The sequence below is a fragment of the Hippichthys cyanospilos genome, chromosome 20 (genome assembly GCF_059441005.1).
Source record: "Hippichthys cyanospilos isolate Australia breed blue-spotted pipefish chromosome 20, RoL_Hcya_1.0, whole genome shotgun sequence".
Classification (NCBI taxonomy): Eukaryota; Metazoa; Chordata; class Actinopteri; order Syngnathiformes; family Syngnathidae; genus Hippichthys; species Hippichthys cyanospilos.
Window position 1 is genome coordinate 265,236 of NC_142388.1, and position 58,693 is coordinate 323,928.

Here is a 58,693-nt window from a genome sequence, read left to right on the forward strand (position 1 = left end):
CTGGCGAGACCCAGCGCGAGGCTGGGAAAAAGACGGACGGGGACAGAGAAGATCTCGAGGTAAAAGGACGCCGAGGTGAGCCCGAGGTGACGCCGCGTTTAGCGTGTGAAGCGCCGTCCCTCTCTGTCGTGCTAATCCCGCCCGGCCGCTTTGTGACGCTCGCGCGGCGTCTCGCGCTTTCCCTTTTTGCCGGACGGAGAGTAAACGGAGCTGCGGACGCAAAGGGCGGCAATCCGATGACTAAGAGACGGCCGGCGATCGGCCCGCGCGAAGCGTCCCTCGCAAAATCCCCGAGGAACGCTCGGGTCGGCTTTTTGCGACGGCGGGTCGGGCGGCCTAAAAACGAGGAGGAGCCCATGGCGTTCTCACGCGTCGGCGAAGGCGGGCCCCTCCGCATTTTCCGCAGCGCGTACCGTCCGGAAAAAAGTCAACTAGGGAAGTTCGCCGGTGCCGACGCCGGCTTGGAAGACTTCGGATCCTTTGAATCTCCCGCGATCGACCGGCTCCCGTTACGGCGCGGCGTCGCTCGCGCGCATTAGAGCGCTGCCGTCATTTCCGTTCGGGCGTCAGGCATAAAGCGAGCTTCAGCGCCGAGGACCGGATTGACGGCCCGCCGTCACAGTCGAGTCCGGGGCCCGCTGGGGGGAGGGGGGGGGGGGCTCACTTTGCGCTCTGGGCCTGCGGCGGCGGCCTGCCATTTTTAGGCAGCAATCGAGACACCGGCGGGAGCCGCTTCCGCCATCCGCTTGATTACTTTATTGCGGCAAAATCTTGGACGGGATAAGGAAACGGCGGAGCCAACGGCGGCAGAATTTCCCGGAGGCGGCGTCTGTCTCCGGTCTCGGTCGGCGTGCCGAGAGGAGTCGGGGAGGGGGGGCCCCCTCTCTAACGGGGAGTCCGTCAAGCGGGAGAAAAGGCTTGGCGGAGCCCGCCGACGACAAGAGAGGAACGGAGAGCGGCGCGCCAAGCGCCGGCCGCCGCCATCCTTTGCCGTTCGGCCAAAACTTGGGCTCGCCGGTGCCGGGCCGGACTTTGCCAGGAAGGGGGGGGGGCAAGCAGGTAGCGCCGCGAACGAGCCGGCGGCGCCGGGGCGCGACGACGGAAGGGATGGCGCGTGAAGGCCGTCTGCTTCGGAGGACCGGCGAAAACGGAGACCCGCTCGGGCAAACCCGCGGCCGCCGGCTCGACGGGTCTTCCCCGAGTCCGGCTGTCATTTGGCCCCTCCGCAAGCGAGACCTTCATCCCTCTGAGCCCTCGAACCGACTGAGAGGGTTGAGGAGTTGCGAGAATCTCGTCGGTCATAATAAGGCGCCCAAAATAAGGTTGTCCGTCGGTCTCGTGACCGCGGTCGACACGCGGGCTCACGTCAGCGCGTCACGTAGCGCCGCCTGGTACGCGTGCGGCTCCTCGGCGTTTTGGTTTGCGCCCGCCATTTCCCTTTGTTGGCAGGCGCCGAGGTTTTGCCTTGGCATCTAACTGAGGTTTCCGAAGGGAAATTGTCATTGACTCGCGTGATCGGTTTCATCAATGTCGTATTTTTGAGCGTCCTTCGCATCCGCCGTTGGAAGGCGGCCGTCGGCGGCCAGAAAACGCTCGGGGAGCGCCGGTCGCCGGACGGGTCTCGCCGGCGTCCGGCCAGCGTTGCGGCGGCCTATAATCGGGCTGATTGCGCATTATGCCGCCACCTGCGAAAGGCCGGGCGCGGGGCGGGCTCGTCTTTAATAACACGTTTGAGGGATAAGCGCTCCTTTTTTGGGGGAAATTTGTCACGGATCGCCGCGTTCGCCGAGATGTCCGACGGGAGCGCCGGCAGATGGAGCAAATCTGCGGATCGGAGGTCGGCCCCGCCGGGCGACGCGGAAGGCGGCCGACGGCGGCCGGGCCCCGAGGTCCGGGCCCCGAGGTCCGGGCCCCGAGGTGGGTCGGCCCGATTTGACTTTGTTCGTTTCGTCCGAGTCGACGCCGAACCGGGAACGTCGCGGTTACTCTTCCATAAAGCGACCGGGTCGGTGAAAATTCTGCCGCTCGGTGGCAAAGAGCCGCCGTTTGAGGAAAATAAAGCCGCGCGCCATCCGCGAGGAAGAGGAAAGCCGAAGAGCGGAAAAGACTTTTGCGGAGCGGGACTTTTCAAGCCGAGCGCTCCGGTTCTCCAGAGGCGCGGGGCCGCGGGGGCCACTTTGAAAGAACGGCAGTTTGAATGGCGGCGTATGAAAAGCGCCATTGAAAAGCGTCGGCGGATTCTTCAGAGTTGGCGGCCGCGTCACGCGTGTTGGACAACACGCATTTAGGCGGCCATTGTGCGAGGAAAGGTGCCGGCTCTTTTATTTTGGGCTGAAACCTCTCAGCGCCGCATAATCGGCGCCGATAATGCGTCTCATTCTATGCTAATGCGCGCCTTTCCCGGCAGTCGGGCCGCAGGCGAGGACGGCGCCGCAGACGTCGGCGGGCCCAAGTGTGGACGCAAGGCACCATTAGTGACTTCCCGGGTCCTCTTCAGGAGCACAATGGGCGGCAAAATTGCTTTAATGGGGGGAAAAAGGGCTAATATGGCGGCGGCCGCCTTAGCAAAATCACTCAAGCCGCGGAGAGCTCGGCGGCGCGCCGACAATATCATCACTTACACTCCAAAAAAGAAAAAGACGGAGCGCCGGGAGCCGCTCTCCTTCCACTTAGTTTTTGTTAACCGGCGGCTCGGGGCTCCCGTCTCGCGCCTCCTTTGCCGCAAAACGGGGGCGTTATTTATATCGAAGCCGGCGAGTGCAAATACTTCAATTTCCGGCAATCTCCGCCTGAGTTTTTTTCCCTCCGACCGGCGCGCCGAATTCCCGCGCGAATGTCGCTCCTCTTTTTTTCCCCGCCGCGCAGCGTGGGGCCGAACGTTGCCACTGAACGTTCTGAGGGAGCCGTTTGGGGATCTGCGCCCGATGGCGCGGTGAGCCTTTCCGAGTCAGCCCGGGTTTGGCGAGAGGGGCGAAAAAGCCCCGGGCGGCCGGCTTAGGGTTAAAAAGGCAAAAAAGCCGGGCTGACCTGCGCCCGCGATTAGCATGTGATAAATAAACAAGTCATGTAAGCGGTCTCAAAGAAGGCGCGCGGCATCTGTTTGACTGCGGGCCACGCCATAAGGCGGCGGCGCGGCGAGCGTCCTCGGCGCTCCCTCAAGAACGCCCCCCCCCGTTCCCCCGCCCGCCCCACCTGCGTCTCCGATCGGCGACGTCGCCTGTCAACTCGTATGAGGCGTCAAGCGGAGCGCTCGCCGTTTCGCCGGCGCCGGAGGGGAAGGGGGCGTCGTCTCTGGCCGCGGGAGGAACGCGCGCCGCCTCCGAGGGACAGACGGATTAGCGGCAAGCTTCCTCGCTCCGGGCCTCCTCGCTCCGGGCGCCACCTTCCCGGCCGGGAAGGGCTCCGAAAACAAACGCGGCAAAGCCGCCGACTCCCTCGCGCGGTCTTGGCTTTCGGGCGAGAAGGCAGGAGCGCGGAACGGGCCGGAAAGGCCCGCGCGCAACGACGAGAGGCTAACGAGAAGGGCTTCTCGCGAGCGGCGCAAGGTAGGCGCGGCCGAGCGTGAGCGAAGCGTTGAGACAGCGCGGGGAAGGGCGCGCCGCCGGCTCCTCGCTAACGCCGCATTAGCCGGGCGCCCTTCCGCACGGATCACGGGGGCCCGGGGCCCGACGAAAAGAGACACCTCGGGTCTCGGGGGTCCTATTACCAGTGACGCGTCTTTTGGCCACCGGTTGCGACTCCCTTACCATCCGAGCCTCTCTCGTTCGGTGAGTCACGCGCCGGCGGAGCGGCGGGCCGGAAATAGGATGCGGCGGGGAAGGTGAGCCGGGACGAGGCTCGGCTCCGGGGGCTCGGCCCGGCCCGGGTTAATGCGAGGCGAAGTCCGCTTTACGGGACGTTGAGTCGCGCTCCGCCCTCCTGTCTCCTTCCATCCACCGTTTGGGAAAGGCGGCGGCGCTTTCAAAAAACGCCCGCCGGGGTTGACGGGGAGGAGAAAAGGGCTCCGAAAGGGAGCCGGGTCAACCGCTCGCTGCGGCCGTCCTCCGGACCGTCGAGCTAGCGCGCGCAACCAGGAGGCGTCGCGTCTCGACGGAAGCCGGGGAAGATGCCCCGGGTTCCCCCGCCGCGGCCCTTCGGCTCGGCGCCGGCCGGGTCCCGCCGGGCTCTGCGAGCTAAAGTCAAAGCGTCAAAGACAAAAAGCAAAGTCGGCCACCGGCGCCGCGCGAGGGAGGCCGTTCGGCTGCCGCAAAAGCGCGTGCCGTCCGGGAAGTCGGAGGACCGGGGGGAGGGGGGGTCAAATGGGCCCACGGGCTCCAGGGAGCGACGCTCGCCACCGAAAGCGTTGCGTGATGGGAGCGTCCTCTCCGTCTCAAATCCGGGCCGGTGCCCCTTGTGCAAAAAGGCCAGCAAACGCCGAGCCCGGCGCGCGGCGGCCGCTGCTTAGTCCCCGCGCTTTCCACAGGGTGGAAACGACGCGGGGCATTTGACATTTGACCCTAACCCACACCGGAGGGAGAAAGGCGCCGAGCCCGTTCGCCAAAACCGACAAATCAAAGGTATTTTCCGCTCCAGTCAACGAATCTTTTCTTCCGTGGGGCGCGGCGCATAGAGCAGAAGCTACGGCGGCGGCGGCGGCCGGGCTCGCGTAATGCGTCCGCTAGCTGGAGCTGCGCTAAAGACGATGGCGACAAAAGGCGGGTGGGTCAGTCGAACTTTATTCACAGACAGTGGGAAATGAGGGGCCTCTTTTTGAATACAGGAGAAGCGTGGCAATATAAGGCGCAAGGAGTAGAAGCTACAGTAGGGCTTGCGCTTTGCATCCACTAGATGGAGCCGCGCTGAGGGACAGAACAGAAGGGACAACACAACAATCAGTCAAACGCCATTCAAAGGCAGCCGGAAACGAAGAATAGGATTGACGGTTTGCGGCAAGGGGGACGGGGAGTCCAAAAATACCTCAGTTACACGTAGACTCTTTAGGTCGACGGCGAGACCCATCCGGACTTTCAAAGAATAGTTATCGTCCCGTTAAAATTAAATGGTCTTTTTCGTGCACCCAAAAACCTTAAGATAGATTGCGTTTATTTTAGAAAACGGCGACTCTTTGATAAAAACTCATTTTATCCCTTGATACGTTCTTCAAAATTGGAGCATTGAAAGCATATCGACATTTCAAACTGTTAATTGTACAAATACATTCGCATTCAATTGTACAAATTGGGTTGGACCAATCAAGGGAATCAAAGAAATGTGCAACTCACATGGTTGGAAGCAAATGGCGACCCAAAAGCTTAAAATAGATCGTTTTGTGGAAGTAAAAAGACTTTGGGGATTTTGGTGCCGAAATGCTGCTTTCTTTGACAAAAAATGGGGCTTCGGCTTGGGAATGGGAACGGGAGCGTTTATGGCATACGGACATGTCGGCGTTTCATTGGAAAAAACGCAAAGGAAAAATGGAATCCTTTACATGGCCACTAAGTTAGGAGATTTTTTTTTTTTGTCACGTCAGAAGGCTTATTTGAAAGCGCGCGTCTTTTTTTGGTTCGTTTTGAAACGCTCGCACCGGGACGCGCGGTAGGCGCCGGCGTTTTGACGAGCGGGCGGCGAGCGACGTGAAGACGGCACGCTCGCGTAGCCCGGACCCGCACGTCCCGCCCGGCGAGATTGACAGGCTCGCGCTCGTCGCCGGGGTCGACCCCCGCGCCCCGGGCGCTCGCGCTAACGAGCGGCGGGAAGAAGAGGCGGCCGGCGCCGCTAACGACGTCGGCGGGGTCGCCTCGGGTCGGCTTCCGCCGGGCCGCCCGTCGCGCCCGCGTCATTAAGGAGTCCGCAATTGTTCTTTTGGCCCGAGCGCCAAAAAGCTTGGTCTTCTACGGCAAACCGTCGGCCCCGTGTTGCAAATGGCCTCTATTTGCAGCTCGCCGGCTAGCGCCTTCCCTTCGGACCGCCGATTTCCGACCGGGCTCGACGCGGCCCGGCGAACCGGCGAGGTCGGCGTCGGGCGTATCGCGAGCGGCGTGAAAAGGACGCGGAGGAGTCCCGGGATCCGCCGCGGCGCGCCCCGCTTTCCCGCCCGGGCGCTCGCTGGCGTCTACCTGCGCTTCCGGCGTCTACGCGCTCCAGTCGGCGTCGGCGAAGAAGGGGTGCGATTTGATGTCTTCGGCGCCGGCCGCTCCGGCCCCCAGCCTCTCGCCGGCGTTGAACTGCAGCAGCTGCCGCCGTGGCGTTAAAAACAAAGGAAAAACCGTTGATGAGCCATTCCTAATTGGGGCGAAATCAATGAGAAACGCGGGCGGGCGCCCCCCGCCCTTAAGAACGGTCCCTTTCGCCAAATGCGGCCTTGGGTTTTAGTCCCGCTTTCTGTCGTGGCTTCTCATGGAAAAAAAGCGGGGCGCTTCAGGGGTACCTTCCGAAACGGGAACGGGGTATGGGCCGACCCGAATTTGAGGGCGTAAGAGCAAGGGTGCGGGCCAACCGACTGGAACGTGAGGACCGAGACTTCCAAAGTTGAATGGGTCGGGCGCCCGCCCACCTTTTTTTCATCCGCAACGCTGCGTAGCGATCCCGGAGCGCCTTTTCCGCCTCGCTCTGCCCGCCGCGCCCCATCGCAAACGATCCCGACGGTTTGAAGGGGGGGGGGGCTATATGCGCGCGGGTCTCGGGAAGGCCGGGCTCAGGGCGGGAAAGGCCTGCCCCCGACGCGGCCCCCGACGCGGCCCCCGCCGTGTTTACGCGCTACCTGTTCCAGCAGCGATCTGGCTTCCTCCGACACCGACTCGGGGACGTTGAGCGCCGTGTGCCGCCCGATTCCCGCCGGATGGCACCGGAGCAGCGACTGCGGGGGGGAGATAACATCAGCGCAAACAGACGAGGGGAAAAAAAAAAAAAAAAAGCACCTGAAACAACAAGCGCCGACGCTCCACTTGGAACGGCGCGCGACCCCATGGAAAACGCGGCGGAGAAAAACGCGGCGGAGAAAAACACGGCGTTTTGATGGTTCCAATTATGAAAAAGTTGACTGGAAGGGTTGAGCGGAAGGGATTTAAAAAAAAAAGCAGATGAGTGCACTCGGGCCAAAATCCAAATGTGAAAAGTAAGTACGTGAGCGCAAGACCCCCAAGCGCCTTCCAAAAGCCTCGCGCCTCAAATAATGGACAATAAGGGCCCGCGATCATCATCCGACGCGGGCCGAAAAAAACACGCGCAAAACGACGGCGATGCCCCCCCCCCCCCCCCGCCTTGCTAGGTGCTGCGGGACTTGCGTCGGTGGCCGGCGCCCCGGGCCAGATCTTATCCCGCGAGGATCAAGAGGCGCCATTTGCGCCGCTCGCTCGCTCGCTCGCTCGCTCGCGCCAGGACGCTGGCCAGACCTAATCATCAAAGGAGACATCTGTGTGACCGACTGGTGTTTTTTCCCCAGGTGAGCGCCCTCAAACGCAATAAGAGCAAGCTAACCCCCCCCCCCCCCGATCGGTGTTTGGGACGTCGACGGCCGCCCTTGATGGCCGATAAGAAAAGATGCCCCCTGGCAAACAGTTACGCTCCATTTACATTTAACAGACAATGAAAAATTCAAGGGCCCTTTTGCACGCCGCTCTGTCCGTGCGCGCGCGCCAGCCAGCACGCGAGACGCAAGCTAGCTCGCTCGCGCACGCGAGACGCGAGCTAGCTCGCTCGCGCACGCGAGACGCAAGCTAGCTCGCTCGCGCACGCGAGACGCAAGCTGACGTCGAAAAGAAAGGCGCGATTTCTCGCCTCCTTTCAAGAATACGTCAATCCAAGAAGATTCCAAACAAACAAGACGGCCGCATTTGTCACTACGGTAGCTACGTGGCGGTGGTTTCTTGCGCTCCATCTACTCCGTCGTTTGTTGAGAATGTGAGTATGGCTAAATGTTCCCACTCGTCTTTTGATCGCCCGCTACCGCCTACTTTACCATTTGCTTTATTGTGTGGCGTGGAAGTCGGCACTTTGGTTGCGGGCCATCCGTTTGACTGGCACGCTAAAGCTTTTTTCTTGCTTTTTGGAGAAGCCCCTTCTCAACGTTGGGGGGGGGGGGGGGTGCAAATGACCCCAAGGAACAGGCTTGAAAGTTAACGTTTGATTTTTTACTTGTGCTAATGTTCAAAAAGATTTAGGTAGAGGTCATTTTTTTTAATGGATAATTATCTATTCAAAGGTTCTGTGGCAAGTAGAGGGGGAGCGGAAATTGTTTTCCCTTTGCAAAAAAATACATTGAGAAGCTCCGGCTTAGCTCATTACGTACACATCCCATAAAAAAGTCATTTGTGCACGTTACTTGGGAATTTTGGACTTGAAAGATTGAAAAAAGATTGCAGATGCTCCGACATAGCAACCGAGCTTGCCCCCCCCCCCCCCCCCCCCCGACTGGCAGCGAGTCAAATTTCAAATCGCACTTTGTCTTTGTTACTATCGAAAAAAATCAAAAGGGTTTCAGTCATCGCAAGTGTTGAAAAGACGGAGTGCGGCCCCCCCTTCGGAGAGGCGCCCCGGGCGTCACCTTCAACGGCGACGTAAGGTTGGCGCCGGCGCCGCTCCAGGAGCCGGCAAAGGGGCCCGGCGAGGCCCGACCCCCCGGCCCGGCAGATGGAGCTCAAGCTGGGCGAGGATGTGGCGCCGACACCTCTGGCGCTCCCGCGCCGCCGCCGGAGGCGCCGGCCAAGACGCGCCCGGCGCAAGCTGGCGAGGCCAGAAAGCGCCCACGCCAATCAACGAGCCACAATACCTGAGCCGCCGGGGAGGGGAGCAACAAAAAAAAAGGAAAAGAAGCGCTTTTGGACTCACCGTGCCCGTGAGCAGCTCAAAGAGGATGGCGCCCAAACTCCACCAATCGCACGCCGCCGTCTCCTCGCCGATGCCTCCCACCTCTGAAAAGGAAGGGAAAAAAATAAATAGCAATACCCCGCTTTCAAAGAAGAAAGGAAATGGGCCGAGCGCTCGGCGGCGCCACTTGAGGTTCAAAACACTCGCTCGGTGGCAGTGTCGCGGGCGGGCGGGCGGACATCTTGAAACGCTGGCCAATTTAGCCCACTGACACGCCTGCGCTCGCACGCACGCACGCACGCACGCAGAGCCCGTCCCATAAAAGCGTCATTTGCATAATAAAAAAGCAGTTAAATTGAGGAAAGCGTCTGTGGCCCAACTTCACGCCATCTGCATGACCCGACCTTCCCGCAGCAAACGCACTCTCAGACAAAACGGCCGCATTAAGAAACGCCCGAGGACAAATAGCGCGACCGACCTTTGTTCTCTTTCTCTTGGTCAAATTGCTCAAATTGTCTTCAACGAGCACGTTTGCTTCTTTTTCCTTTCCTTTTTTGTTTTTTTAAACACAAAGACTTCCAAAACCTCTGAAGGCGGACATTTAACGGACAAAAAAGGAAGCTGAGGACGCGCAGGAAGCTTCCATTTGAGGGAAACAGATAAACGGCAAGTTACGAAAAGAAAACGGGAAAAAGGGAAGACGAAAAAATGATACGATGAAAAAAAGGAGCTTCTCGCGCTTTCCTTCAATTAGAATCCCTTTCAATTTTCATTGTCGCATTTGTTTCTTTTGATTCATCCATTCACTAAACAAAAACAATAGCGGGGCCCATTAAGAGGGCTTTTTTTTTTTTTAGAACAGCACTGACACCGGCACAGCCGTTAACTCGTTAACTGCCGGCATTCTCCAATTTGAACGTCGCCTTCCGCGACGTGAAAAGCGGCGAGTTGAGCACAGGATAGAGCGGCCGCCTTTTTCATCATCAGTATTGCCCCATTTTCCTCCGGTTTGCGCTCTCGTTTTTCTCTCTCTCGCTGCCTCCTTTCTATCTTCTTCGCTGACCGCAAATGACAAGCGACGCGCCCGAGCGGAGGACCCCGACCGCATTTCCCGCCGCGAGTTCGTATTGTTCGAGCCCGAAGGCCATTTTTCCTTTTTGCGAAGGCTTTTAAAGATTCTCTCGGATTCGTTTGGGTCGCTCCAGCGCCGAGATTCCCCTCCCAAATACCGGTAAACGGGTTAGAAACCGAGGTCTTTGGGAAGGGGGAAAGCCCGGCCGGGAGACGGGTGACGAGCCTGCAACGGCCGGTGCCCGGAGTCCTACTTGATATGCTGGAGATCTAATGACTTCTCGGCGCAAGGACCCGCAAAGCGGCAAGGAACGGAACGGAAAGTATTTGGGACGCCCGCGTGCGTGAAAGCCAGCGGAGGGCTCCCGTGACGGCCCCCGTGGATGACCGCCTCGACGGGCGTCTTGGTCCGCCGTGAAAATCTCAAGCGTCGACCGGTCCGGCGGCGACCGAGGGCTGAGCGGAAGGTGTCAAAGTCCGGTCCTCCCGCCCGCCCTCAAAGCACCGGCAACACGAGCTTCCCGACGAGCGAGTCGTTCGAACGAGGACATCCGGCCGAAAGGCGCACTCGTACCCCGGCGGGCCGACGGGCAAAGTCCCTCCCGCTTGAGACGCGCGCGGAAAAAGGCTTTGTGTTCGCGAGCGAAGGGGACCAAATGTGTCTTTTTATGACTTCCCAAAGGCCAGCCTTTGACTTTGCTGGGAAGAGAGGGAAAGCGCTAGCGGGAGGAGAGGAGAGGAGAGGAGAGGAGAGGAGAGGAGAGGAGAGGAGAGGAGAGGAGAGGAGAAGCGCGGCGGCGGAGGCGGAGGCCGGGTTCGGCGGCAGATGGCTTCCCGCGGCCCGGGGGGGGGGTGACCCCGCGCCCGCCGCCCGGAGATCGGGCTCCTCGGCCCGCGAGAGGCAAAGACCCCCGGCCTCCGGGCGGGCGCGGCTCTCTTGCAGCCAAGGTTAGCGCGGCCCCTCGCGAGTCTTGGGGGCTCCCCGGGACCGCCGTTTTGACAGCCGAGGAGAGGGGATCGTCATTGAAGCGACTAGTGATACCTGCGCCGCTCCCGGCCGGAGGCGCGCGCACGCGCAGGCGCGCGCGCGCACACACAGGCGCTCGGCCGCGTCTCAGAGCAAGGTCGATGTCATCACAATGGATTAATGCGGAAGGAGCTGCGGGGAGAGTACAGTGAAGCTGGCTGGGCTCGGCGCTCTGTCAGTAGCACGCGCGGACAAGGGGAGGGCGAGGACGGGAATTAAGCGCGCGCCCCGGGCCGCGCGCCCCGGGCCGCGTTCCGCGCGCGCTCCAGACGGGCCCCGCGTTTTTGGCTCCGGCCGACTTATGCCGACATTTCAATCGGGGCGTTTGTAAGATTGCGCCGCACGTCGAAAGATGAAATCTCAGCGTTTGGTTTCTCGCAAAATCTCGCCGATCCGAGGTTTTTTGGGCGGCCGGCGCCCTTTCTGAGCGGGAGGCCAAAGGTCCGGTGCGCTGAAGCCGCGCCTTTTGCCGGACGCGGATTCCCAGATCCCACCGGGTTAAATCGCCGCGGCGAGCTCGGTAGAACATCGGCCGCGGCGACGGCGTCAACGTTCGGCGAGGGAGAAATTGACACCGCGACGTATTTTGGGCAAAAACTCCAATTGAAGTCGGAGACGCCGACGAGAGGATTGCGTTGCAAAATCAAAATACCTGCGCGCGACCAAACCCAGAGGACAAACGCGTGTGACCCACGACAACTGTCCTTGCTTCCGCCTCCATAGAAAAATGAAAAAAAAAAAAAAAAAAACAACTTTGGGGATTAAACTTGCATCTGCTTGTCAAACACGCCGCTCGTTTTTGTTTAATTTGGCTTTGTTTTCCTAATTATTCCAAATCAAAACATTTGCCATCTGCTCTTGATTAGCGATGACAAAATGGTGAGAACGTAAATAAGCGCAAGTGAAGAAGAAACACGCCAATAGACTGCCGCGGGATTTTTCCCAGTCCACTCCCTGTTTTGGAGCGTGTCTTTTAAAAACATGTTTCTCTCCTTTCTCTCTCTCTCGCACACACACACACACACACACACACACGCACACAAAGAGAGCGAGAGAGAGAGCAGACCCCCTGCTAGCTCTCTGGCAAACACTCATAAATCTGTCATCAGGAATGAAGCCATAGAGCTGACCCTGTCTGGATAAACAGCAATACATAACAAGGGCGAGATAGCGCACGCGCACACGCGCACTTTGCTTCGCTGTTTGGAACGACAAGCACATACATTAAATGCGCGACTGCGTTACGCGCAGCTTTACGTTAGACAGAAGAAAAAAAAAAAAAAGATGGGCGGATGCCCAAAAAGCAAAAAAACTATGGGCAGATGCGGACGCTAAAAAGGTGTCGGGCGCCCCCCAACGACAGAACCCGATTGAGTCATTTTGGATGAATACTGCACGTCTTCAAGCGATATTGGGGGGATGATCCACTACATGTTTTTAAATGAAATATCTTTGGCTGGCAGAAGAGCTCCTAAGCCACAAATCCAAGCCGTTTTTATTGTATTAAAAGGAGGGATTTATTCAGATGATTATTTGGGGGTTGTTTCATCAATTCTCCTCCCCGAAGACGTCGCGTGCGCCGCGCTCGTCCCCGTTGTTTTGAACTACTCGATGAACTGGTCCGCAGCCATTTGTATTTTTTTAACAAACAAAAAATGACAAGCAGAAGCTGCGTGGTCTAAAAAAAAACGAGCTTTTTGTGAATTGAGGGGATTATTGTCTAAAAAAATGTATATGTGTGTCTGTATGTATGGGTTTTCCATTGACAGTATTTGCCCCGATTCGGATCAATCGAAACACGTTTGACGTTGTTTCAAATACCTGCTGTTACTTTAACCGAAGGGTTTTGAAATAAAAACAATTCCGCTTATATACGAAGTGGTTTCTGTCGATGAAAAGCGGTCGCTCATTTCAAAGGGGCTTGTGAGGAAAAACGCATTTGAACGCGCTCCCAAAAGCCGGCGCGCGTGAGAAATGACACGTCCGCGACCGATCAAGACGATGAAAAAGTGTGGGAGAAAAGGTGCCGGATTTGCGCTCGCTCGGGCGGCGGACGGGATACGATTTGGCTTTCGTGAAGAGGGTTCGGGTTGGGGTCGCGGAGGAAGGAAGAACGGGCGCTCCGCTTTGCGCGGCTTTGAAGCGGCGCGCCAGAGGGGCCGGAACGTGCCGGCCGGGGGCGACCACAGGGGAGGCCCGCGCGGGCTGGCCACGCGATCGCCGGGCGCTCTGGCAGCGCCACTTAGCGGAGCGCCGCACGCTTACAAGCGAACAGGGGAACCGTTTCCCGGACGACTCGCCGTTTGCGCTGGCCCAAACGCCAGCCTTGCAGAAAGCGGAAGGCTTTGAGGCCTGCCTGCCTGCCAGCAATCGGCTTCAACAGACATTTCCCCGTGACAGGGTAGTCTCAAACTGAAGAAAAAAGAAAAGCGTAATAAGGGCGATAGGGCAATCCTCATTTAAACGGAAAAGCTTTTTGACCAGCCCGAGCGTCTGAATATCACGTCGACAAATAATGATAGATAGCGAATCCGCACGGCGCATGACAGGAGCGCCACTACTACCTGATAACAAACGTTGCCAGAACTCTAATTGCGCTTTACATGACCGCCGGCCCGGGAAAGACGGACCCTTGACGTCTACGGCCGAGCCGGCCCAAGCGTGTTTAATGGTGTCAAATCAGAAGAGGAGGGGCCGAGGCGGCCTGACCTGGTGCGCAGTACATGCCGGCGCCGGCCTCCTTGTCGCAGGACTCCTCCACGTCGCTCCGGCTGCAGAAGTAGGTGAGCAGAACGTGGCCTGAAAGCACAAGTAGCTTTGAGCCGCCGCCGCCGCCGCCGCCGCCGCCGCCGCCTCCTCCTTTACGCTTCCCCGACGGGCCGGGCGTTTGGAGCGAGCCGCCTCGGCGATTACTCCTGTTTAGCGGCTACCCGTTAACGCCATCATTAGAACTAATGGTGTCATTAGGTAGCCGCGGCCATTAGCCGGCGCTAGCCAGAATGATGCGCCGCACTACTTTGCGGATGGGCCCTTTCCAACAATAATTACCGCGGGGGAGACTAAAACAGCCACTCAGCTAATTAGACGCTTGTTGATAACGAGGCGGAGAGAGATGATTGCGGAAGAAAATGGGGAGGAATTTGGGACCTAGTAAAAGGCGCTCTCTTGTCTTTATTTGGCTCGCGAGACGGCCGGCCGCGCTAGCGAGACGTTAGCAAGAGGACTGCTTGCCGAGTGACGGCGGATACGCTCGCCCTCTCTTAGCTTAAGCCTGCCATCTCTAACTCTCTCCCTCCCTTGAGCGAATAGCCATCTTGGCACCCGCTGACAGAACACTTGTCGTGGTGCGTTTTGGCAATCGCGACGAGGACAAAGATCTCACCTCGCCGATCCAGTAGGACGTTGTTGGGGTTGAGGTCCCGACAGATGACGCCCTCTCGGTGCAGACAATCCAGCGCCGTCACCAGCTGGGCGGCCCAGCGCCGGACGGAGGCCTCGGGAATCCCGGCCCGGGACGCGGCCGGCGACGGCCGGTCGGGCTCGGGGAACGGGCCCGATAGGTCCGGCCGCGGGCCCGGGGCCCCCCGCCGCGGATTCTCGCCCGCCCGAGCCGGAAGCGGGGCCGCGGCTCCTTCATCCGGGGACGACCGGCTCTGTTGGCGCGAGGGCTCCGGCGGCGTTTTTTCTCCGCCCCGCGGCCCGAAGGTCAAGCTGTAGTCATCCCAGAGGGAGGTCAGGACGGACCAAGGCGTGGGGGGCCGCCGCTCCGGCTCTCCGTCCGGCCGGCCGGCGAGCCGTAAAACGTCCGGCTTGACGGACCTCCGAGGGGAGGCGGCCACCTCGCGGGCCCTTTCCGATTCCTCTTGCCGCGGGTCGGCGACCCCGCCGGTTACGGGCAGATTGACCAAGAGGTCCGGCGGACGGCCCTCGTCTTCCGCCGCCGCCTCCTGAAAGGAAATGACCCGCGCGGACTCGTCCGAGTCTTTTTGCCGTCCGTCGCGGCGAGCCGGGAGGTCGTCCGCGGCGGGGGCGGGCGGCGGCCGCCGATCCGGGCGGGTCGCCTCGCCGCCGCCGTCTTCGCTGTCGATGCGGAAAAACCGGCCATCGAGGGGCGGCGAGGGGCGCGCCGCGTGGCCGGGGTCCCGCCCCCGGCCGTCGGGCGCGGCGCGGCCGAGAAAGCCGGCCGGCGACGGCGGGGCGGCCCCGGGGGGCGCCTCAAAGCAAGCGTCCCGCCGGCTCCCGCCGTCGTCCCGGTCCCCCAGCGCGCCCGGCTCCACTTTCTCCCGCTCGTACTCGTTGCAGAGGCTCAGATAACTGTTGGTGCACTCCTCCTCGGAGGTGGCGCCCGAGTCCGTCTGGGCCGCCGCTCCCGCGCAAAGCCTGGCCACGGCTCCGCTTTTGCCGGGAGAGGCGGGCGGCTCGGAGAGCTCCTCGCTCTGGCGCGCGGCATCCGATGCGGCGGCCCGACCGGCCCCGTCCGCGCATGGCGGCGAGCGCGCGCCCGCCGTATGGCTCTTCTGGATGAAGGGAATGTCCAAGCTCTCGTCCGGATTGGACGTCCTCAGGTACTTCCCGATGTGGGACCACAGCTTTCCGCCTGCGCGCCAAGGAGGAGGTGCAAGGTGTCAGCCAATAAATCGTACTCGTCGATGCTCTGACCGCTCTGCATAGCATTGGGGGGGGCAACCAAAAAATACTTGCACTGTCTCAAACAATTTTGGAAACGCCCCTTATTCAGACGGAAGGCTTCTGTCATGTAAAAAAATGAACCCAAGATAGACGATTTCCAAACATAAATGGTTTTAGACCGCTTCCTGCCACTCCCCCTCGCACTCCACCGTTAAACATTAAACAAAAGATTGAAACGGGCGCATAGCTTTGCCATTCGGTCGGCTAGCCTAAAGCTAAAGCCAAATGGCAACAGCGACGCTGGATGCGAAAACACTACAGACAAAATAACGACACTCGGTCCTGGCGTCCATAAGCAGCAGCCCCACCCGGGAAAAGCGCGAGAAGGTGGATGGATGGATGAACCTTCAATGAATGGCCAGAAAGAAAGATGCTTGGTCAAAAACAAATGCCGCTCGACTACATGAAAAGACTCGATGCCGAGACCGAGGAAGCGATTTTTTTTTTTTCATCAAATTGCACCCAAAGCCTTCAAATATATTGTTTTGCTGATTTAAAATCTGTGGCGGCATTTATTTTACAATGGCAATTTCTTTTCTTTTTTTGCGCATTGGCCCTTTCCTTCAAAAACTTTTCAAACGGGGCGTTTTCAAAAATGTTAATTGTAGAAAACCCGTCCGTAACGGACACAAACGCGGAGGTAAAAACGGACCGATTTCCATCAAGACGAAGCCCCCAAAAACGAAAACCGGCGGTAAAAGGCGCACCGGATTAGAAGACGCAGCGGCCAGCGTAGAGAAAGGCCAAGGCTTTTGAAACACGCTCAACTTTGTCCCCCGGGAAGATGAGCGAATCATCTCATCGTTGCTCTGATGAGCGTCGCCATCAGTCTTTTAGCCCCCCCTGCTGGCCGAGGCTCGCCCTTTCGTTTGCCGTCTTTTTCCGTCGCCCCACCCACCGCTCGCAGCGTTTGGTCCGAGCGACCTCCTCAAATCAATCGATCACGAGATAGACGAGTAGAAGAAAAGGCGAGGCCGGACTTCATCGGGACGGGGCGGGGCGGGACGGGAGCGTTCGGCATGTAAGGGGGCCCGGGTGTCGGCACGGCTAATGAAGCGCGGCGCCACCTGCTATCAGAATAACGGCCCGTGACGCGCCGCCATCTCCGTCCAACATCTGCGCGGGACAAGGGCACGGGCGCAAAGTCGCCGGCTTACCCTCGGCGTGCTGCAGCAAGAGGAAGACGCTGTCCTCCGTCTCGATCAGCTTCTTCAGCCGCACCATGTGCGGCACCGCGCGCGGCGCCGAGCGAGCCGCCGCGCTCTTGTTGGCTCGCCCGCATTCGCCGCTCTTCCTCAAAGCCTGGCGGACGGGGAAAGACGCCGTAAGAGAGCCATCCGTTCCCCCCGGCTTCCCATTTTTCAAGGGACCCGTTTCCCACTTTTCAAGGGACCCCCGTTTCCCATTTTTCAAGGGACCCCGTTTCCCATTTTTCAAGGGACCCCGTTTCCCATTTTTCAAGGGACCCCGTTTCCCATTTTTCAAGGGTCCAGACACTTAAGTGTCCGTTTATTACTCAAGTGTCTGGGAATTCATGTCCCCAATGTACTTAAGAATCTGGGTTTAACGTCCGGACTCTTCCAAAAGGGTGACGACATCCCTGAAAGCAGTCCATTCACTTTGAAATGGGTCAAAACGTCTTTCGCGCTTACGAGCGCTTGTTAACGAGGCCACTAAAGCGCCATTTGATTTTTCCGCGCCCTTTGCGAGCAAATGGCGGGGCCAACAAACATTGGCGCACCCAATCGCACCTGAGGACAATTTGGTACGACCCGTCGGCGCGGCGTGCCCGGAGAGCGGGCTCGGGGACAACGCGCAAACTCCAGGCGGGAAATGCTAGTCCAGCCGGGGCGCAAGCGGCCCCGTTCTTGGCCTTCCGTTTCCACGACGGCGCGGCGGAGGCGGACGGGAGCGCGGCAAAGGAGAAACGGGCCATTATCGGCTAACGGCAGCCGCGCCCGCCCCGAGTCAAAGTCACCCAAGCCGCGGAGCCGCGGAGCCGCCACCTGCGCGACTTTCACCCAGCCGCGCCAAGTTGACATTGGCGGCGAGATTTGTCTCTGTACGAGCGGGCGCGTGCGTCTATGTCAAGTCGCGTGTGGCGGCGTTGACATCTGGCACGCGTCTCACACCTGAGAGCGGAGGAGGTGACGGGGACGGGCCCATTAGAATCAATTACGGCGGTCGCGCCCCCCCCTCCCTCCCCGGCGTCTGCCACGCTTCACACTCGCAGTCAGGACGAGCGCCCGCACACAAGCGCGGGATACTTACTTTCACCACCAACATCTCCCGCGTTCTCTCCTCCGTGACCAAAAGAACCTGCCATGCAAGAGCGGGATTAATGGCTCGGCGCAGAATCATCGCGAACCCACGCTAGAAGGCGGATCGAAGCCGTCCGGGTCGGGCCGGGCCGGGCCGGGCCGGGGCGGGGCGGGGCGGGGCCCGCTGCCAATGTCACAGCCAGCAAACACTGATCGAGGCACGTTAGGGCAAAAATTATTAGCTGATTAGCTCACCAGATGGGCACAAACTAATGTGCTCCCACTCAATTATTGCGCGCGCACACACGGAACATTTATCATTTCAATCTTGTCACAAGTCGCTCCCTTTGATTGGAGATGGACTTTTTCATCCATGAAAGAAAACGGACACTTTTAAAGCTATTACACCAAAGCCATTAGCGGGAGTCGATTTTTCCCAAGGCGCGCACTTACAGGTCGCAACCCTAGGTGGGATTTTTGCATTTTTGAATGATTCCTTTTGTCTGTCGTCGGCGCACCTTTCGACCCTCGACCCAAGTCGAGCTTTCCGAAGTTTTTCATGTGGGAAATCGCAGCAAAAGCGAATAAAAAAAACACTGGCAGGCTGAAATGTATATACACACTCACACATTTATATATAACGTCTTATCCCTTCAAAATGCTGATATCAAATTTAGCCCATGTCAGGTTCATTTACTGCCATTCAAAATTGGGAATACGGTCAACCTTGGACAAACTGAAACCTAAACATTTTATCGCGCATCTCCCCCATTTTTGCGCAACTCGGCGGGGCGGGGGGTACGCCCAGTGCCCGATTGGCAATCCGTCACTCATAGGTTGTTCATACTGCATATCTCAAAAGCAGACATAAAAACCTCCGCAGCTTTCCAAGTAGAGATTTGGCATCCTCAAAATGTTTATCCTTATTAGATGGGGAGAAGGCGCGCACGGGCCATATTGTGTTTGCAGCGGCAGGTGTCGGCGCCCCGAGCCAGCCTTGCGTCGGCGGCTTCCCTGCGCGCGCACGCGGCGCCAGTACATTTCGCCTTTCCCTGATATCTTCATTTTGGGCGCTTTTTCTGTCCCGACACCATCACGGCCTCTGCGGGGAGACGGCCAGCATATGTGCGCCGGTCTCTCTCCCCGCCGGTCCGCGTGACCCTGGCCGGGACCAAACAGGTGCAGGCTAAATGGATATGAATGGAGATGTGCGTAAACAGAGCAGTGGCGCTAGCCAGGGCCCTAATATAATTAAGACACAAACATCAGGGAGAGGGGGGGGGCGCTCTCTCCATCTGTCTCTTCTGTCCCCATTAAAAAGTGAAAGGCGCAAGGATGAGACGAGGGGGGCGGGGGGGGGGGTTTGCCTTGCGTCGCGAAGCCGCTATGAAGCGTCACGCACATCTCCGAGCGCCTGGCGCCGTGTCAACATTGTCTTGCGGCTTTTGCGGGACGGGCGACGCGGATGGGGCCAAGTCATTTCGCGGCTGAGCGGCGAGCTTGCTTCTCCGGCGGGCGGAACCGGCAAACCAAACGGACCTCCGCGCCGGTCAAAAGCGACGCGGAACGCGGAAGCGCACGGCACGCCATCTCCCTCCCCTATATGATCAAGGCAATCTTCCGTGTTTTATTGGGGGCATTACGATGGCGAAGCGCAATTACAGATGTGGTTGCAAAGTGTCATAAATCACACAAGGACCGTACGGCGCGTTGCCTCTTTTTTTTTCTTCATTTAAAAATGCTTTGCCTCGGTTCAGAGGCTAGAGAAAAAAAAGAAAGAATTCACGGCGATTCTTGCGAGCGTTCGGTCCCCGGGCCTGCAAAGATGAGTGTTTTCACCGACCTTGTCGATGACGCCCACCACCCGGTAAGCCCGGAGATCGTCCGAGAGGCCGCTCCGGCTCCCCCCGCCGGCGGACGCGCAGCACTGCGACCCCGAGGCCTGCAACCGCAACGCTCAGTCAGCCGGGGAAGCGGCCGCATCCAAAGAAATAAAAGAAAGGAAATTTCCGTTACCGTTGGCGCGGGACCTCCGCAAAGGGCGGATATGCGCTCCGCTCGCAGCAGGTACTCGGCAGTCTTCTTCTTGACCGCCTCTCGCCGCGTGGGGCTGGCCTCGCCTGCGGGGACGCGCAAATTCGCTCGCGGGGAGGAAGCCGGGGTCCGGGACAAGCTCGCGCCCGTCCCGAGTCCCACCTTGAACACCTCGCAGCAGCAGGTCCACCCCGCCGCGGTAGAAGCGGAAGGCCGCCCGGTAGTCGCCGTCGTCCTCCTTCCGCCGGGCCGCGCCCATCAGCTCGCCGGCTTCGTCCAGGTAGTCGGCCTCGGCCCGCTCCGGCGGGGAAGGCGTCGGGGGGGCGCCGCCCGAGGCCATGCCATGGCGGTCCGTGTCCGCGGCCGGGGAGCTCAAGCGGCCTCCGCCGTCGGACGGGCCTGCGGGGGGCGCGGCCCGGGCTGAAGAGCCGCAACGGGCGCCGAATCCCACCCGCGACCGGGCCGGTTCCTACCTACCTCCATACTGGGACGGGACCGTCAAATCTTCCGCGCCGGCCGGGTCCCCTTCACCTAAAGGAGGAATCCGGATGCCGAGGTTAGCGCGGTCAGAATCCACGTGCCTTCTGAGCTTTGCCGTTTTACTTGGTGAGCCGGAGGCTAACGAGGATGGACCGGACGATTCATTATTAGCGCCCAACTGATTCTCTATCTTTTTTCGGGTAAACACGCCGCCCGCTGTGGGAGATAAAATCCATCTTGGACTTTGAGATGTTCACTTGCAAAACTACAAACCGATTCCTTTGCACAACATTGTATGCCTTCATTCCGTTCACTTTCATGCGCATATCACTCCAAATTTAGTAGCAAAGCTTAATAAATCAGACATGGCTGGCACAGGGCTGTTTCAAGAACTTTTTTTTTTGGAGCGGGGTAAGGAGTACTCGGCTGAAAAAATATTTCCACTGCTATATGTAAGCGACTTCCTTCTCAAAGTATGTAAAAAAAAAAAAGTGTTTTTGCGCAACAGGCAAAATATCAAAGTGCCCGACAGGAAATTCTCACTCGCTCGAGCAGTAAGTGCCCTATTCGGACTGGCCTCGAAAACATAAAAGCACTGCTCTGGCGCCACCTTGTGGCAACTCGGTGCCAGGGAAGCGTGTGCAAGTGAGGGGCTTCATTTGGACGCAGCAAGTGCCTTATTCCGACTGGCCTCGAAAACATAAAAACGCTGCTTTGGCACCACCTTGTGGCAACTCGGCGCCAAGGGAGAGCGTGCAGGCGAGGGGCTTCATTCAAGTCCCTCTCTTGCCAAGCCACGACATCGTTCAAGCCTTTTTGATGAGGTGGAAGATTTGGCGGAACACGAACGGCTCAACATTTCAACAATAACGGCACCTACCGTCGGAGGAGAGGTCCCAGAAAGCGTCGGGCGGAAACGGGGCCGAGGGCTCGGACGGTCCGATGAGCTCCGAGCCGTCGCGGACTTGGCCTCCCTGGACCGAGCGCGTCACGTTTGAGTTTGGGCCGGCGCCCTTCCCGGCGCAGGCGTCTCACCCGGAAGAAGTCGCGGACGTGCGGACTGCCGTACAGAGCCGGAATGTTGGCCGAGAACTGCAGCAGGTCCTCCAGCCGCTGCCTCCTCTCTTCGATCACCGAGTCGTCGAAGCGACCTGAACGGCGGGGGGGGCGTCAAAATTCGAGCCCCTTTGATGCACCCCCCCCCCCCCCCCCCCCCCCCCCCCAGTTTCGAGCTAGCCTGTCAAAAAGCATGCTACTGAAAAGTGGATTCAAATAGCGTTTTTTCTTTTGTTTGTGTTAAACGGGATAACCGTTGCAGGTATACTTTCCCAAAGTTGATAGGAAATGATCTCATTTGTTTTGTCAAACGAGGGCGGGTACTTACCAAAGACTCTGGCCTTGGCAAAGGGAGGAAAAAGTTCCGACTGGCCGCAAACGCTCTTGTGCAGCTGCCACAGGTTGTGGTGAAGTTTCCGAAAGTCGCTGTAGCGTTTCCACACCGTGATCTGGATATGTGGCGATGGCGTAGGTCGTGTGAGGGGGGCGGACAAAGAAAAGTCCAGATCCAACCGCGGACGCCAAACGCAGCACGCTCGCCGGTGCGCTCATTGACACCACGCCGAACGCATGCATTAGCGGCGCTTCCGGGCAAGAGTGCAAGTGCGCGCCTTGGAATGAGAGAAAAAGTCCAAACCGCGCATCGGAAACGTCTTACCTCTCGGACGTCCTCCGGGATCTTCCGAGAAACGATCTGTGGAAAAGTAGAAAAGGAGAGAAAGGAGTCAGCGTCCCGATCCGGTCGTTCAAATGACGAGCACAATGGGCGCCTTACATGACGGACGACGAGGGCGACGTCGCCAGGGCTCAAGCTTAAAAATACAAATGGATCTATTTCCGTCTGGTTGACAAGTCGTCGTTTCTCATTTACTCCGAATAAAGTGACAGATGCTACGTTTCGGCGCGGCGCGGCGCGGCGCGGATTTCCTATTTCGGGATTCCACTTGGGTAAATTAGCGACGACTTTTTCCTCCCGGTTCGGCGCTACGCAAATGTCGTATTTCTGCTCTACGTCACCCGTAGTTTCGGAACGGCTCGGTATTCCCGACGCACGTAGTAGGCATTTCGAAATCGAACAAATCCCGCACGTACCACGACAGGGATACAGTACGGAGAAGCATTCGGCGTCGTGGGACACAGCCCCGAGCGATCCGATCCCCCGTCCTCGATATTCTGGAAATTCTCCAGATTATTGGCGTTTCGTGGCGAATCGCTACCCTGCGCCGTTTCCGCCGGCCGGGCTGCGGGTCAGCCGCGTTTGCGGTCGTAACGGCAAACGCTTTGCCAGTTTCCCGAACTCCCGCGGGCGAAGAGACGACATTGGATAATTTGACGAGGAAAACAATCAGACGGACAGCCGAAAAACATCGACGGAAACCTGGAGCGCGTAGACGTTCGCCCCACGTTAGCTGGACTAGCTTAGCTCCAGCTAGCTGCGTAGCATCGTTGCCCGATTGATCACTCACCCGCGCGGTCACTTTGTACACCGTGTAGCCTTTCCGGTGCTTCGTCGGCTCCGTGACGGTATAAAAACGAGCGAAATCGCCGCTGTCCAGCTGCGGGATCATTCTGACGACAACATTTCCGAAAGATAGCAGCCGCCTCGCATCCGCCGAGTGGGAGCGAGCGCTCTCGAGGTTGGCGAAATCTTTGACGCTGTGACGTAGGCGCGAGAGCCCGGAGTGGGAAGTACGTACTGAAACCCCGGCTCCTCTCGCGCGATGTTGGACGGCTTTCTCACTTCCGCCCTGCCCGAATTTTCTCTCGCGCGACGTTCGACGGCTTTCTCACTTCCGCTCTGCCCAAATTTTCTCTCGCGCGATGTTCGACGGCTTTCTCACTTCCGCCCTGCCCCAATGTTTTTTTGTTTTTTTTTTAATTAATCAACATAACAGTATATAATTGAGTATAATACAGAAACAGTAACAACAAGAACAATAACGCCGGGGGAAAACAACCAAAAACTCAAAGAGAAACTGCACTACTCTATAACACAAATATGTTAAAAAGAGTACACACGACAGATTTTAATTGCTTTTAAATTGTTCGTTGATTAGGACAGAGAGTTTGGGTTTTTGAGAGGCATATTTGCATTTGTGGGTATGCCATTTAGCAAAGAGTATAATGACATTTATAAGGTAACATTGATTATTATTCTTAATGGTCGAGCGATCGATGAAGCCAAACAACACGTTCTCAAAACAGAGGGAAAAGTCAGGGCTAACATGTGCAGAAACAAGTGCACAGATATCCGCCCTGTCCATCCGTCTTTCCTCTCCAAAAATACGACTAATCGCCATGGCACAGTGTAACTACGAAAAAACCGAAGCGCCACCTATTGGAACGGCGCTCCCAAAATGACGCTACTGCAATGGTTTTTCATTCGTTACCTCGGGAAACGCCGTCACACCCTGTATCGCCAAACTTGTGAAAGTATCTCGGCGGCGTGCGAGAGAGCTACTGAACCAGGACGACGTGACGCCCGCGTTCAATTCTTCTTTTCCCCCTCGCTCTTCCGCCTTTAAGCGGCTTTAACTCGCGCCTGACAACGAGGCGCTCGAAAAGCGGGCGAGCCAACCCGCTGTTGCCAAAATCGAGGACAACTTGGATGGTGAAAATCTATTTATTGTTGAAAACGGGCTTTCCTAAAACAAAAGATGATTGCGTTTGCGAGCACGCGGGGAGCGTGAGGCGGCGTCAGCCCATCGTTCCCATCCAGACCAGCGGCAACAGGGCCGCCGCCGCATTCCGGGTCCGGGATGCGGCGCCCGCGGCGCCCTCGTGCTCGCAGCGGATAGACGGTACGGCAGCCGTCAGGTTTGGTACGCGGCCGTACGGGTTGACGTGCAACTGGCTCTGGGGGAGAGGGATCCAAACGGGAAGCACCGAAGTCATATTCCGACACCAAGTTAAAGGGCGCCCCGGTCCAATGGGGATTTTAGAAAACGCGCCGACTAAATTTGAACAGAAAATGTATTTTTGTCATAACAAAAAAAGACTTTTGTCGGACTCTAAAGCGCGGATTGTAATATCGGACCGTGGGTAACACGCTAGCTAATGTCGGCGTGTCATACGGCGCCGCCTTGCGTGCGTTTAGCTCGTTAGCATTTTCGTCCGTGCCGGATATTTCCCTTCGCTCGATGTTAGCATACGCACAGCTTTTGCGGCGATCGGTCCTCATTTGCGCGGAACGGACGTTTTGCATTGAAATGAATAGCATCGGGAATTGACTTTGCGTACGTTTCCGGGCCTCAAAAGCAGACGCGTCCCGGAGACTCGAGCGAGCCGAGCGCTCCCGTTCTTTTGGCGGCATGTTCCGCCCCCGGTCCAAAAAACATCTCGAGCCTCGACCGGCCCAAAGGTCGGGGACCCCCGATTTCGAACGGAAACGGAAATGGGATCTCGGGCGGACTTCCCCATCGGACGGGGGCGGAAATGAGATCTCGGGCGGACTTCCCCATCGGACGGGGGCGGAAGAGTCCCGCTTTGCGCTCACCTCATTGGCCGACACGAACTGAATGTGCCGCGAGTCCTTCAGGGCTTTCTCGTACTCCTCGATCTCCTTTTGGTCGGGGACGGGGCCCTCCGGCGGGAACCTGCGAGAGGGCGCGCGTGGAAGTGCGCGTCGCGGCCCCGGGCCAAAACAAATGGAGCGGCGGCAAGTGGTCACCGGAGACGGAGCTGAGATCCGTCGGGCTGGCTGAGGCACGACACCACGGGCGTTTTGGGGTAGAAGAGCAGGAAGGCCAGGCACATCTCCTCGGTGGTCGCCAGGCCCATCTGCCAAAATGCTCTTTGGCAAGGCGGCACGCATGGCCCGTTTGTCGCCGTCCCTACCTGCGTGGGCTCCGTCCTATCGGAGGTGCCGTAGGAGCACTCCACCACGATGTCGTCTCCCTGCAGGCCGTCGGACGGCGCGCGTTCAAAAGCGGCCGAGCGACCCCCAAGCGTTTCCGCGCGCGACGGCGGCGTTCCGTTAGTCGCTCGGCCGTATATTTTGCTACGGGGGGCTTCGCCCGGAGTTAACTTCCTCCGGAGGGGACATCTTTTCGTACGGGGCCGGCTTTCGGGCCCTCGCGCCGTTTACCGCACTTCCGTTGGGAAGGCTCGATCGACATGCGGGCGGGCTCACCGGCTCGACGGTCTTGACGCTCCCCAATTTGGTAACCTCTTGCAGGTTGAAGTCATAGTTGAGATTCGCGGCCAGGAAGCCTAATCGCTCTCCGCCCCTGTGGGAAAAGGGGGCACGTTCACCGTCGGGTGATGGTGATTGCGTCGTGGGGGACGACGCGCATCTCCCGAGCTTACCTGAAATGAGCCACTCGCACCTGCTTCCCGGCCGTGTGGGTGTGCATCATCACGGCGAAAACTTGCAAGTCCGGCACCGGGTCTATGATCTGGATGGGTACAAAGTAGCAAATTAGCGTCGCTTTCGGACTACGGGCCGCCACTCGCGCTTTGAACCCTGCGGCGTATGGTTCGGTGCGGCTTAGCTGCGGGAATCAAAAGGAAAAGTGTTGATTTTAAATCGGAACTGTTCGTTTACTCGCCACCGGAGGGCCCGCTCCACTTGTAAACGTAATCGGCGTGTTGGCGCGGCATTGAACAATCCAGCGCGCCGCTGAAAATATGGCTGGTGCTCCTCCTATTTCTAAATGCGCAGGTTCGATCCGTGTCGAAGGCCCGATGCGGTTTGAAATACAAACAATTCAAAAAACCTCCACGTATCATTTTTCTGCATGACGTTACAAGCTGCGTTTTATATTCCGGTGCAGCCATTACGTGACAAGAGATTTTCGTTGGCGCCGTTTATAATGTCATGGTGCGAAAAACGCGGTAGCGACGGCTTGAGGGGAGCTCCGCCCGACGTGATGCACGAACCTGAGAAAAGAGGCTGGTGTTGCACACGCCGTAGGCGCGGAATCGAGTCGCTCCAGGAGGAATGTCGTAGTAGGCGTGACGGATGGGCGTCACGCCCGTGGTTAGGACGCCCGCGTCGTGCTGCCGAAGTCGATCCGTGTAATGCAGCCTCAGGCCGGAACTGTCCGTCCTGCCTGTCGGAGACGCGCGCGGCGTGAGACCACCGACCGACACCCAAAACGCGAGGCGGGATTTGGGCCGACTCCTGACGCAAGGGTTTCTTCGCAAGACCTCGGGTTTCGTGAAAGTGCCGTACGTCGGAAGGCCTGAAAAAATGTATTTAAAAAAATCCCGGGTATCCAACCCCCCCCCCCCCCCGGCCTGGCCACCGCACCACTTTGTCACCTATATGGTAAGTGCGCACGTTGTCCGAGCGGCGCACCTGATTCCTTGTCGGCATTGTTGTAATGGATCTCCAGCCGATAAAAGCCGCCGCTGTCCCCGCCCCAGACGGGGACGCCGGTGTTTTCCGGAAGATCGAGGACCTGCGGCGGCGAAGGGCCGGTCAGCGCGATGGAGAGAGGGGCCGCGGGAGGGCGGGGAGCCCACCTGGCCTCCGACGGCCCAGGCGCCGATGATCTCGAAGCAGCCGTCCCCCTCGTGGCCCCGGTAGCACTCGCCGTCGTAGGCCGCCGTCACGGAGGACGGGCAGTGGTAGAGCAGCATGTGGTGCACCAGGTCCGCGTTGGCCACGGCCGGCTCCACCTGAAAGGGCCGCCGACAGTCTCGTCTTTCAACCTTGGACCGTCGGGGTTCTCCGCGCTGTATGTTTTGTGATGCGCCCCAAATATTTGGCTAAAACTGAGCGACCTGAATGATATGATGCTTGGTGAGCAAGTTTGGAAACTTCATAACCCTGCAGTGGTAGTAGGTCTCCTGCGGAGGGATGGTAATCTGGAAGAAAGAAAAAAAATCATATTGCACTCATTTTGCTGCATATTTGCAGCGTCCGGCCACTTGGCCGAGAGAAGGAAAAGGCGGGACGATTCCTACGTTTTCCACGGCGGCGTTGATATAGCTTCCGTTTGCCGGGGCGGCTCGGGAGACGTAATTGAGTAGGTTGACTTCTTTGGTACCGGCGAGAGCCGCGTGGTACCCGATCTCGTCCGAGGTCCCGTACGCATAAATCAGCTTCGCGGCTCGGGCCTGGCAAATTCCAAACAGGGGAGACCAAACGGGAGAAGCCGTCTCGACGTCGCGGAAGGAGACCGGTGGCGGGAAAACCACGGCGTGACCGCGCGCGGCCCCTTTGCCGCGCCCAAACCCGTTGCCGCCGTCGGAAGGAGAAGGAGGCGGGTCGCCACGGCGCCGGCTCGGAACGGAATGTACCAACGAAGATCGTCTTATGCCAAGCGTAACAGGAGAGGACGCAGCTCGCGGGAAACCGGAGCCGGACGCGAGACAATCGGACCAAATGCACAATGGAACCAAACGACGGGTTGCCACGCGGAAGCCGGCGCGCCGCAAAACAACAAACGCGCCCGGCGCGTCACTCGCCCAATTTTCCAGCCACCTCCGCGCACCGCACCGTATGATAGAAGTAGACTGCGGCAATATGAGCATTTTCACTTTCGCGGACATGCGGCGCCACTCACGGTGATGGCGAGATCTTGGTCGTCGCAAGTTTGTAAGGGCCTGACAAAGGTCATGAGCGTTTGCCCTTGGCTCTCCTCGACGGCCAGCAGCGTGTAGCTCTGCCGCGCGTCCTCCGCCGGGTCGCCGTTTTCCGCCGAGTGATAATCCTGCGCGGGCGGGGCAAAAAAAATCAAACCAACCGCCGGGGGAAAAGAAATGGCTCCGGTTCGGAATCGGGGAACTTACTTTGAAGTAGGGGCCGTCGGGCCCCAGGCCCCCCATGACCATGTCGGCCCCCGCCATGTCCCCGTTGGGACTCAGGCCGAAGCCGACCCAGCCGGTGGTGTTGACGACCAACTTGAGCGTGATGTTGCCCCCCTCTTGGTCCAATCCCCACTCGATGCAGACCCGGCACTCGTGGTCCAGGTAGTCCACGAAGGGCAGGTCGTGATCCGAGGCCAGCGCGGCGCCGGTCCAGGCCAGACACAGGAGAGCCGGGAGAGTCGGCATGACGTCCCGCTGAAGCTCCGGGGCTTTTGACCGAGCCCGACAGCTTCGCGCCCTTTTGGCGCACCCGCGGGGCCGGATCGGCCCGTGCGCCACCCCCCCCGCCCCGCCCCGCCCCGCCCCGGCTCCTCCTCCTCCTCATCTATTGCGTCCGTACTCGGAGGGTTCTGACGACGGGGAGAGATTAGCAAAAAAGTAGCCCGCATAATGTCTTCGCTTACTGTCTTGCCCTTCTCGCCATTAGGAGACGGATCCTAATCTCCCGTGATGGTGTCCTGTTGCATGAGCTGAACAAGGTTCCTAATAGCTGAGCGGCACGTCGGAGTGCAGTGACAACGTTTTTAAATCATTAAAATCAATAATAACTCTTGATGTACATTTTCCCTATGTAAACGTAAACAAACACATTTTTTTTTGCTTTGCCACATAGACTGCACCGGGGGGGGGGGGGGGGGGGGGGACAGACTCATTTTCACCACGGGCCAACTGTAGTTGATAGTTTCTGTAAGAGGTCTGCCTACGAACTCAAATAAATGGGCGTTTGTCAAAAAAAGACGGTGGGAAAGAGAGATTGTGAGAAAAAAAAGGAATCAAACCAAGTAGAAGACAAATTGCAATTCGGTATTTTAGCCAGAACCCTTAAGTCAAATCGGCACACTAAATGCTGCGGCGGGCCTCGAGTTGGATGCCGATTGCATACGCACTTGCAATGCATCTTTTAGCCAGCCGAAGGCGACACCGACCCGAAGAAAATATCACTGAAGTTTGAACGGTTATCGTTTGTTTTGTCTTGAACCGTTTTATTTGGACAGCTCCAAAGAATAACATTCGGCCCTTGAATGTGCTTTGACGGTCTTTTTTTTTTTCCATAGCGAGCACGTAAAGCAATGTCGGCTAAGCCATTTGAGAGGAAGGAGTTTTAAAGAGTGAACGTTCAGCCTCTGCGGGGTCGCAGTGGAGCGGGCCCACCTTTCCGGTTTCCCTGGGCGGGTGCCGCGCCGGTCCCTCCCCCCCTCCCCCCCTCCCTCCCTCAACAGCTCGAGCTCCGGGCGGCGCTCGTCCGACACTTCGCCCGGACCCACTTTCGGCTTCCCCCGCGCGCCTCTTTTTCTCTTTACACGCACGCGGAAAGACGTCCATCTGTTTCGTTTGCTCGGTTGTTTACGGGGAGGAAAAGCGGCGGAAGGACATGTCCGGCTGAGTGTCGGAAAATCGTCCAGAGCGAGCGCCGGGGCCTGCTTTTCTTCCTTCCTTCCTCCCTTTCTTCCTTTTCTTTTCTTTTCCTCTGTAATGAGTGTTACATGCTGCGACTATGGCACTAAAGGTAAGCCGGGTTGGGTCCCCGCCCGCCGCCGCCGCCGCCGCTCCGACTCGCCGTCGTCGCCGTTCCCCTTCGGCGGACCGTCGCACTCTCCGGCCGGACACCGGCGTTAGCTTTATGGCAACTTTCAAAGTCAAAGTTGGGGAGCGAAACGCGGAGACGCCGGCGTATTACGCGTTCGGAAAGCGCGCTTGGCTCCGACGCCGACGCCAGCAGGCGGTCGGCGACGCTAACGTTGGGCCAATCGCGGAAAATGTTCGCAAAGAGTCTTGTGACATTTTACTACCTTTCAAGAGCGGGTCACTTGTTACTCGCGGCGCATGCTGGGAAACGGAGTCCTTGTTTGTCAAACGCTGGAAAGTACGGCGGCGTTTTCGAAAATGAGCGATCGTTAAACTAAACTGGCGAACATATGAATTAGAGTTAGTGTTAAAAAAAAAAAAAGATGCGTCAACGTAAAGTACTTCTGTGCAGCCATGCACTTCAACCACAATATACAGACCGCTTATACGGTTGCATTATTTGGCAGTATGATATCGAAACGATTGGCTCAAAAAAAGAGCCTTGAAAAAGGTCATCGGTGCCAACTTAAAACACAACATTCGCAGCGCTTATATCTTTTTTTAAAACGTCCCTGCGAAGTGCTCAAAAATGTTTTCTAATATCGACACGCCGCGGGCAAGCGTTTAAACATGCCTTAAAGATGACCCGGCCATAAAAAAAGTCAGGTCTTTAAAATGAGACTTCAAAAATTGTAAACGCTCATGGCTGTAAGTGCATTAGTTGTGCCAGACTCCAAAGTGTGCCGCGTGGTGCCGGGTCAGCCGCGTCCATCAAATCGGCAAAATTGAATTAGTGATAAATACTTTTGCAAAGTTTTCCGTCATTGCAAGCTGTTATCTACGGATATCTATTACGTGTTTGGATACAAACCTCTTCTACTTACTGGAGAGCTTGTATTATTGCACGGCGAGTTTTTTTTTTTTTTTTTTTTTGCATGTCGGGAATCAGCCGCAGCCCCTCGCACTGATAGGACCGGTAATGCGCCGGCCTGGCAAAATAACTCCAAGACATATAAATGGGAATACGTAGTCCGATTCTCGAGCTCGTCACACGCGGGGCTTACTTTTTTTTCGTTGCTTGTTTCGGGTTGACGCTGCTATCCGGTCGAGAGCAGAAAAAGCCGAACGGGTTTGTCCTGTTTGATAGTGACTTGTCTCACGCATGTTGATATATGTTAATGTTATGGCGCCTACAGTGGAGTACCTGACAACAAACAAAAGTTTGTCTGGTATTTTTGTGATCAGGCGCAGGTTTTATACGACTTCACCGCGGAGCCTGGGAACAATGAGCTGACGGTGAAAGAAGGCGAGACCGTCACCGTCACCAACCAGGTGAGCCGCGCGCCATCCGCTCTTAGTGCAGTCATCCTCTCATCCGTTCATTTGCGCCCCCGCGCTATACTTTGAAACCGCCCTCATCTTCAGAAGGCTTATGCAGGAAAAGAAAACAAAAACAAATTGATTAAAAAAAAGGGATGCTCAAAGAAATAAACAAAAACCGAAGAAAAAAAACATCCTCCCGAGGTTTCGAGTGGCGGCTGAACACGAGCGTCGCGAACATGGCCCGGAAGAAGGAAGGAACCGAGCAAACATGAGCTCATTGCGTTCGGTCGGTCGCCGGCCGGCCGGTTCAAAGGTCGCTCGTCGGCGTCGGCCGGCTGGCGACGGTATCAAAGTCCGCCCAAACGCCTTTCAACTTCGCGCTGCTTCCAACTTCTACTTCTGGAATGCGGGAATTTCAGGACGGGGGCGTCGATTACAAAACCCGGTCGATTTTGCCCACCTTCAAGCGGTTGATTTTGCCTTCCAAAACGATGCGTCCTTTGGCTCGCAGCGCATCGGGGGCGGCTGGATCGAAGCGCAGAACTCCCGCGGGGATGTGGGACTGGTGCCCGAGGACTACATCGAGGTGAGGGCGCGCGCCCGCCGCCGGCCCGAATGTCGCGCACCCTGTAGCTTGTTCGGAAAACAAAAGCGAAAAGCGCAAGCAGATAGGCCCGCAGGATGCGCCTCCTCCAGAGATGCGCCCATTGGCTCGCCCGCCGTCGCGCATCCGTTCCACCCGCTCCGGTCATTTCGCTTGGGAAGGCAAAGCGCTCCCTGCGGCTTGGTCCGGACAGACGTAGCAAAGTATGAGCTTTGTCGGCGTTTGGAGCGCAGCGGACGCGCGCGGCCCTCTTCCCGCCGCTCCCCGCAAAGTATGATCTTTGTCGGCGTTTGGAGCGGACGCGCGCGGCCCTCTTCCCGCCGCTCCCCTCGGCGGTCCTCGTCTCCGTCGTCAAAAGCTAGCTTTCCGGAGGACGGTTCTCCAGAAAAGGAAGTCGAGGAAAAAAAATTGCCTCCGAGCCGCAAAGACAAACAACGACTGCGCTTTTCCTTTCTTTGGCCGGCCGTCTCGGCCGTTAGCAAAGCGGGTGTTTTGAATTTGCAAAAGTCCTACTTGTTTTTTACATTTACCGTTTTGCGAGCGCGCCGGTTAACCGGCTTTGCACCTTCAATGAAACGGGCGCTTCAAAGCCGCACGCGACGTGTCGTTTCAATTGATCCGACGAACCCTTAAAGCGGCAAAATTGCAGCGAGCAACGTTTACGCGGCATGCCCTCGTCTTGACCAAGCAGCGACGTGGAGAAAGTCATGGATACGAGAACCCCGGCCGCTAGTTTTGAAGGCCGAGCAGCCGCCGGCTGTGTCGGATCGCTGCGCTTTGTCTGAGCTTCCAGTGGAAGGGCGTGGCGTTAGCCCGGAGGAATGCACCTGTAAAAGTCATAAAGGCTGAAATTAGGACGCTTTCCCCCCCGCAGCTCGACAAGACGGCTCTCCCGCCGTCGGCCGGCGCCGCAGGAACCGCCCCCGTGGGGAACATGGCAAATTCGGATCTGGCCTTCTTTGACGCCTTCGCGCCCTCGTCCGCGCAGCGCGGCCAGGTAATGCCCGTCGCGCTTTGGACCCAAACGCTCCCTTTTTTATTTCGGGAAGCCTACGAATGCAGAAGTGAGAGCGCCCCCCCCCTCCCCCCTTTATGTCATGCAGCTTGTGCCATGTACGCATTTTCGAATAACAGGAGGAAATGAGCTGTGCCGGAAAGTTGCGAGGAAACGAGTGTACTGCTGCGTCGGTACAAATGTGGCCAGGGAAAGCGGAGCGGTCGCGCACATGAGTTTTTTTTCCCGCTTCCCTTCTCTCGCGCTCGGGCGCCTGCGTATCGCGATGACGCGGCCTTCTCTCCCTTCCCTCAAGGTGGACGCTAGGGGCTCGAGCCCCCGGCCCGACACCCCCGAGACCCCGATCCCCCCCTACGTTACTTCCCCTCTTGAGGTAACCGCCACTTGCCGTGAGCGGCGCGAAACGTCCGAATCGGCGCCCCGGAGAATGCCCGAGCGCTCCCGTCGCCCGTGGAAAGCATGATCCCGCACTAACTGCTCATTGCCCTCAGAAAACATTTTGGGGGATTGCAAAGACACTCCGGGGAAAAAAAAAACCCCAAACCAATCATTAACAGTGGCTATATAAAAATGTCCACAGCCTTCAAATGCCAGATTTGGGGCAATGTTTACCATTCAAAAGTTTTCTCTTCGATAATCGGTTCTTTGCAACTCGTTCCGATCACTGGTGATCTTGCATTTGCGGAATACCAATCAGGCTGTTAAATCCCCTTGTGTTTTTTTTCCTCAGCTCAGCCGGCGGCCATTTTGTCAGCGGCCCGCACTCGGAAACGATGTCACGCTCCCTCAGGGTTTCACCAACAAGGAATCGCGGCTCGCCCGTTTTGAGAGCTGTCGTCGGACGTTTCCGAGCTGAGCCGCGAGCGCCCGCCGGCCGAGCCCTGAGCGACCGTGACGTCGTTCCCGGCTGGCGGCGAGAAGGCGGCCTCCTGAGATTTTCGGCTCGACAACCCCTTTAGGAAAAAAAAAGCGCGTCTATATCACCAAGAAAAAGATTCACGCTGAAAAAGGTTTCGTAAACATGTCAACTCGGTCTAATTGAATTTGGGAGTCCTTTGAGCAGGGCTGTTGACTTTTCATTTTCTCCACATTACGGGAAGCGCTTTTGGAATAACGTTTTGCCCAGCCGGTCACGAGACGACTTTAGCGTTTTTGGTTTCTCTGTGCGTTTGCCAGGTGTGGCTTTTGTTTGAAGGCAAGCGTGCGCAGCCATGCGCGTGAAGGCCTTTTCCAGTGCACGCTTGGCAACTAAACCGCTTGTCCAAAGATTGAAATGCGGCGCGGTACCTGAATTCGAAACCTTGTCAAACGGAAGCGCGGCAACCTGCCGGCTTCATGAAATTGTACTGGCTTTTTTGTTTTTTTTCTTTTCGCTGCATAGGCCAATAGCAACGGCAAGGATCCGTGGTCGGCGTGGAACGCGGAGCCCTCGCCGCTCGCCCCCGACAACTGGGCGTCCGATCCGGAGGGAGCCCGGGCGGGCGAGGCGGCCGCGCCGGACTCCTGGGGCGCCGCCCCTCAGGGCCACCCTCAGGCCTACCAGGGTCCAGGTAACCCCAAAGAGCGGCCGGCGCTGCCAAGGAGCGCGGGGGAGTCGGGTATTTGCGCTTTTCCCGCCGCCTGTCTGTCGGCGGTTCTTTTGTCCCGGGTGTTTGGCCCGAGGTCTCGCCAGCGTGCCCTTGACTACAAAGCAGAAGATAAAACGAATAGCACGTGGATGGAGTCCGCCTCGCCGGCGTTTGGTCAAGTTTCTAGTGCTACTTGCGAGCGCTTTTTCCAAGTAACTTGACACAAATGAAACGCGTGACCCAAAAAAGTGCATCTGCAGCTGTCGGATCCGGCGCGTGTTGTTTTGATTTCTTTGCCGGGCGCTGGAAAAGATGGACTCACGCATGAGTCAAGCGGGCCAAATTTTGCCTGACCTCAATTTTGGTCTTTTTCTTTTTTGCGGAAGAGAATTAACAGACTTTCCCTCTTTGTTTCTCTCTCTTTCCAAGACATCTATCCCTACCCTTACCTTATCGATTACGCAGGTATCTTTTGCATGGCGTGCCCATGGCCGTCAAACGCTTAAAGTCTTTGTATTAACACCGTGCAAATAATATGCAAATAATCCTTTTGGCCGACCGATCACGCTCTTCTACTTGCTACCCGTCGGAACGCCGGGCTTCATTTGGCCAAATTGAATCCGGCGTTTTTGTCTGGCCGACCTGCGTCAGGGATACCTCCAAGGATCGTTTTCTAACCTGCTCGCGGCGTCGCTTTTGGATGCTCCCGTCGCTTGCTCGGGGCCGGATTAGCTGCCAACTAACGCCGCTTTTCGTATCGGCTCCGTAGAGGTTTGGTGTGCTTCGACGCGCGGCCGTAAACCGTTTACCAGACGTGTCGCGCGGCCGGGTTTCCTCACCCGATCCCGATTGTTAGAAACGGCGTTGGAGGCAAAAAGTACCCGGTTTACGTGACTTTTCCGCTTTGTTGACCAGGGGCGGACGATGACGAGTGGGACGACGAGTGGGACGACAAGTCCACCGCGGGTTACGGCGAGGCCGAATCCGGAGACGGCGCGGCCACGCTGCGCGGCGGCGCCCACGCCTCCATGAAACTCAAGTAAGGGTTCCTCGGCGATTTTGGGACGGCGAGCCGAGGTGCCGGCGGGGGCCGGATCTCAAAACGGCCCGGCGTTTGCCTTTGCCTCTCAGGTTTCCCGGGTTCTCAAAGTCCGGTCCCGAGTTGTACCTCCTATGCAAGCAGACTGCCAAGGGCAAGGACAAGCTCCCAATTTACGTAGGTCTCTTTTTGCGTCCCCCGCCGGTGGCAAATGACTCTGCCGCTCCTCAAGCGGACTCGTTTGCGCGAGCGCAGATGGGCGAGGTGGGTCCGGTGTGGCTGTACCCGGAAACGCAGCTGGACTGCGTGGTGGCCGACCCCAAGAAAGGCTCCAAGATGTACGGCCTCAAGAGCTACATCGAGTACCAAATCACCCCCAACGTAAGCGGCCGGCTCTCGCCTCGCCCCCCCCCGACGCGACGTAACGTGCGGGGTGCCCTTTCAGAGCACCAACCGACCCGTCAATCACAGATACAAGCACTTCGATTGGCTGTACGAGCGGCTGCTGGACAAATTTGGCTCGGCCGTTCCCATCCCCTCCTTACCGGACAAGCAGGTGACGGGTGAGTGGCGCGCCGATCGCCTCCTTCGCGGGCGGGCCCGGGCCAGATGGAGACCGCTGCGGTGTGTGCCGGCGCCAGGGCGCTTCGAGGAAGAGTTCATCAAGATGCGGATGGAGCGCTTGCAGGGCTGGATGAGCCGGATGTGCAGGCACCCCGTGGTCGCCGGTAGCGAAGTGTTTCAGCTCTTCCTCACGTACAAGGATGAGAAGGTACGCCGCCTGGCATTTGGAGGCTCTTTTTATGCCGCCTGTCCCGGTGCTGCGTTTTGCCTAAAAGCCTCGCCGCGCCGCCCGCTGCGAGTGGCCGACTCTCGCAGACCCCTTGAGAAAAAGGACACCCTTGCGGAGGCCTGTTCCGCTCGACGCGGAAGAAGGTCTGCCTTTTGGCAAAACGGTTCCTTGCTCTATTTCTGCCTTGGGCGCCCGCCCGCCCGCCCGCGCGCAAGGAGGACTCCGCCTAAGCCGTGGGACCATGCGTGGCGTTGGGATCTTAAATGAAATGCTTCCAACGAGATGAGTAGTAAAAGTGGGCCGCCGAAGCACCACAGAGGCCCGGCTTGCGCAAGTCCGCCGTCTAATCGAAGAGGCCGAACGGAACGCGAACGGAACGCGAACGGAACGCGAACGGAACGCGAACGTCCTCGCCGGTCATCGCGCGCTCGCCTTTGCTTTTACCGTCGCCTCGATCCACGCGGGACGTCGGCATCGCGTCACGGGTCTGAGTACGCGTACTGCGCAAACATCACTTTTCTAGGCGCGCGCCTTCGCAAGGCCATGTCTTTGCCCGCTGCCCACCCCCGACCTGACAAGGAACATCCGGCCTCCTAGCCGAGTGCTAAGATGTGCTCAAAATGGCGCAGGACTGGAAAACGGGCAAGAGGAAAGCAGAAAAGGACGAGACGGTGGGAGCCATGATCTTCACGGCCGTGGAGCCCGAAGCCGCCGACCTGGATCTCGCAGAAGTGTGAGCCAGAGAACGGCCGAGCCCGCCCGGTCCGCCGGCGCCGACGCTGGCGCTGACGCCGCCCGTTTGTTGCGGCGACGCAGGGAGCAGAAATGCGAGCAGTTCGGCAGATTCACCAAAGCCATGGACGACGGGGTGAAGGAAATCCTCACCGTGGGCCACGAGCACTGGAAGCGATGCACGGGACGTACGTGCGCGCCGGGCGGGCGGGCGGAGGGCGGGCGGCCCCGAGTCCTCCGAGTCCTCCGCGTCCTCCGCGTCCTCCGCGTCAGCGCTTTTCTCCTCTGCCCATTCAGCTCTGCCCAAAGAATACCAGCGCATCGGAAAAGCCTTCCGGAGCCTCTCCTCCGTCTTCGCCAGCAGCGGATACCGAGGTGATCTGCAAGGAGCCTAACCCGGCCCCTTTGCGTGGCAGCGGCCCTTCCGTACGCTTTGTTTTCCGCCCGCGTCTGTCACCTCGCGAGCGAAATCCAGCCGGTCGCGGCTCGCGCGCGCCTCCGTCTCGCAGGTGAGGAAACGCTGACGGATGCCATGACGGCGGCCGGCAAGACGTACGAGGAGATCGCGCAGCTGGTGGCCGAGCAGGTAGGCGCCACTCGCCCGCGGCGGGAAAAACCTGGACCCGGGCCGCGGCGCGTCCTCCGCCGCCCGGCCGACCGGTTCTCCGCTTTTGTTGACGTTTGCTTTTTCTGTTGTTTTTGTTTCCCCTTTTGACCCAGTGTCCCGCTACTGACATTGGTATCGGCGCCCTCAGGTAGAACGCGCGTATGTAGAATAAATCGCGTACGAGCGAAGGAGTAGACTAGAGATGACGTCCGCGCGCTAAAACGCCCGTCGGGAGTTGGACTAGACCCCTTGTCCCGGTGCTTTAGCCTGTGTCGTTTTCGCCCCCGCTCGACGAACGTCGCTCGCTTTTGTCGCGACTACCGAAAGCGGCGTTTTGTTTGGCCGCGGCGTAAAGAAGGAACGGCGGCACCCGCCCCGGGCCGCCCGGCGTTCAGCGGGAGCTTCTTTTTGCGGGGGCCTTCTTTCGGCGGCGCGTCACGCGAGCGAGCCCTAGATAGCTAGGCTGATCTCCTTCCCGCTTAGATCCTCAACGTCATGGGGCCTTTCTGCTCCTTTTGCTTGTGATCTCCATCTCCATTCCTTCATGCCACCCAGCCCAAAAAGGACCTGCACTTCCTCATGGAGACCAACAACGAGTACAAGGGCCTGCTGGGATGCTTCCCGGACACCATCGGCGTCCATAAGGTAGGGGGGCGGGGGCGCCCTGGGGGTATGCCATAGTTTGCCCGCCCGCCCGGCTTTTTCTCTGCGCGCTTTTCCGCCCGATTTGGCTTCTTCTCTGCGCGCTTTTCCGCCCGATTTGGCTTCTTCTCTGCGCGCTTTTCCGCCCGATTTGGGTCCGGGGCTTAAATAACGGCCGCTGCAGGCCGCCGTCGACAAAGTGAAGGAAGGCGACAAATTGGTGGCCGCCGGCAAAATCAGCCCTCAGGAAAAGGTCACCATGGCCAAACGGGTCAGCACCATGTCTTACGCCTTACAAGGTAAGGAGCGCCCGCTTCCGCCTCGCCGGCGCCGCTCCCCGGCTCGGCGCCGCTCCCCGGCTCACCGCCGCCCGCGCCTCCTCCTCCCTAGCCGAGATGAACCACTTCCACAGCAACCGCATCTACGACTACAACCGGGTCATGCAGCTCTACCTGGAAGAGCAGGCCAAGTTTTACGAGACGGTAAGCGGTACGGGACGCTAACCTTTCGGACCAATGCTGACGCGCGTTCCCGTCGACGCGCAGATCGCGGCCAAGCTGAGGCAGGCTCACGCACGCTTCGCCACCATGTGAAGACGCTTCTCCCTCCCTCCCTCCCGGCCATTCCCGGGCTTCCCTCCCGCCGGCCTTTCCGTTTGCCGCCCGGTCACGCGGGAGCGTCGGAAGCGCGGAGGCCCGGCGCCGATTGCGCGTGATGACAGATTATTCTTCCTCCTCCGCTCTTCTTGCTTTTTTTTTTTTAAAGACCCTCAGGCTGGTGACGTTTGCACCCCGGAGAAACATGGCGTCACCACAGGCTCTTGAGAAAGCCAAAATCCAATTGAGAAAGCCGCGCGTTCGCGTGACCGCTGCCGCCGCCTCCTTTCTTCCCGCGCTTCCCGTTTGGACGGCGGGAAGCTCCGCCCCTTCCCGTCGGCGGACGAAATGAGAAAAAAACAAAAAAGAGCTCGGATCCGATCCCGTGTTTGCGTTTGAGGACGTTTACATTTCAAGGCGGCGCGGCCCCGTCTTTATATGAAGGCGCAGCAGCTGTACGCCCTTTTTTTTTTTTTCGCTTTGGCCGTTTCACTCGCAATCAATGTATGTTGTTTGTTTTACCATCACAAGTATGCTATATGTCCCAACGACCGTTTCATAAGCACGCCGACCGGCCTCGCGCGCGCAGCGGGCGTCTGGCGGCCTCCCCTCCTTCGTTCGGCCCGACGTCGACCTCGGCTCCGATTTGGACGCGTAGAAAATAAATGGAGATGCAGCGTTCCCTCGGTCGCCTTTCTTGCCTGCGGAGATTTTGCGGCGCGGACCTATGAAAGGACGCTTTGCGGCGCCGGCCCCGTGCGCCCGGACCCGCTCGGAATGAGAATGAGCGAGCGGGGGGCTCAAAGAGGGGGGCTGAAAGAGGCCTTTTAGCCCCGCGCCGGGCAGCTGCGCGGGAACGCGCCCCCTAACTCTTTCAGTGCCACGGATGACGCCTTTCCTCGGGTAAAATACCCGGGTGAGAAGAAGTTTTGTTTTAATGAAGGGTTAGACGACACCGGTGGCCAGCGCTCCCCTCAATATTATGGGCGCTCCTCTGTTTGCAACAAAAAAATCTTGGGGGGGTCAAAGTCACTGTTTTCAAGAAAAACAAATGACCTATTTCCAAACGGTGATAACGGAAAAAGGGAATAAGGCGGAACCTGACGCAATCCGGCCTTTCATACGCCACCGCCGATGTCGCCCGGTACAATCTTCCGTCGGTCTCCCAAGCCGTCGGCCGGCGCTCCGGTCGGTTAAGCATCCGCAAAGTGCGAACCCGAGTCACGTCGACAGGGTTAGGCGTTGGGGGACGCGGACGGTTCAAAAAAATTGGGGGCGCCCAACCCGTTTGGGATTGTTTCGGGGCGCGCGCAGAAAAATGGAAGCACGCGAGGGCCGCTAAAATTCATTTATTAAACACGCGATCGTCAGTCAAGGAAGCCACGGCGCGCGGTTTGGATTTTAAATTGAGAAAGCGCCAGAGAACTTTCCACGGCAGGCAATGAATGGAGCGGTTCCATTTCACCCGTCCAGACCGCAGGCGATTTTGGCCGGCCCGCCAGCGGATCAACAGCGAGCCCATCTCCGTTTGGAACCGCGAAACGAGCGCGGTCCGAGCCGTTCTCGGCAAAGCGCGACTCCTTAAATCTTTCGTGGTTTTTAATATGAGACCATTTTGCTAATAAAGCTTATGGCTTGTGAGAAACGAGACTTTTTCTTTGGCTTCAAACACACACACGTATATACAGTATGTTAAAAACGAATCAAATGTATGTAAGGTATAATACTGAGTCTTAGCCGCAGCTGTGATTCCACCGTTGTATCTACGCAGTTCCCGTCCCGTGCCGGGAGGGAAGCAAAAAAGCCGCGCCCCATGGAGAAGGAAGCGTCGGTTCCGCCCCTCAGGGAGAGCGCCGCCCGGCAAAGACGCGCGGCCGGATCATCATGGCCACTTTGCGTAGCGAGTAGTAGTCGGAGTCCCTCCACGAGTGCCACACGATGCCGTCGGGGCCCAGGTGACCTTTGGCCTTTGGCGCGTAGTGCCCCCCCTGCGGGCCACGGGCGCGGTTCAGCGCGCGAGCGCCGCCGCCTGCCGCGCTCGGGCCGGGACGCTCACCGCGTAGTAGACGCCGTTGAGATTGGCGTAGAAGCACTGGCCGTACCACCAGCCGCCGCGGGAGATCTGGGCGCACAGGTCGCCGCCGTCGGGCGTGCTGAAGCCGCGCCGGTCGTGGTACCAGCCGAAGGAGTCCCTCGCGCTGCCGCTGAAGCCCGACACGTGCAGGCGGTAGCGCCGCCGCTCGTCCTCCACGCTGCCCGAGCGAAAGGCGCGCGCGTTTTATTCCCCGTCGGTTTTTGCGCCGCCGCCGTCGGCCCAAGACGTTTTCCTTCTTCAAAGGATGCCGGGCGGGAATTGGCTCAATCCGCACCCGCGCCTTTTTTTTTTCCGACGCGAGGCGCGTGGAGCAGGAGCCGCGGTCGCGGCCGCTAGGCGGGGCCAAAGAAAAGGATCCCCCAAGTCCGTGTCCGCCGGCGGCCGTCGCGCGCGCACGGTTGACGCTGGCGCGGCTTCGAAATAGGCGGGGGAGGAGGATTCACCTGAAGTGCCGATAGAGGGCGTGCTTGCGCTTGTTGCTCCAGTCCTCCAGGTCCACGCGCAGGCTGTAGTCCCCCCGGCTGCTCAGCCGGTGGATGTGCTCGTTGCCCAGCCAGAACTCTGAGCGGGGGTCGCCGAAGCCCAGCCCGTATTCCCGCCAGCCGCGGTCGAAGCGGACCGAGCCGTCCAGCCGCCTCTGGATCACCGTCCAGGCGCCGCCTGGACCCGAGCGGGAGCGTTGGCCTCCTCCCTCCCTCCGCTTCCCGCCGCCGTTGGCGCGGCGGGCGGGCGGGCGGGCGGGCCTCACCGTCCGTGTCCATATCGCAGTAGACCTCCACGGGCGCGCCGGCGAAGGACGGCACCACGGTGTAGACGCCCGACCTCCTGCCGCCGTTGTAGTAGATGGCGGCGCAGTCCGTGGGACAGTTGCTCATGTGGTGAAGCTCTGAAAAAACACAAACAAAAACAGACGTGGAAGCGGCAAGCTCTTCCAGCAGAGGGCGCCACTTCCCGAAGGAGCGTACCCGGGCGCGAGGCCTGCCGCGGACTCATCGGAGGCTTGGGCCGGACCGACTTGCTCTTCACCTGCTCCACCAATAGGCTGAGGTTCCGAACCTGGCTCTTTAAGTAGACCAAAATACTTTCCGCACCGGACGCGGGACGCATTTGGACTTGAACCCTCGCGCGCCGTTTCGACGGTCCCCTGATCTTGGCGCGCTTACCTGCAGGTTGAGTATGAGCGTGCCCTGCAGATGCAGCAGGCCGCCGGCCCGGGCGTAGCGCGCCTCCAGCTCCTGCAGGCGGCGCTCCAAGGTGCCGTTGGGGGGGCTCCCGTCATCACGCTGCGAGAAGAGGACAGCGGGCCGCCTTTGACTCAAGGCCGTCTTTTCTCAGTGGCGCAACAGGCTAATCCTGTTAGCTAGCCAGGTCAAGGATATGTTAGGGGCCGGAGGGGAGGGAGGGGCAGCAAAACAAAGTCCGCTCTACCGCTGCGTTGATGTCGCTGGGATCCAAAGTCCTTCGCTGCCGTTGACGGCTATAGGCGTCAGTGATTCTTAATTCGTATATTTGGGGGAGGGGGGGGGGGGGGGCGCACCTGCAGCTGGAAGGCCCTGATGCGATGGCGGTGTTGCGTGACCTCCTGGCGCAGGCGCGACACGCTCTCGTGCAGGGCGTCCGCCTGCCGCTTGCGCTCCTGGTTCTCGCGTAGCCAGTAGGCCACCTCGTCGGTGCAGCGGAACATGTCGGGGCAGCGCTTCCCGTCCAGCCGCGGCAGCGTGGCCGCCAGGCGGCACACGCCGTCCTCCGTCTCCTGCGGGGCGGTCAAAAGGGGTCGTCGGAGAACGCGAGCCTCGCGGCGCCTCCTTCCTGTCCCGTCCGGACCTGGTTGCTGTACTCCCCGCACTGGGAGCCGCCGCCGTCGTGGCGCGCGGCCTCGGGCTGCTCCGCCGCCCTGGAGAGAAGCGCCGGGAGGGCCCAGAGAGCCCAGAGGTGCGCCGGGAGGACGCCCAGCAGAGGCATGGGCGGGCCGGATACTCGCGCTCGCTTGTCAACGGGCCGCCGCTCTGTCCTGCGGCGTTCCCCCGGGATCCGTCTCGGGGCCGCTTTCAAATTCCGCTTTGTTCGAATGGGACCGGCCGCTCGCTGCAGTTGTTCAATCCGGCCTTTCCTCGCTCTCTGCGGGAGCCGAGGTGGAGGCGCGGACCTCGTCGGGGACGACGTTCGAGCCCATCCCGGGGCGTGCGCTCGGGGCCGCTTCCCGCGCTTCGCCTCCTCTCGCTCTCCGGGCTGCTGTCTGCGTCTTACTTTGCGCTCTCCCTTTCGCCGGCGCATAATCCGCCCGTAAGAGGATTCGCACGCGCGCACGCATCGAGAGAGCCGGTGAGCAAGGCCAATTGGGGGGGCGGCACCTTGGAAAAGTCACTTGAAATGACTTTGTATTCGCAGCATCTGCAAAAACAACGCGGTCTTGAGATAGCGCTTGATATTACCCCGCGAGCACGTACGGCGCTTGGACGTCCATGTTGGCGCGGGAGTTTGTTGAGTGACCCCGCGCTTTCGTTAAAAAGGCTTTGTTCCTGTTCCCAACCGACGCGGGCAATGACGCGCGGCTGACACGCCGAGCGCCTTCGCCCTTTTCTTAAGTGCAAAGTTGAAAGTGATGCAAGCGAGAGAGCCATGAATCGCCTTTCGTCGTGACGGTGCCTGGGTTGCCATGGCGACGCGCCGGCGCGGACACGCGAGGGCGGAACGGAGGGGGGAAAGGGGAAAGCGTTTTGCCGGAGCTCGGATCGCGTCGGTTCTCGCAATAAAACAACAAAAAAAAACCTCCGTGGTCGATGGCGCGTCGGCCATTGTGCTCACACGCGCGTGCGTGCTCGCGTGACAGTTGCTTTGCTTCCATGACGCCTTACTCATCGGGCTGTGGTCATTCGCGTCACGAAAAAGCAATTTGCGGCGGCGGTTCGTTCGCCGGACCGTCGGCCGCGACTCCTCCCGCGCTATTTGTTCTTCGGCGCGCGCCTGCCCTTTGAAAACCAAGCCGCGAGCAATTTGTCCCCGTCGGCACGGGCGGGACCAAATCCATATTCCCAAACGCAATTAGCGTTCCGAGTGGGCTTGATTGGCTTTGCCGCGTCCGCCCATGACAAACGCGGGACGGGGACGGGGACGGGGGGGCGGAACGCGCTCAAGGAGAGGACGGGACGTGCCCGCCCTCGCTCCCCGCCCGGCCTCGCTCCCCGCCCGGCCTCGCTCCCCGCCCGGCCTGGCTCCCCGCCCGTCGGAACGAAGGTGACCCCGACACCCGGGGAGGGGAGGGGAGGGGAAGAGCGTTCCTTTTGCTGCTTTGGACGCCAATATTAAAGGGCCCCCGCGTGGCGGGCTTCGCCTTCGCGCACACGCCGCCCGCCGTTCCTCCTGTCGGGAAAGGCCTACTCGGAACAACCTCGGCACGTCCTCATCCCCCAAACATATCTTCCGGGTCGGCGCCTGGAACGCTTCGGCGGGCAAACGAAGAAGACGTCTTAAGCGCGAGAAATTCAAGCCGCCGTCTCGACTCGCCGGCCGTTTAAGTCGACTTTTTTCAAAGGCGCCGAAAGGACGTCGCGGAGTTACCGGGGTTCGGACCGAGCGGGAGCGCTCGACTCGCGGGAACCGGCCCCTCCCCCTCCGCCTCGCCGCCGACGAGTCACGATGCCGCCTTACGCTCACGTCGTTCGGATTCATTTTCCCGCTCGTTAGTTCCCGGCCGCCGCCCGGACCTGACAAAGCGAAACGAAAAAGACGGCGAGTCCTTTTTTGATTTTTTTTGTTCAATTTCTGCTTTCCCGTTGGTCTGGAATGCAACGCCGTCCACAAACAGCGGGAAATGAAAAAGAGAAAAACAAATGACGAGTCAAATCTGCTTCAACGCGCAACACCCTCCACAAACGGCGCGAAACGACAAAAACAAAAGCGGGATCGACGTCAAATCTGCGCTTTCCCGGGGGTCTCAAACGCAACACCTTCCACAAACAGTGTGAAATGAAAAAAGACGTTGAAAAAAGGAACCGGAAGGTAAGTTGAATGGCTACGTTGCGCGTTTCGGTTCCTGTGAGGGAACGCTGCACGTGCGGAACCTCTCCAAATGGGTTCGCGCTCTCTCTCTCTCTCTCTCTCTCTCTCTCGCTCTCTCCCGCTCGGCCAGCCAGCCAGTCGGCGAGAGCGGCAGATGGGATCGGAGCTCCCGGCGGGCGCGGAACGTCACGCCCAGCCCGCCCAGGCCGCGCGGCCGAGGGCCCGCATCGGCGTCGCCGCCGACATCGTCATCGTTGCCGTCCGGCGAGGGACGGCGGAGGAGACGCTCGACGAGTGAGCGGCGCCCGCCCTCTCGCGCGCTCGTCCGCCGACGGAGCTCGGCCGCTTTCGCCTTTTGCGTCGGCTCGTTTTCTTGCGGTCAAATTTGATGTGTTTTGCCCGAATTGATGGATTTTCAACTTGGCTCTTATTCTTTACCCCGGAACGAGCGTTATGTGAATGGCCGCGGCTCTCTTCCTTCTTTCCTCGCGTTCTTTTTGGAAGGGGGGCGGTATTGCGCTTGGCCGTCTGACGCGAGCCAGCAACAATATTCGCCTTGGAATCTTTGATGAGCCGCCGCCGCGTCTAACGGCCGAGCGCGACCTACAGCTCGGACCGGCGCGCGCCAAATATTCCCTCGTTTTCATCTTTTCCTACGCCCGCAAAAACCCGCGGACGGAAGTCATTCATTTTACTTGCCGCTCCGTTCGCGCGCCCGCGCCCTCATCCGTCCGCCTATATCCACGTGTATAATGTGCTGAGATGGAGCCCGATCTCGCCCGCAGTGTCCGCGCCCGACCTGCTGGACCCCAAGTCGGCGGCCCGCGAGCCCCGGCCCCGCCTGTCGTTCTCGGCCCCGCCGGCGCCGACGCGCGGCGAGGAGGACCGCGGGGAGGGCGGGCGCGTGATGCGCTGGAAGACGGTGACGGCCATCTTCTTCCTGGTGGTGCTCTACCTGGTGATGGGCGCCACCGTCTTCCGCGCCCTGGAGCAGCCGCGCGAGAGCTCCCAGAAGATGGCCATCCTGGCCCAGAAGCTGGAGTTCTTGGCCCGGCACGGCTGCGTGGACGCCCCGGAGCTGGAGGAGCTGGTCGGGGTAAGCCGAAGCCCCCGTCGCCGACCGGCGTCGATCGCTTCCGCGGGCCGCGGACAAAAGAAAAAAGCTCACTCGAGGCCCGCGTTTCCCCGGGGCATTTTCCAGGCCGGAACGCCTCCTTAAACAGCCACGGGGAGCGAAAGCCGGGCGGCGGGCTGCTATTTTTTTCTCGTGCTTTGAACCCTCGGCCTCATGGTCCGCTGCGGTTTATCTGCCGCTATTGTACCCGCCGCCAGGGGGCACTCTTCGCCAGTAAACGCAAGGGCGGCGTTAGGTCGCCCTGCGCGCCCGCGTTTCCGTTCCGGCCGCTTGGCCCGGTTAGCGTATCCCGCCCTTTGATTTCTTCTCCGGATCCTTGGATCCGGCCAGCAAGTGGCGGCGGCCGTGCGGGCGGGCGTCAACCCGTGGGGAAACTCCTGCAACCAGAGCAGTCTGTGGGACCTCAGCTCGTCCTTCTTCTTCGCCGGCACCGTCATCACCACCATCGGTGAGCCGGCGCGCGAGCGACCCTTTTTCGTTCAGGTCCCCGTACCGAACGTCGCCTCGTAACGAGGCCTCGCTCGCTTCCGCAGGCTTCGGCAACACGTCCCCCCGCACGGAAGGCGGGCGCGTCTTCTGCATGGTCTACGCCCTGATGGGGATCCCCCTCTTCGGCTTCCTGTTGGCCGGCGTGGGCGACCAGCTGGGCGCCGTTTTCGGCAAGGGCATCGCCAAAGCGGAGAAGACGATCGCGGTGGGACGTCGGCCCGAGCGGCGCACGCGGGTCGCCCGCCCGGGGTGGGGTGACGGGCTTTTCGCCGGCAGAAGCGGAAGGTGAGCCGGACCAAGATCCGCGTCATCTCCACGCTGCTCTTCATCCTGTTCGGCTGCCTCCTCCTGGTGGCGCTGCCGGCCGTCATCTTCAAGCACATCGAGGGCTGGAGCGCGCTGGAGGCCACCTACTTCGCGGTGGTCACGCTCACCACCATCGGCTTCGGCGACTTTGTCGCCGGCGAAAAAGGTTCCTCGGCCTTTCTTTCTTTCGAGTGATTTTCCCCGCGTCTTTCCTTCCTTTACCTGTTTGATCCGTTTGGCGCCTACCGGCCCAGTTCAGAATCAGACGTTAGACAAGGAGAAAGACAAAAAGTTCGGATGAGCCGACACGGCGGCCGTGCACTTGCAGGGGGGTCCGAGAGTCCCGAGTACCTCAAGTACTACAAGCCGGCGGTGTGGTTCTGGATCCTGGTGGGTCTGGCCTACTTTGCCGCCGTGCTCAGCATGATCGGCGACTGGTTCCGCGTCATCTCCAAGAAGACCAAGGAGGAGGTAGGCCAAAAAAGGGGGCCGCCTGGTATTAACAACGCGCCTTCTAACCGGACGGCCGCCAATTAGACCGTTAAAGTCAGGGGTTGGTGGACTCGGAGCGGCGTTTTTCTCAAATCCGAGTCAAAAGGCCGACTTGGAAGCCGGGCCAAACGCCGGGTCAATTTTTCTCTCGCTGCCACGTACGTGCAGTACCTGGGCCGCACGGCGCCGCCGTGTAATCAAATATCCACTTCGTAACCGAGATCCATCCCCTGGACCGAATCCTGACTTTAGTTCGTTTTCAAAAACAGGTTTTATTTACAGTTTGTTTTACCGCGCTCATTTTGAGCCTTGAAGCCTCGTACGCACGCGCGCTTAGCGTCGCGCCAAACCATTCGATGAAAAAGAAAACCGTCGTCGGGTAACCCGGCGGCCGTGCGGGCGCAGGTGGGCGAGTTCCGGGCCCACGCCGCCGAGTGGACGGCCAACGTGTCGGCCGAGTTGAAGGAGACGCGGCGGCGCCTGAGCGTGGACATCTACGACCGCTTCCAGCGGGCCGCCTCCGTCAAGCGCAAGCTGTCCTCCGAGCTGGGCGCCTCCGCCGGCCGGGAGCTGACGCCGGGCAGGCGGGCCCTGTCGGCCAACCTGGGCGAGGAGCGGCGGGACTACGCCCCCGGCGCCGACCTCTTCCTGGACGCCCGCCGGCCGGGGCTGGCCCCGCTCGGAAAGGAGCGCCGGCTTTCTTGAGGCGGCGCCCGCCCCCCCCGGAAGCCGACGGGTCGGCTCGCGTTCCTTCTTAGCGACGCGGCCGGGGACGGACGCGCGCTTGGGCGGGAAACTGGACAAAAAGTTGACTTTGAAGGCTTTTTTATTTTCCGAAAAAGTCAACATTCTTACAAACGCGGTTAAGTACGTATTGGGGACTACAGCTAAAATCATTTGGCATACCCAGTTAGGGAAAAAGACTAGCAAACCAACAGAACGTACATATTAAGTGTGGCCAAATGTTGAACAAAGTCAGCGAAAAAGCGAGCGATAAACTAACAAAAAACATTTTCAAATGAATTGGTATCGCAGAGAGCAAAAGCCAATCACCCGCCTTGAACGACGAAGGTCGGCGTCTTTGTTTCCCTTCCGCCCGGATGACTGACAGGATCGGCCGCGTGTGCCTTAGCCGCTCGGCCGCCGTCGTGCGTGAAAGACGCCCGCGTTCTGGGAGGGGGCGGCCAAGCGCAAATAGACGTTTCACAAGGCGTCCCCTCACACCTTTGGTCCCCCCCCACCCCTTGCCGTCCAGGAACGCGGCTCGCCACGTGCCAAGCGCTGACGCGTTACTCAAACGAGCACGGCATTACCATGAATACTATTGAAAATAAAAACGGCCGATAGACGATCCGGAAAACCGCGCAGAGACGCGCGCTCCGTGCCCAACGCGCAAGCGTCTTTTCTGACGTCTGTCGCTTTTTAGCGGTGCCTGGCCCAAACCGTCCCCCGGGCCTGAACGCCGCGGCTTTCCGAAGGCAGATGGACTGGGAAGGTGGCGCGTAGGGCGCGCACACAAGCTTCGTCGGCGACGCGCGCCCCCGACTCATTTTGAATGTTACGAATGTTACGAATGTTCCGTTTTGAAAGCGCGCCCTTTGGCAAATGGCACTCGGGCCACGACAGCGCCGTACGGGCTCCGGCTTTGCTCCGGTCCAGCTGACTTTCCGAGCCTTTACAATAAAATCTTTTATATGCTAAAGCTTGCCTTGTTGTTTTTCCTAATGGCTTTCCTCAAGGGTCGATCCCGGGGCCCCCAACGTTCAATTTAAAACGTTCGAAAGCGAACGCTCGCCGCCGACCCCAATTTGAAGCCCCGGCCCTAACGACATTTGACTGCTGACCTAACTTTTGAGCGCTCGCCGGAAAACCGGAGAAAACCGGAAAAAACGCGCGGGTCGCGGCCCTCCGGGACCGGAGGACGTCAAAATTTCAAGGCTCGAGTCGGAAAGGGGAAAAGTCCGAAGGGATCGGGGGCGGATCGGTGTGGCGGAATGGACTGTTTCGGATCAGTGTGGCGGAATGGACTGTTGCGTGAGTGGAGCTAGCCTCCGTAGAAGACCGGGCCGCGATTAAGGTCCTGACGCCCCGGACCGCCATCCCCGCGTGCGTTGTCCTGTAGTCGGACGCGGGGTGGTCGCGTACGTACCCCTCACCCTGGCGGCCGCATGCGGTTCCGCCACAGCGAGGCCGGCCGCCGTAGGTCGAAGTAGGCCGCCGTAGGTCGAAGTAGGTCGCGGGCGCCAAACCGTCTGTGTCGGCCGCTCTGGTCTTTGATTCCAAGCAGGCGCTCCGAAATTAAACCTGGCGTCAAAAGTGAAAGATTCAAATCAGTCAAGCACAAATGGATAAACGTGGAACATGAAGTTGTCTGTGCACAATATTGCTTCTCTGGCCAGCAAATCCAGCACTATCGTCCAAGTCCCGAAGCGGTCACATGAGAAAGATATCTTCCCTCATGAGTCCAGGATGACTTCTATCCATGCAGCTCGACCAAGGTTGAGTCAGATAGTGCCCCATACACCGCACGGCCCCTGATAACGACTACTTTCACGGCAGCAAACGTAGAGGCCACGGAATGGAGCTCGAGGCCACCCACTACGGTCCCGGTGTTAAAAGCGCTTTTTGGCGGCAAAGCGGTCCCGGTTTTGTGCTCCATCTTCCCGCGTCGGCGCGCGTCGGTCCCGTTGCGCTGCGCGCTTGCTTTCCCGTTTTGTCGCGCTTGCACTGTGACCCGGCTATCGCAATGCATTGTGGGTATTACTCATTCGGAAACACTAGCCCGACTCCTAATTGAAACTTTGAGCTGTTAAACGCGCATTTAACAGCCAACTTTGAAGAGCGAGTTTGAAACTGCGACCTGAATTTAGGCCAATTGTTTATTGCAAAAACCGTATATGTTCTCCTAGTGGAAAAGTTGCCTAGTTCCCCTCTCGGTGTTCGAACGAGATCGTAAGTGCACCACCCGGTGGCGAGAGTGCGCAATCGCACTTCGTAACCGCAGCAAGAAAGCTTGATACACAGCTGGAGCTCGATGGTGACGTCACCAGAGAAACCCCTTTTCCGAACCGCACGCTCTAAATTGTTCAGATCGACTCTCGTCCTCCGTCAGGGAATCGCACGCAATCACGCAAGACGTAGCTTAAAAAAAAAGCAAGCATTCAAGCGCAAAAGCAAGCATTCAAGCGCAATGCTCGGGTCAAGCTAGTTCAACTTGTTGAATTCAAAGCTCTTACAGAAACACGTTTGGTTTGGGCAGCCTTTTATTAAGGATGAATGCATTCCAAGCGCGTCTTGTACGTGGAGGCGGTACGACGATATAAACGCCCGCGGGTGTTTTGATTGCGCTGCTGTGCGGATACGGCTTGCTAGCAAGTAGCAAGTTTGAGAAACGAGAAACTTTAAGAAACGTGGACACGCTTGCTCATTACACAACATGGAACCAACCGCGCCCGCTTGTATCTCAAGCCAGCATTTTACTTCTAACATCTGCGACAGGAGAAAAACGTCACGGGTCGGTGCAGTTTTAAGGCCGAGCCCTTGTTTTTCTTTGCTTGTTTTCCTGAGCGGCCGCGAGCGCGCCGGGGCGACATCAGGCGGCCTTAGAAGTCCCGGTCCCACCCCGAGAACTCTTCGTCCGCCTCGGTCTGGTCCTGAGGGAAGCGCTCGAAATTGACGTAGCACGGGCCCTGAGCGGGAAGACCGGAGAGGGAGCAAAACCAAAAAAAGAAAAGAGAGAGGAGCTTCAGGACGGGGAGCGCGGCGAGCGGGGGAACCGGCGGCGGCCGAGCGCAACCGGCCTTGCGGATGAGGCGCGCGGTGGGCGCGTCCAGCTGGGCCACGCGCAGCTTGTGCCAGTTGATGTTGCCGAACCACCTGCCGGCAAAAGCCTCAGCTGCTTTCCAGTGCAAAACGGGGGGGGGGGGGGGGGGGGCGCCCACCTGTGATGCCGCACGTCTTTGATGCCGTTCTTGGTGTTCCCCAACCGCTGGCCGGGCCGGGGTCTGCGGCGAAACCCGCGGGAGCTCGGCGGGAAGGGGGCGGGAAACGGGCGGGAAGCGGGGCGGGCGCTCGCCGGCTCGCCGGCGTTCGCGCCTCCTACCTGCAGAGCTTGCTGATGATGGACTTGGCCGCCTCGCTCAAGTACGGCGGGTACTTGAGCGCCCCGTCCAGGATCTTGGCGTAAATCTTCTGCGGCTCCGAGCTGGAGAAGGGAGGGCTGCGGCAAAGTCCAAAAAAACCAACATGGAATCGATCGCGCGCTGGTTTCGTCGGCAAACTTCCCGCAACAATTTGCCAGCCGCGCAAAAGCGCTCCGTCTAAATAACATCTCTTTTCTATTTGGAACTATCCATTTTGGAGTGGAACCAATCGGTTGCAGATTTAGACTTAAAAGTTCCAATCCGTACGAGGAAAAAATGCAAAACAAGCGCCAATAAGCGGGGAGCCCCCGTGCCTATTTCGCACACGTATTCAAAGGCCCCAAAACCAACCAAAGCCAACGTCGCGTATGGAATGTATGTTTTTCTTCCGAATTTTCCGGCTCGGCGCTCGCACCTCCCCGCCAGGAGCTCGAAGACCAGGACGCCCAGCGACCAGAAGTCCACGGCAAAGTCGTGGCCCTGGTTCTTGATGATCTCGGGGGCCATGTACTCGGGCGTGCCCACGAAGGAGTAGCTCTTCTGGCCGCGCACCAACTCCCGGGCGAAACCGAAGTCCACCTGCGCGGGGGGAAGGAGGTCAGGCGGCGGGCCGCGGCCGGAAGGCCGGGCCGGGCGGCGCGGGAGCCCAGGGACCAGTTTGACGTAGCCGCGCGCGTCCAGCATCAGGTTCTCGGGCTTGAGGTCTCGGTACATGATGCTCTTCTTGTGCAGGTAGGCGTAGGCCTCCACCACGCAGGCGGCGCAGAAGGTGGCCATCTGCTCGTCGAAGCGGCCCCTGAGCACAAACGCGGACGCTGCGTCGGGCGCCGCTCCGTTGGCCGTCGGGGCCCTCGCGCCCCACTCACACTTCTTTGAGCTTGCTCCAGATTTCGCCGCCGCTGCAGAACTCCATCGCCATGTAGATGTAACGAGTGTCCTTGAAGGCGGCGTGAAGTCTGGCGGGCCGGCGGGCGGGCGGGGGGACAAAAGAAAAGAAAGGAAAAGACTCGTCACGGGCAGGCGGCTCGTCGAAGCCCGGCGGCCCGCGACCGGGCGCCCGATTCTCTCGAGCGCCGCTCGCTACTTTGCCGCCGAATTCGTTGTCGCTTTTCAGAGGCAAAGGACGGGTCGCCCGCACCCGCGCAGACGGGCGAGAGGGAGGCGCCGGGGCGCCGGCCGGCCTTCACCTGACGATAAAGTCGCACTGGACGGCCTTGAGGATCTTCTTCTCGAAGAGCATGTGCTCCTCCTGCCTCTTGTCCACAATGCGCTTCTTGCTGACGCGCTTGACGGCGTAGTACTTGGCGCGCTCGGCCGTGCTCATCTTGGCGCGCAAACAGAGGCGGGGCGTCAGGAGGCCCGCCCGGCCCGGCCCGGCCCGGCCCGGCCGCCGAGCGCTCACCAGCTCCACTCGGCCGAAGCCTCCCACCCCCAGGGTGACGGGCTCCCCTTGGTAGCGGCCCTCCTGGTACAGGACCGGCACCAGCTCCTTCAGCTTCAGCGTGGACTTGGGGCTGCCGGGCGCAGAGCCCAAACAGGCGCGTCAGCGCTGCGCCCACCCGCCGCGCCATGGCCGCGCCATGGCCGCCGCTCACCTGGACTTTGGCGGAGCCCCCGCCTCCTGCAGCATCTTGGAGCTGGCCGAGAAGAAGAAGAAGAAGGCCGTCCCGGTTATCGGCGGGGCGGCCCGCGGAGGAGCCGCGAGCGCCGCTTACTCGTCAAACAGCTCCAAGTGCTCCACGGGGATGGTCTCCTCGAACACCCTGCGCGGACCGGACGGCCGCCGTCATTCTTTCCGCGTCGCTACCTTTCTATCTCACTCGATGGCTTTCGGAGTGGAAACTACGGAGGGGGAGCGAGAGGGAGAGAGCGCGAGAACGCCTCCGCTCTACGCTTCCACCGCCTGGCGCCGGGCGGAAGGAACACGAAGAGTCCCGCTGCACTTTGACAAAAGCCTGGTAAAATACGACGGCTTTATGGTCGTCGCGTAGCTGGTCGGAAACGCCGACCCGACCGACGCGCATTCGATACGTATGAGCACCGGACGACGGTAACGGCTTCGCGCGGCGCACTCCTTCTTTTCAGTAAGTTTGGAATCCTCCGGGTGTTAAAGAGCGTCTCCGAGTCGTCCGACCGTTTGTCGGCAAAGGGCGAGAAGGACGGCGAGCAGCTCGGCGGGACGCGCGCCTCGCGGGCCCACTTACTCTTTGTCGATGGAGAAGCAGGTGACGGGGCCGTCCGCCGTGCAGGTGGCCGTTCGCAGCGCTTCGCTGCGCTCCGCCCAAAAGGTTGCAGGCGTTAGACGGGAAAGGCCAGGTGTCTCGCGGGAGCCGGCGGCCGGCCGTCCCGGTTCCCGCGGCGACCTTAAAAGCTTGCGGCCGCTCGCGGATAGTAGCGTTTCACATCAGACATTCGACGTACGGCCAACGTTCGAAGGAGCCGGGCCGGATTTTTCCGGCGCCCCAAGTCCTCCGAGGACATCGGGAGGGAGGGACGCCGGTGACAAAAACGTGCTGAGGCGTGAGCGACGTCGCCGCGGTTACCGTATGAGGGCCTGCTCCCCGAAATGCTCGCCCTTCCCCATCCGGCGAATCTGCTTCTGAAGCCCGTTCACGCTTTTGGTCACCAGCACCTGACGGCGCGACCACACGCGCGCAAAGTCGGCACGTTGCGTGGCCAGGCGGCGCCGAGTCAGCCGCCGCCGCCGCTACCTCTCCTTTCAGGATAATGTAGAAGGTGTCGGCTTCGGCTCCCTCTCGGACGATCACGTCTTTGTCCTGGTACTTCACCTGACCGAAACAAAGACGGGCCGAGCCGACGTGGGGTCGGGTCAACATTCCAAACGTCCCGAAACCTCATTCTCAGAACCCCGCGAGAAGATTTCCGAATGTCCGGCGTAAAGAGGAGCTGAATTTTTGCTTGCGATCTTACGACGAACAGCGGTGTTGCGCCGGTGCTGTTTTGGACACGATTGAATAGGTTCAAAGTTGTTGTTTTCCAGTTCTATCAATCTGGAGCCTGGTTTTATGGGTCCGGCCCGCTTTTTATGGGTCTTGTGGCGCCCCGGGTCTAAAAGCTATGAGCTATGAGCTTGGAAGGATGGCGCCGCTGGAAAGGGGGTCCCACCTCCTCCATGGAGTCGATGATTTTGGACAACTGGACGTCATTGAGGTCCTTCAGAGTCCGAGACCTTTGGAGACAAAAGCGCAAGGTGGGAAACGGAGGGGGGCGGCGGCGCGCGCCGGCCCGCCGCTCGCACGTCTTGAGGAAGCCCAGGAGCTGCTCTCGTTTCTTCTTGGACTTGTTGGTGATGATTGTCCGGTAGGTCTGCCTCTCCATGCGCCAGAGACGCACCTCCGTCCTCGCTGCGCGCGCAAGACAGAAACACAAACAGGAAGCTCCTTTTGGTTCTGGGGCTCGACTTTTGGATGGACGCCGAAGGCGCCGGGACTGAGGAATTCACCCGGATGGATAACTAGCCGCCTCCCGGGGGTCAACCGAGACAACGGGCGCGTCTCTGACGGAGCCCGCCGCGCAAAGATGGCGGCCAAACGCGTCGGCCTCCCGTTGGGCGGGCGCCAGCAATTACCGTACCGTAACGGGACTATACCTTACCAACCATAGAAAAAGAAACATCGACGCGGCCGCATATTACGTATGATTTTGTTTTGTTGGCGCCTCGGCGGGAAGTTCTTATACGGGAAAGCGGCGAAAGGAAATCCGAGCCCCGCGGAGCAGGTTTTTTTTCACCGAGCCGAGCCGAGCCGAGCCGACCTTTGACGGTGGCCGTCCGCTTGCAGTTGTACAAGATGGCCAGCTCTCCGAAGACGTCGCCGCCGGTCAGGGTTCGGAGGTCGCGGCCCGCTTGGGTGACCGTCAGCTCGCCGGCTAAGGGCGCCGAGAAAATGGGCGGCGTGACGCGGCGCCGCGCCACGCGGCCCCGCGGTAGGGGGCGCGCTCGCCGGCGCTCGCACCCGCCACGATGTACATGCTGTCGCCTTCCGTGCCTTCCCGGATGACCTCGGCGCCGGGGGCCACGGCGGACGCCTCCAGGAGGTCCACCATCATGGCGATCTGCTCGTCGTCCAGCCGGCTCAGGAAGTCGTTCTTCTGGATGGCTTCCACGATCAGGTCGGTCTCGCTGCGTACGCAAACGTACATACGGCAGCGGTCCCGCCGTCAGGAGTTTTCCTGCCGCGTGCGCGGTAACGCTACCCGGGGAAATCCCGACGCCGTTCCCTCCCCGCCATCGAGCGGATGGTAAAGTAGGCTCCCTTCCCCCAGGATATACCTGCGCGTTTTCTCCACCCCGGACTTGCGGACGTCCAGCGTCTCGGGGATGGGTTCCGGCGCGATGACGGCCGCCCGGCTGGTTCGGAATTCCGCCCGGCTCTCGTGGGCGGCGGGGGGCTCCGGCTCTGAAACGGTCGGGGTGAGGCCCGGCTCCGCCCGGCTCGGGCCGTCCCCGGACGGCTTACCCGGGTCCCGGTGCTGAGCCCGCAGCTCCCGCACCAGCTTCTCTTTCTCCTGCAGACGTTGTTCTGGAAGCGCCACAAAAAATACGCTTGGCGTTTTGGAAGTGGAGGCGAATCCATCCAGACTTCAAAAAAGTCCAAGAAATAAAATATCACGAGCCGACAAATGAAGAAGCCGGCTCACCCAATTGTTGATTGATGGTGCGCAGCTCCTGGTTGATGACATTTTGCTCGTCCAGCTGCCGCCTCAGTTCCTCCACTTGTTTGTCCATGGCTGCAAGCGGGAGCGCAAGCGCACCGTGGGTCGCCGGGCCCGCTCCCGCCGGGCCTCTCCGTAACGCGTGCTCGCCGTGGCCCGGCGGCAGGGGGCGCGGCTTCCTGCCTGTGCCCCCCCCCCCCCCCCCCCCCCACGCCCCAATCCCCCCCGGATTAATGAGCTGCTGCCGCCGCCCGTTTTCTCCTGGGCACAAAACCTGAAAGGCGCCCCCAAAAAACCTTAAGACTATAAATGCGACGTCAATGCTTTCTCCTCAGCGGTATGTGCGCGCCATGGCCAGCAGAGGGCAGTAACGTGGAAAAATGCGCATAAAGGCCGTCCGTTGTCAGAGGATAAAGAATATGCGCCCGCCAAACTCTCGGCTTGCTCCGGCCTCGAAAACACACCAATGACCTTGAGCTGGATTCAAATCAATTCGGCGAGGACCGAATTACAAAGGCCATTCACGTCAATGCAAAACGTCAAGGAGAAGCTATGCAAAAACTTTTGCCCGCGCTAACATAGAGCAACGGGAAGCAGCCGCCGCAAACGGAAAGGCCGACGAGGTCTACGAGGCGGCGCTACATGACACGCTGACATCGGCGAGCGCTATCCGCGGTCGCGAGGCGTCGGATCGCCAAACGGACTCGGCCGGATCGCCAGACGGACTCGGCCGGATCGCCAGACGGACTCGGCCGTCTCGCCAGACGGACTCGGCCGTCTCGCGGCTTCCGTCTCCTGCCGGGCTCGCCGTGGCCGGGAAAGGCGCCACTTCTCCGCTTGCCCTCCCCGTTTGGCGCGCCCGCAAGTCAAACCGACCCCGTGCCTTTTATTGCAGCCGCGCGCGCGCACACGCACACGCACGCACGGCCCAACGTGCGCTCAACTCGGGTCGGAAGCACGCGGGAGCTTTGGAAAGGATTTCAAGGATGGGATTTTTTTCGGTTTTGCGCTCGGAAGTTGACTGAATTTGCCCCACTGCGATGAAAGAAATTGGGAATAGAAGCGTAGTGTCCATTTCGGACCTATTTTCTTTGCGGTAACCGCACGCGCGGCGGGGAGGATTTCTGAAGCGGAGGAAACGCCGCTATTTTGACAGGCCGTTACAAAAGCGGCCGCAGGATGGAAAACCGCGCAAGACATACGTGGCGCCAAAGACGCTTTTTGACAAAAGCGTGAGAAAAAGGTATCGAGAAATCTAGGAACGCCGTCCAAACCCAAGCTCCTTCCTCGCGCTCTCCGCTTTGACGGCCCGGCAGTCGGCGAGCGCGAATGGGAATCCGGCAAGACGCCGCAAGGCGCCTTCCCTCCGAAAGGAGGGTATTCCGTCTCACTTGAAGGAAGGTCGGCTTGGAAGGCGGCGATATTCAAAGGTTTCTTTCGGGAGCCGGACGCGGCGCCGCTCACCTGCGGACGGGAGCGCGCTCCGGCGCCTGACGCGGCTCGGCCTGGATCCCCGCAAGTACTGGGCCCGGCCCGCTCCGGCCTTCTTCTGGCGCCGCCGTCCTTTTCCCTTCTGCCGGCGCCGTCGATCTGGCCCCCGCCCGGCGGGGACGGGCTCCTCCCCTCCCTCCGGGCGGGGGGGGGGGGGGGGGGGGCAGCGCAGGATGAAGGTGAGCGCGCGAGCGGGAAGCCGGTCCGAAACGTCGGATCGTCTCGCGCCCGTTTTGCGCAGGTCGGCGAAATGCCCGCGTTTCGACCGGCCCTTGTGGCAAATGTGAAAAGGCACATTCCAGCTGAGGTACTTAGACAACTTGGTGGTTTGTTGATGGTTTGTTTCCAGGCTTTTTTGATGGATGCACTTTTTTTTCAGATTGAAACTAACCTGTACCACCACTGTAAAAAAGTAGTTTTTGAAAGCCGATTTCTATTGCAGGTACTTTTTTGCTTGTTTCCTGCAGGCGGTGAAGTGCAGCTAAACGGGGCGAAAGGCTTAGCGCGGCGAGGGCGTGGGCCGTTTTACGGTGGCTTGGGGGTTAATTATTGATGGGTCGCCGTGGTTAATCAGCGACGCGGCTGACCCTCAAACGCAGATTAAAGGCCTCTCGGGGAAACGCAGCCATTTTTTTTTTCCTTTTTCTCGCACGGAGGAGTGATAAGGGGGCCCGCCGCGGCCGCACACGGCGTACTGTAAAGTACAGGTGTGCTTTGGGAATTTCCCTTATCGTGCACCTAACGAGGAATTTGTGGAACGACTTGAATGATTGAAGCTATTTTTATTCTTGCCGACGAATGACTCTTGCGAAGGCCGTCTTAGCCTCCCTGTTATGTTACGAGCCCTTTGAAAGTTACGTGTAGTTTTTCGCAGCCTCAAAGGACGATAAAGACTCTTGAATCAATGAAATTGCGATTGACAGAGGACAAGACAAAAATATTCCCTTATAATTTTGAAAATATGTCAATAATGGTGAGCAAAAGAAAGTGAGGAGAAAAAAAGCAAAACCGCAATAAACTCATGCGCGTTCGGTACCAAACGTCAAAGGATGTCGCTATCTAGCGGCCAACGGTCGAATTGCAAAGTTAAAAACATCCAATTGTAAACATGCTGATGATTACGCCTTGGAGAACGATCTGGATTCCAGATTCTTTGGAGTCATT

The 58,693-nt window shown here is 59.2% G+C and overlaps 6 protein-coding genes across 19 annotated transcripts; 2 read left to right on the forward strand and 4 right to left on the reverse strand.

The window, feature by feature from the left end:
- Positions 1 to 4,694: 4,694 nt before the first annotated feature.
- On the reverse strand, positions 4,695 to 23,068 carry rps6kc1 (ribosomal protein S6 kinase B1). 4 transcript variants are annotated; one of them, XM_088403311.1, is made up of 17 exons: positions 22,869 to 23,068; positions 22,061 to 22,096; positions 21,731 to 21,851; positions 21,382 to 21,497; positions 21,227 to 21,320; positions 20,344 to 20,397; positions 20,029 to 20,265; positions 19,849 to 19,952; positions 19,676 to 19,774; positions 17,843 to 17,890; positions 16,729 to 16,873; positions 14,702 to 15,479; positions 14,265 to 14,593; positions 13,592 to 13,681; positions 8,806 to 8,888; positions 6,740 to 6,835; positions 4,695 to 6,212 (listed from the first exon to the last, which is right to left on the reverse strand). In XM_088403311.1, exons 1-17 carry the CDS (start codon positions 22,968 to 22,970, stop codon positions 6,111 to 6,113), a joined length of 2,634 nt encoding a protein of 877 aa, XP_088259437.1. In that variant the 5' UTR covers positions 22,971 to 23,068; the 3' UTR covers positions 4,695 to 6,110. The 4 variants fall into 4 exon arrangements, with proteins under 4 accessions (XP_088259437.1, XP_088259435.1, XP_088259436.1 ...); XM_088403309.1 differs by having other exon boundaries at positions 4,695 to 4,838; positions 6,096 to 6,212; positions 14,265 to 15,479; XM_088403310.1 differs by lacking the exon at positions 22,869 to 23,068 and adding exons at positions 22,178 to 22,214; positions 22,495 to 22,807 and having other exon boundaries at positions 14,265 to 15,479.
- Positions 23,069 to 24,011: 943 nt separating this feature from the next.
- Positions 24,012 to 30,877, reverse strand: moxd1l (monooxygenase, DBH-like 1, like). 5 transcript variants are annotated; one of them, XM_088402636.1, is made up of 13 exons: positions 28,144 to 28,538; positions 27,918 to 28,064; positions 27,316 to 27,468; positions 27,133 to 27,216; positions 26,872 to 27,027; positions 26,705 to 26,807; positions 26,284 to 26,456; positions 25,711 to 25,799; positions 25,535 to 25,631; positions 25,240 to 25,299; positions 25,073 to 25,182; positions 24,899 to 24,998; positions 24,012 to 24,258 (listed from the first exon to the last, which is right to left on the reverse strand). In XM_088402636.1, the coding sequence occupies exons 1-13, from the start codon at positions 28,405 to 28,407 to the stop codon at positions 24,100 to 24,102; spliced, it is 1,695 nt and encodes a 564-aa protein (XP_088258762.1). In that variant the 5' UTR covers positions 28,408 to 28,538; the 3' UTR covers positions 24,012 to 24,099. The 5 variants fall into 5 exon arrangements, with proteins under 5 accessions (XP_088258762.1, XP_088258760.1, XP_088258759.1 ...); XM_088402634.1 differs by having other exon boundaries at positions 25,073 to 25,299; positions 26,284 to 26,452; positions 28,144 to 30,877; XM_088402633.1 differs by having other exon boundaries at positions 27,316 to 28,064; positions 28,144 to 30,875.
- On the forward strand, positions 29,428 to 40,351 carry snx9b (sorting nexin 9b). Of its 5 annotated transcripts, XM_088402638.1 has the most exons (20): positions 29,428 to 29,728; positions 31,033 to 31,119; positions 31,622 to 31,696; positions 32,589 to 32,711; positions 32,849 to 32,902; positions 33,025 to 33,102; positions 34,111 to 34,279; positions 35,213 to 35,336; positions 35,429 to 35,513; positions 35,592 to 35,717; positions 35,782 to 35,899; positions 35,978 to 36,108; positions 36,759 to 36,862; positions 36,946 to 37,049; positions 37,159 to 37,236; positions 37,371 to 37,447; positions 38,024 to 38,113; positions 38,295 to 38,409; positions 38,501 to 38,592; positions 38,656 to 40,351. In XM_088402638.1, exons 1-20 carry the CDS (start codon positions 29,717 to 29,719, stop codon positions 38,701 to 38,703), a joined length of 1,890 nt encoding a protein of 629 aa, XP_088258764.1. In that variant the 5' UTR covers positions 29,428 to 29,716; the 3' UTR covers positions 38,704 to 40,351. The 5 variants fall into 5 exon arrangements, with proteins under 5 accessions (XP_088258764.1, XP_088258765.1, XP_088258766.1 ...); XM_088402639.1 differs by lacking the exon at positions 32,849 to 32,902; XM_088402640.1 differs by lacking the exons at positions 32,849 to 32,902; positions 33,025 to 33,102.
- Positions 40,041 to 43,307, reverse strand: LOC148406761 (angiopoietin-1). The gene is made up of 8 exons (XM_088402643.1): positions 42,626 to 43,307; positions 42,339 to 42,554; positions 41,965 to 42,084; positions 41,767 to 41,863; positions 41,550 to 41,687; positions 41,245 to 41,461; positions 40,763 to 40,958; positions 40,041 to 40,694 (listed from the first exon to the last, which is right to left on the reverse strand). Exons 1-8 carry the CDS (start codon positions 43,073 to 43,075, stop codon positions 40,548 to 40,550), a joined length of 1,581 nt encoding a protein of 526 aa, XP_088258769.1. The 5' UTR covers positions 43,076 to 43,307; the 3' UTR covers positions 40,041 to 40,547.
- A 1,217-nt stretch (positions 43,308 to 44,524) lies between these two features.
- On the forward strand, positions 44,525 to 48,924 carry LOC148406762 (potassium channel subfamily K member 2-like). 3 transcript variants are annotated; one of them, XM_088402646.1, is made up of 8 exons: positions 44,525 to 44,800; positions 44,931 to 45,094; positions 45,586 to 45,896; positions 46,266 to 46,383; positions 46,469 to 46,629; positions 46,701 to 46,896; positions 47,059 to 47,201; positions 48,649 to 48,924. In XM_088402646.1, coding segments are annotated over exons 2-8 (963 nt in total). In that variant the 5' UTR covers positions 44,525 to 44,800; positions 44,931 to 45,093; the 3' UTR covers positions 48,682 to 48,924. The 3 variants fall into 3 exon arrangements, with proteins under 3 accessions (XP_088258772.1, XP_088258770.1, XP_088258771.1); XM_088402644.1 differs by having other exon boundaries at positions 44,530 to 44,800; positions 47,628 to 48,924; XM_088402645.1 differs by lacking the exon at positions 44,525 to 44,800 and having other exon boundaries at positions 44,885 to 45,094; positions 47,628 to 48,924.
- Positions 48,925 to 50,467: 1,543 nt separating this feature from the next.
- prkg3 (protein kinase cGMP-dependent 3) lies at positions 50,468 to 57,617 on the reverse strand. The gene is made up of 22 exons (XM_088403386.1): positions 57,503 to 57,617; positions 56,024 to 56,113; positions 55,843 to 55,905; positions 55,656 to 55,782; positions 55,339 to 55,505; positions 55,139 to 55,252; positions 54,624 to 54,729; positions 54,491 to 54,554; positions 54,076 to 54,153; positions 53,908 to 53,996; positions 53,569 to 53,634; positions 53,080 to 53,127; positions 52,960 to 53,001; positions 52,767 to 52,878; positions 52,552 to 52,688; positions 52,231 to 52,320; positions 52,019 to 52,160; positions 51,780 to 51,943; positions 51,325 to 51,441; positions 51,164 to 51,226; positions 51,023 to 51,098; positions 50,468 to 50,911 (listed from the first exon to the last, which is right to left on the reverse strand). The coding sequence occupies exons 2-22, from the start codon at positions 56,109 to 56,111 to the stop codon at positions 50,825 to 50,827; spliced, it is 2,040 nt and encodes a 679-aa protein (XP_088259512.1). The 5' UTR covers positions 56,112 to 56,113; positions 57,503 to 57,617; the 3' UTR covers positions 50,468 to 50,824.
- Between the last annotated feature and the right edge of the window lie 1,076 nt (positions 57,618 to 58,693).

What these genes read in the sequence shown, in the direction of transcription:
- rps6kc1 (XM_088403309.1), bottom strand. Translation starts at nt 22,970, where the DNA reads ATGATCCCGCAGCTGGACAGCGGCGATTTCGCTCGTTTTTATACCGTC. An exon ending in GCTGCTGCGAGGTGTTCAAG is followed by an intron (nt 19,953 to 20,028) that starts GTGGGACTCGGG and finishes GCGTCCCCGCAG; the next exon opens with GCGAGGCCAGCCCCACGCGG. An exon ending in GGGAGATGTTGGTGGTGAAA is followed by an intron (nt 16,874 to 17,842) that starts GTAAGTATCCCG and finishes CCCGTCCGCCAG; the next exon opens with GCTTTGAGGAAGAGCGGCGA.
- moxd1l (XM_088402632.1), bottom strand. Translation starts at nt 28,546, where the DNA reads ATGAGGAGGAGGAGGAGCCGGGGCGGGGCGGGGCGGGGCGGGGGGGGT. An exon ending in CCGACGGCCCCTACTTCAAA is followed by an intron (nt 28,065 to 28,143) that starts GTAAGTTCCCCG and finishes CCGCCCGCGCAG; the next exon opens with GATTATCACTCGGCGGAAAA. An exon ending in CAATGCCGACAAGGAATCAG is followed by an intron (nt 26,457 to 26,704) that starts GTGCGCCGCTCG and finishes CGTCTCCGACAG; the next exon opens with GCAGGACGGACAGTTCCGGC.
- snx9b (XM_088402638.1), top strand. An exon ending in CGTCCGCGCAGCGCGGCCAG is followed by an intron (nt 32,712 to 32,848) that starts GTAATGCCCGTC and finishes TTCGAATAACAG; the next exon opens with GAGGAAATGAGCTGTGCCGG. An exon ending in ACGTTACTTCCCCTCTTGAG is followed by an intron (nt 33,103 to 34,110) that starts GTAACCGCCACT and finishes TTCGCTGCATAG; the next exon opens with GCCAATAGCAACGGCAAGGA.
- LOC148406761 (XM_088402643.1), bottom strand. Translation starts at nt 43,075, where the DNA reads ATGCGCCGGCGAAAGGGAGAGCGCAAAGTAAGACGCAGACAGCAGCCC. An exon ending in CGCTCATACTCAACCTGCAG is followed by an intron (nt 41,864 to 41,964) that starts GTAAGCGCGCCA and finishes GTCTACTTAAAG; the next exon opens with AGCCAGGTTCGGAACCTCAG. An exon ending in TCAACGGCGTCTACTACGCG is followed by an intron (nt 40,695 to 40,762) that starts GTGAGCGTCCCG and finishes CGTGGCCCGCAG; the next exon opens with GGGGGGCACTACGCGCCAAA.
- LOC148406762 (XM_088402644.1), top strand. An exon ending in AGCTGGAGGAGCTGGTCGGG is followed by an intron (nt 45,897 to 46,265) that starts GTAAGCCGAAGC and finishes GGATCCGGCCAG; the next exon opens with CAAGTGGCGGCGGCCGTGCG. An exon ending in CACCGTCATCACCACCATCG is followed by an intron (nt 46,384 to 46,468) that starts GTGAGCCGGCGC and finishes TCGCTTCCGCAG; the next exon opens with GCTTCGGCAACACGTCCCCC.
- prkg3 (XM_088403386.1), bottom strand. Translation starts at nt 56,111, where the DNA reads ATGGACAAACAAGTGGAGGAACTGAGGCGGCAGCTGGACGAGCAAAAT. An exon ending in GCTTCGGCCGAGTGGAGCTG is followed by an intron (nt 52,689 to 52,766) that starts GTGAGCGCTCGG and finishes TTGCGCGCCAAG; the next exon opens with ATGAGCACGGCCGAGCGCGC. An exon ending in TGGAGCAAGCTCAAAGAAGT is followed by an intron (nt 52,161 to 52,230) that starts GTGAGTGGGGCG and finishes GTTTGTGCTCAG; the next exon opens with GGGCCGCTTCGACGAGCAGA.